The following is a 72,089-nucleotide window of genomic DNA, read 5'->3' as shown; positions in this document are numbered from 1 at the left end:
AGGTTAAGTCCTGGCTTGGGAAGTGTTTCGCTATGAAGAACCTTGGAGAAGTTGCCTATATCCTAGGGATAAGGATACTGAGAGACAGGAGTAAAAGACTAATTGGACTTAGTCAGAGTACCTACTTGGATAAAGTGTTGAAGAGGTTCAACATGGAGAATTCCAAGAAAGGAGATTTACCGATCCAACACAATGCCAGACTGAGTAAAACTCAGAGTCTGAGTACAGAAGCTGAGATAGCTGAGATGAGTCGATTACCATATGCTTTTGCTGTTGGCTCGATCATGTATGCTATGACTTGTACTCGTCCTGATGTGGCCTTTGATTTGAGCATGGTCAGCAGATATCAGGGAAATACTGGAAAGGCTCACTGGACTGCGGTAAAGAATATTCTCAAGTACCTACGGAGGACTAAGGACTGGGATCTTACCCTTGGTGGGAGTGATAACTTGAGAGTGGTTGGGTATAGTGATGCTAGTTTTCAGACTGACAGGGATAACTTCCACTCTCAGTCAGGCTAGGTCTTTACCCTAAATGGAGAAGCAATTGCTTGGAAAAGTTCCAAGCAAGAGACAGTAGCTGATTCTACTTGTGAATCAGAGTACATAGCAGCAAGTGAAGCGGCAAAGGAGGCGATATGGCTGAAGAACTTGATTGGAGACCTTGGAGTTGTACCAGCTATACTGGAGCCTATGGAGATTTTCTGTGACAGCAATAGTGCGGTTGCCTTAGCCAAGGAACCACGAGATCATGGCAGATCCAGACACATTGACAGAAAATATCACTTCATAAGACACAAGATAGAAGAAGGACTCCTCGTGGCAAAGAGGGTATCGTTAGAAGATAATCCTGCAGATCCCCTCACGAAGGGACTGACTAGGGTTAGGCATTTGCAGCATGCAAGAAGCATAGGGCTGAGGGATGATATTAGTTTTAATAATTAGATAGTTTTGAAACTTGTAAAATGTAATTGACATTTGATGATTAAATAAAAGTTGTTATTTATTTATGAGTAAAGTGTTACTATCCTATGTTGATCATTTACTATTGTTTCGTTTGTGCATGTTTTGACTTCCAGGATAATTATTTTATTCAAACTCTCCACAGTCGGTCATACGTTGGAAGTAAGTATTGAATCAAGACTGTCATGAATCTGGCTTGTAAGATTTGTCAAAGGTGCATTAGACATAGCAATTGTTGCTACAACATTCATGAGTGCTCATAAGTTCTGAGTATTGGATTAAACCCACGCTCACTTGTATCATTTCATGGAATTTATCTCGAGTGATCGTGAGACGGTAATATCATATATATCTTCAAACCTAGAGATATGAGTTGTTGACTATCAGTTGGTTATCCATTGAGTGCACGAAAACGCATCAGTAACTTGATGTCATAAAACGTGCTTTTGTGCATAATTCAGCTAGTAGTTAGTACAAGCATATGAGTCGAAGTTTATCTGTTCCTTCTAGCAATAGAGCAATATCTGGGCCCCTCGATGATTTGGTTTTGACTTATGTGTCGGGCCCGGTCAAAACTTAATTGATGTGTTCAATTTAGTTCTATGTTAAACAAATCAGAGATCGAGAAACAACTGTTGGACAATAAGTATGACATTGTTCCATGTGTTTGTCCGGCTGATATCTTGAGAACAGAGGATTATATGATCACTTATCTAAAATGGCGCTTCATAGTTTAACAGAGTTTTAAAAGAACTACGATTGCTGGTTGTCCTGAAGTTATAGTTGCAGCTATAGTTATCAGACTTATCCAAGTGGGAGACTGTTGGATAAGATGTCTAAGTCCGTAACTATATTTGGTATGACTTGACCCGACCCGGCATGGTCCATTTGGGTTGCACTTCACCTAACAATTTGTATGGATATATTTTTGAGAATAAGATGTTTATGATCCATTAATATATTATTTGTTATAATATATTAATATTATTTAATTAGTGTTGATCAAGATTTGATTTATGGAATTAATTTAATGATCAAATGGAACTAATTAAAATATGGACTCTTGCATATATATGGAATGGGATAAGATTTATTTAGGATGGGCTAAGAGTATATGGAAGTCCATGGAGCTTTTAACCCATGGATCCTAGGTAAATGAAGAGTCATGGGTATTAGGGTGTAACCCTAATCCTCCATACTATATAAAGAGGGCCTTGGTTCTAGAATTGGGCAATAGAGGGTGTGAGAAACAAGGGTGGGCCGATTTTAGCAAGCACCATATTCTCTCAAGTATTTCCAAGTTGTTTTGGGTGATTTGTGACACCACTTGAGGCATCCACACTATTGGTGCTAGGCTCTAAAACTCCAAGCTATCAACCACAAAAGAAAGGTATGTTATTCTACTAAAATTTTTGTATTACAAGTACCCCATAACATGCTAGTTAGGTTGTAAACCTTGGAAATCAAATTTGCATGTATTTTAGAGAAAACATAGATCCAAGGTTTCTAGGGTTGCATGTACACCATAGGAGTGTTAGAATGCTCAAAACCCTTCAGGCCTTGACTTTCGTGCAAGTCAAGCACCTCTCCACATACCAAGCAACATCCCGCTTCATACAGGGCCACCAATAATCAGGACGAAGATCTCTATACATCTTCGTCGCCCCGAGATGAATGGAGAATCTCGATTTGTGCACCTCCTCCATCAGAACCTGATGCACACCTCCCCAATAAGGAACCCACACTCTCCGATGGAGAGTCAATAAACCTCGACTATCATAATCGAAGGAAGCCACCTGACCCACTTTGCGCTCACTCTTTCGGTGCTCTTCCTTCGTAGCCTCGACCGGAGCCTCCCGAATCTGCTCCAAGAGTGGAGTAATCACTGACATCCTCATATAGATATCCCTGATCGGAGTTGCGACCGCCTTGCGGATAAGAGGATCGGCCACTACATTGGCCTTCCCCGTATGGTAAAGGATCTTACAATCATAATCATTCACCACATCCAACCACCGATGTTGCCTCATATTCACATTCGGCTAATCCATCAAGTACCTCAGGCTCTTGTGATCCATGTAAATAGTACGGCGGACCCCACAGAGGTGATGTCGCCAAATCTTGAGGGCGAAAACCTGGGATGTCACAATTGATACACGAAACATAAGCATAAACGGAGACTTACAATGTCTCAATATACTAACGGTCTACATCTCCTTGAATCTCTCAGCAGATACATACATCATTATCCAAGTATCTTTATTCCATTACTTGTGATTCAAATAAACTGAGTGAGTCAGGTTGAGAAACCTGGTAAGTACATAGGGGTTTCTGTAACACCCTAAATTTCAATGCAATTTTTCACTTTTAAAAATATAATTTCATTCATACATATTCTCAAATCTGAATGTATCTCATATCAAATCCATAAAAACACATCCCAAGATCAAAATGTGTAAAACTCCAATAGTGTGTACTGATCATGTCGGCGCCTTCCTGCGATCCTCACTGGTACCTGAAACACATAACACAAAACACTGTAAGCATAAATGCTTAGTGAGTTCCCCAAAATACCACATATAACACATATTAGCCACTCGAGGCTATAACTCTGTGGACCCTCCGGTCCTAACTCTGGGACCCTCCGGTCCTAACTCTGTGGAGCCTCTGGTCCTAACTCTGTGAACCTTCCGGTTCTAACTCTGTAACGCTGGAACATACACGACATGAATCACATAGAAATAATGCAGTGTATCACAATCACATAAATAGCATACAAGATACTCTGTCACATAACTCTAATTACCACTCTAGGTAAAGTACAGTGAGAAGACTCACCTCGGGTAACTCGGTAAACCTCGAACTCTGAAATACTGCACTAGCCTTCGCCTAATCACATAAATAATTACTCTAATTAATACAACTTCTAAAGGCTAGGCCAACCCCTCTCTATAAGTTCTCTAAGAAGGGTAAAAGACCATTCTACCCCTCTAATGGCTCATAAGTCCAAACAGTGACTAAACCCTAAAAGTCAACAAAAGTCAACGGTCAACATTGACCGGACTCGCCGAGTGCACTAGAGTGACTCGGCGAGTACATGCCTGTCCTCTTCGCCCCTGGTCCTCACTTGACTCACTGTGTCAACCCTATACTCCACGGGTCGTCACTGGTCGCGAGTCGCGGGGCAACCCGACTCGACTCGTCGAGTCCCTTATGGGCTCGGCGAGTTCCTCCCATGACAACACTCATCTGACCTCTTGAGGTCAGATCTGCTTCTCTAATCTATAGATCTGACTTCCCCATGACCAATAAACACGTAAAGGTCGAATCTTGCTACACATGCAATGCTCCCAAGGCTTATTTTGGTGAATCCCTTCTAACATGGCAACCTATGTCCCATTCCTCCATAGAACCACAAAAAGCAGCATGGTTCAGGCTCTCTGGACCTCAAAAAGTCCAGATCTAGAGTTTAGCACTCAATGGGACACTATACACAACTAAACAAGCCATAAAAGGGTATAGAAAACCCTAAATTCAACTCCCTTAAGAAAAACAGAAGGATAGGATCAAATAGCTACCTCAAACTTGAAGATCCAAGCCGAAAACCCACTGAAATGCAATCCTCTTGACCTCCCCTTGGTGGAAACACTTTCTCCTTTGCAAAATCACACGAAAAATGATCAAAAAGGCTCAAACTCTCTCACAACTCGCTCACAATCGCTAGGGTATCTCTCTCTGGACTGGTAGCCGCAAATGGAGGCCATAAAGGCCTTTAGATAGGGCTCAGGCCCTGAGATTTAGGGTTTCACTTTACAGCGCGGACTCGCCGAGTCCACGCATCGACTCGTCGAGTTCCTCATTAATCCAGACAAGAATTCGCGATCCTACTCGGCGAGTCTGAGCGCCTACTCGCCGAGTCCCTCCCTAAAACTCAAGGTAAATACTTAAAATAAGATACCTGAGAATCCGGATGTTACAATTCTCCCCCAGTAGAATCAGACTTCCACTGGGGAACCTCAAGTGGCTGCAACTTGCCGTGCGGACGCTGGTGCTCAACCTTAACCCTGCGACAGGTCAAGCACCTCTCAACAAACCATGCTACATCCCTCTTCATACAGGGCCACCGGTAATCTTACTTCAGATCCAAATACATCTTAGTGGCCCCGGGGTGGACCGAGAACCTCGATCGGTGCGCCTCCTCCATCAAAGTGGTGCGCGTCCCGCCTGCATACGACACCCAAATCCGACCCTGGAAGGTCATAAGCCCACGGCTATCGGTAACGAACTCAGGTACCTGTCCAATCACCCGCTCTCTCTTGCGGTTCTCCAGTCTCACGGCCTATGCCTGGGCCTCCCGAATGGTGTCCAACACCGGAGTCATCACTGTCAATCTCAAACAAACATCTCGTATCGGGGCACTCTCTGCCCTGCGACTCAGGGCATCAGCTACAACATTAGCTTTTCCCGGGTGGTACAGGATCTCACAATCGTAATCCTTTACCACGTCCAACCATCTCCTCTGGCGCATATTTAGATTGGGCTGATCCATCAAATACTTCAAGCTCTTGTGGTCCGTGTATATGGTACACCGAACCCCATATAAGTAGTGACGCCAAATCTTGAGGGCGAACACCACTGCCCCCAACTCCAGATCGTGGGTGGGATACCTCGTCTCATGAGGCTTCAGCTGCCTCGATGCATACGCTATCACATGCCCCCTCTGCATAAGCACTGCACCCAACCCTGATATCGATGCGTCACAATACACCACAAAATCCTCCATCCCTTCCGGGAGGGCTAACACCGGGGCTTCGCATAACCTCTGGCGAAGTGTCTCAAACGTGGTCTGCTGCTCTGGTCCCCACGAAAAAGCCACGCCCTTCCGGGTCAACCTGGTGAGAGGCACGGCGATTTTGGAGAAATCCCTGATAAATCTCCGATAATAGCCAGCCAACCCCAGAAAACTCCTGATCTCGGTGGGGGATCTCGGCACCTCCCAATTCATCACCGCCTCAATCTTGGTCGGATCGATCAAAATCCCATTCTGGTTGACGAGGTGTCCTAAGAACTAGACCTCTCGTAACCAGAAATCGCACTTGGAGAATTTGGCGTAAAGCCTCTTCGATCTCAGAACTTCGAGGATTTCCCTCAAATGCTCCTCATGCTGCTCTCTGGACCTCGAATATACCAGTATGTCGTCGATAAATACAATCACCGATCGATCCAACATCGGTCTGCACACCCTGTTCATGAGATCCATGAACGCTGCCGGTGCGTTGGTGAGCCCAAAAGGCATCACCACGAACTCGTAATGTCCATAACGAGTCCTGAACGCCGTCTTCTAGATATCCTCCTCTCACACCCTCATCTGGTGATATCCAGACCTTAAGTCTATCTTGGAGAACCAAGATGTTCCCTGCAACTGATCGAACAGATCATCAATCCTCGGCAGTGGGTAACGGTTCTTGACCGTTAACTTGTTCAACTCCCGGTAATCAATGCACATCCGGTGTGAACCATCCTTTTTCTTGACAAAAAGGATCGGCGCTCCCCACGGCGAGCTACTCGGTCGAATAAACCCCTTCCCCAGCAGCTCCTGAAGCTGCGAGGATAACTCCTGCATCTCTGGCGGCGCAAGGCGATAAGGCGCTGCCCCCGGAACCAAATCGATGCGGAACTCTACCTGCCTCTCGGGAGGCATGCCCGGCAACTCCTCGGGGAAGACATCCGGGAACTCACGCACTATTGGGACCTCATCGAACGACCTCGGTCTCTCTGTATCTACTCTCGTATCCACCACATAAGCCACAAACCCACTACAACCCTGCTGTAGGCTCTGCCTCGCTCTAGCGGCCGAACAAAATGCTGACCCAGAACGGGTACCCTCGCCATAAACCGTAAGAACTCCCCCACTAGGGTCTCGTATGGTCACCAACTGTCGCTCGCAGTAGATAACCGCTCCAAACCTGCTCAACCAGTCCATGCCCACGATGACACAGACATCTCCCATCGCAATCGGGACCAAATCAATCGGAAACTCAACGCCGAAGATCTCGAGTACACATCCTCGGATCACATCAGTGGCATACACCGCTCTCTCGTCAGCTATGGAAACTCGCAAAGGTCGACTCAACGCCTCTCGACAGATACTAATGTGCTGACTAAAGGCTAACGATACAAAAGACCGACTCGCACCCGAGTCAAATAACACCAAAGCAGGTACATAACTCACAAGAAACGTACCTACACATATCATAATATAAGCATAACACCATAATCTCAAAATAAATAGATGAAAGAACACATACCCGCCACAACATCTGGCGCTGCGCGGACCTCCTCCGCTGTCAACTGGAAGGCTCTCCCGCGAGCCCTTGGCGCCTCGGCCTTCGCTGGCCGACTCTCTATAGCTCGAACGGCAGCAGGGGCAGATCCATGTGATGCTCCCTGGGCTGACCCCCGCAGCTGCGGACACTCGGCCTTCCGGTGTCCGGTCTGGTTGCAGTGGAAACAGACTGCAAACCCCTTGGGGCAATCCTTGGCCATATGCCCCTCCTTGCCACACTTGTAGCAAGACCCTACTCTGCAAACCCCCTCATGACTCTTGCCGCACTTGTCACAAGTGCGGCTCTTTTGGTTCCCTGATCTCGAATCGGCGGGCTTGGCCCGCTTGGCTGCCGGCTGGGACTGTGTCGGTCGCCGATCCCTCCCTTGAGACTCCGCCTCCTCCCTGGCCTGAGTCTCGAGCTAAATCGCCCTCTTCCGGGCATTTGCCTGAAGCTCGGCAAACGTCCGGTACGACGAGTTCGCCACGAACTCGCGGATGTCTCTCCTCAAAATGCTCATATACCGACTCATGCGTGCCTGCTCAGAAGACACGTGTTCAGGGCAGAACATCACCCTCTCATGGAACATCCTGGTGATCACTGTAACAGACTCGGTACCCTGCTTGAGGGTCAAGAACTCCTAGGCCAAACGTTCCCTTTCCACCGGGGGAACGTACTTATCACGAAACATAGCGGTGAACCTCTCCCAGGTCACCGCGGCAAACTCTGCGGAAGAGTAGTGCACTGTCACAAACTTCCACCAGTCCTTCGCTCCCAAGCGAAGCTGGTTCAGCGCGAACCGAACTCTCAGATGCTCTGAACAAGAACATGTATGGAAGCATCCCTCAATATCATAAATCCATCTCATTGCAGCGATCGGATCCTGTGTCCCATCAAACTCTGGTGGCTTCGTGTTGTTGAACTCTCGGTATAGCAACGAGTCACCCCCCTGTGGTCTCGCAGCAGCGACGGCTGCGGTGGCTGCAGCAACAGCAGCCTCAGTAAGAGCAGCGTAAGGCTCGTCAAAAGTCTCGATCAGGGTGGTCTTGATAGACCCAAACATCTCTGGTATCTCGGCTCGGATGGCAGCAACCACCTCCTCTTGAATCAACCTACAGATCTCCTCATCACTGGTACCACTGGTACCACTGCCTCCTGGGTGGTGGCGCGTCCCAACCATCATGTCTCTGAAATACAACACAAAAGAAATCAGAGACTCGCTCGAGTATACTCGCACTCGATGCCCAACTCTACTTGCTCTTTAGTACCCTAAGGATTCTTACTTGGACTGCTCACCGATCCGGTGTTTCCAGTAGTACGGGCCCTTATACTACCTTCCACCACGCATCAGTATTCACCCCAAGTCCTCCTCCTAGGATCCTAGATCACAAGTACTCTATATCTTTCTAAACTCAGGCTACTCTATAGTAGACCACTCATAAGCTCCTCGCAGCTACCTACTTACTCTCGAAGTATCTCATAGTAGCAATAACTCCTAGGCTAAGGCATCACAAATCAGGCCCACTCTAGTCCTAACCATGAATACCTAGCCTACTCTAACATGCATAACATATCACATAATATCTCATAACACATAATGTAAGGGTATTTTGGGAAATCACCGTTCGGGCGCTGGCTGATCGTACACATTGCTCTGCTCTGCTCTTTTCAAAATCCTTTTACTCTTTTAGAAAAATTTTGTTTTAATTCGAAAAATTCCTCAAATCCTGAGTTTGAGTTCAAATGCGCCCGAAGGTGCATCCGAATCCCTCAAACCAAGGCTCTGATACCAACTTGTAACACCCTAAATTTCAATGCAATTTTTCACTTTTAAAAATATAATTTCATTCATACATATTCTCAAATCTCAATGTATCTCATATCAAATCCATAAAAACACATCCCAAGATCAAAATGTGTAAAACTCCAATAGTGTGTACTGATCATGCCGGCCCTTCCCGCGATCCTCACTGGTACCTGAAACACATAACACAAAACACTGTAAGCATAAATGCTTAGTGAGTTCCCCAAAATACCACATATAACACATATTAGCCACTCGAGGCTATAACTCTGTGGACCCTCCGGTCCTAACTCTGGGACCCTCCGGTCCTAACTCTGTGGACCCTCTGGTCCTAACTCTGTGAACCTTCCGGTTCTAACTCTGTAACTCTGGAACATACACGACATGAATCACATAGAAATAATGCAGTGTATCACAATCACATAAATAGCATACAAGATACTCTGTCACATAACTCTAATTACCACTCTAGGTAAAGTACAGTGAGAAGACTCACCTCGGGTAACTCGGTAAACCTCGAACTCTGAAATACTGCACTAGCCTTCGCCTAATCACATAAATAATTACTCTAATTAATACAACTTCTAAAGGCTAGGCCAACCCCTCTCTATAAGTTCTCTAAGAAGGGTAAAAGACCATTCTACCCCTCTAATGGCTCATAAGTCCAAACACTGACTAAACCCTAAAAGTCAACAAAAGTCAACGGTCAACATTGACTGGACTCGCCGAGTGCACTAGAGTGACTCGGCGAGTACATGCCTGTCCTCTTCGCCCCTGGTCCTCACTAGACTCGCTGTGTCAACCCTATACTCCACGGGTCGTCACTGGTCGCGAGTCGCGGGGCAACCCGACTCGACTCGTCGAGTCCCTTATGGGCTCGGCGAGTTCCTCCCATGACAACACTCATCTGACCTCTTGAGGTCAGATCTGCTTCCCTAATCTATAGATCTGACTTCCCCATGACCAATAAACACGTAAAGGTCGAATCTTGCTACACATGCAATGCTCCCAAGGCTTATTTTGGTGAAATCCCTTCTAACATGGCAACCTATGTCCCATTCCTCCATAGAACCACAAAAAGCAGCATGGTTCAGGCTCTCTGGACCTCAAAAGGTCCAGATCTAGAGTTTAGCACTCAATGGGACACTATACACAACTAAACAAGCCATAAAAAGGTATAGAAAACCCTAAATTCAACGCCCTTAAGCAAAACAGAAGGATAGGATCAAATAGCTACCTCAAACTTGAAGATCCAAGCCGAAAACCCACTGAAATGCAATCCTCTTGACCTTCCCTTGGTGGAAACACTTTCTCCTTTGCAAAATCACACCAAAAATGATCAAAAAGGCTCAAACTCTCTCACAACTCGCTCACAATCGCTAGGGTATCTCTCTTTGGACTGGTAGCCGCAAATGGAGGCCATAAAGGCCTTTAAATAGGGCTCAGGCCCTGAGATTTAGGGTTTCACTTTACAGCGCGGACTCGCCGAGTCCACGCATCGACTCGTCGAGTCCCTCATTAATCCAGACAAGAATTCGCGATCCTACTCGGCGAGTCTGAGCGCCTACTCGCCGAGTCCCTCCCTAAAACTCAAGGTAAATACTTAAAATAAGATACCTGGGAATCCGGATGTTACGGTTTCAACCCACAATAATATAGTTAATATGTTTAGTTATCAAACAAATAACCCAATTACCCATCCCTGTTTTCTTCTATATTTATTCTAAGATCCTTTCCTTAGATTCATCACGTACATCGCATGAATACACGATTCTTACATCTCATGAACTTGTAAATTCATCACCTACATACTGCAAACCTGCTGGTGTTCCATTGGATTGTTTAGATTAGTCTGTGGTTGTCATCTATACTCTAGTAGATGACTACATCACAGTTATCGCAACTAAGGGTCAGGGCATCTCGTAATCATTTTTCATCTCTCATCTCCAATCTCTCATCACACATCACTACCCGATATATATATATATATATATATATATATATATATATATATATATATATATATTTGTATATGAAAATACTTGTATAATAAATCGAGTAAAATCATATCATATAAGTTCATCCAACATATATTGCAGATAATTGGTGCACATATCATTTGATAATCTAAAGGTTCATAATAACGACTATGACTATAATTAAAAGTTACACTTGAATAAAATAAGTGTAGCTTAACTTACAAAGCTTTTTGATGAAAAACAGGAATTAAGCAGGCAGAACATCGATCTGGGAGCTTCTATTCACCTGCTATCTAACACCGAAGGGCTTCACTAAAGTGGTCGGGAAATTGAGAGAAAAAGGCTAAAAGGCTATAAAGTATTCCATAGACAATTGGAGTGAAGGATGTGAAGAAAAGTGTTCAAAATCGGGGTATATATAGGCTGGAACAGCAAGCGCGCTGAGCACCATGTCCCCTGTGCGCCGCGTATCTGGTCAGCCAGGGTGACGTGTCGATCGATGGGTGGTGCCACGTGTCGCTTTGTCTATGGAAATTCATAGGCGCGCCACACCCTCTATCTGGGCGCGCGGCTATGCACTGATTTTTCTTTTTTCTTTAATAATTCATAACATTTTCTGTCACACCCCCAAAACGGAACAGCGGAAACGTTCAGGGGCGGAGGACATCATGTACAGTATCACAACCATTGCATAATAGTAATCAAAGCAAACAAAACCATTACATTGATAAAGTATAGTGTTTACATCTGTTCAATGCATGGTTTGTATGACATCAAAATGTATAACAAAAGTATAAAAGACGCGACTCTTTAAAGCTCCGTCTTCTGAAAACCTGTGGGTGTACCTGCTTCCCTGAGAATACAAGTGGTTTTGAAAGTGTATCAACATTTGAGTGGGTGAGTTCATAAGTATGTATTTGAGATGGAAAGCTTGTCTTTGTTCTTTGAAAATGTTATAGTGTACTTCCAGAAAATCCAATATTTTCTTAGTGAATGAAATGTAGTCTTAGTACCTAAGACCAAAATGTATGTTTGTTACGATACTATGAAATAGTGAACTGTACTTTGTAATAGTAAACTATAGTTTGTAATAGTAAACTGTAGTGTTATTAATAAATAAGACTATATCATGAATGTTTCTTGATATTGTATGTTGTTCTAGTGTACTATGTATTAGAAAAGTAGTGCACTGTTGTAGTGTCTATAATAGTGTTTGTATGAAAACCTTATTGTATGAGTGCCTGGAATCCACCAATTGTAGTGTAAAATAGTGTATTGTAGTTTCATTATTTAAAATAAAACTCTTTGTATGAATGCCTGGAATCCACCAGCTGTAGTGTAAAATAGTGTACTGTAGTTTCATTACTTAAAATAAAACCTTTGAAGTAGTGTTAATCCCGTAAACAAATGTTTTCGTTGATACTATTGTGAGTTTCATATAACCAGGCTTGATATGACCTAGTGACCTCTACGACGTTCTTCAGGCATCAGAATGCTATGACATTTGTCACCTCAGGCCTGCCGGCCTAGCTGTTGCAAGCAGCTCAGGTGCGGGACTGTCAGTCCCGTATAGATCTATACACAAATTCACGCTCTCTCTCCAGGAGACTCTGGTTATAATTTATAGGACTTGAACCAGTACCCTGATGGGTACCCCAAAGTAGTGCCTCACAACCCTGTATGTATTAACTAGTTTACGTGTAGTGTAGTAGTGTTCTCTTGTACTTGAAATTGTATGTATAACCTTGTAGTAGTATACTTTGTAATGTAAAATAATTATACTTAAATAATTATTTAGTAGTGTATCCTTGAATTAGTGGAATAAAGTAGTGTTCCATAAACTATACCTAGTATAGTTTATATACTTGTTTCTGTATAGTGTTCTTGAGCTTGTAAAATAGTGTAGTGTCTCCCAAACTATACCTATTATAGTTTAAATGTATGTTCTTGTATTGTTTATTGAACTTAGCAAAATAGTGTAGCGATTCATAAACTATAGTTTAAATGTATATCCTGTAATGAACTGAAACATTTGCAATTTAATAGTGTGCATAAAGTGGTAGTAAAAGATTTATAAAAAAATACCCTTTTGCTCGACATGCTACAAAAGGGATAAAAATATATTTTGATAAATGCAGCGATAAATCGGGTTGGAACAATTGCAAATGGTTTGAAATGATTTGAAATCGTTTGAATGTTAACACAAGAGTCCTTGTGTTTAACTTGTATCCCCCCCCCTCTAAAAACATTGAAAATAGTGAAAACGTAGGGGGTATGAACTCACCTCTAGTGTGTGTTTGAGTCTGAATAGCGGAACTGTAGAGATGATCCTCGGGATAGCGTACATGGAAAGAACGGTATCCTAATATTATTTAAACACGTAATCATATTTAAATTAGCGAAATAATTAATTAAAGTGTTAAACAACACTTAATTTATGTAAGGAATTTCTTACAAAAATTACCGAGAATTGTTTGAAGTGTTGATATGTGTTTTCGGTCTAGCCTTCACCGAAATCCCTTGATTTCAGTCTTAAAACCTCAACCGAGAATCAGGTTCTCGGTCTTAAGGTGTTCTCGGTCCAAGGTGTTTTCGGTCAGCTTGAAGATTTGAAGATTGTTCTTGGTGTTCTTGGTGAAAATTATGAAGATTTGAAGGATTTTTCTTGAAGATATGAAGGTTCTTCTATGATACTTGAGAGCAAAATGGGAGTGTTTTCGATTGAAAAAGTGAGAAAATGATTTATTTTTTGGGGAAAATATATATATCGAGTGGGTTTTCGGCCGGAAAGGGGATTTCGGTCTAGTGGTTCTCGGTGACATTTGCGGTCCGAAGGTTCTCGGCCAAAAAGGGGTTTTCGGTCCGAGGGTTCTCGGTTCCAAAGGAAAAACATGTTGATTTTTAAGTGTATTTTATTCTAAATACTTATATAAAAACATCATTTATATAATTTAAATCATATTTAACCCTTATGTTCTTAACCAAATCAACAAAACACAAATTTTATTTAAAGGGTTGGCCTTTGATTGACTTGAAAATAACGGGTTGTTACATTTTCGTACGAACTCCATTTTCGATGAGTTTTATATCCACACGTTGCTATCGACGAAATATACAACTTTCATTTAGACTTCGTCAGCTAATTTTGACTTTATTTTTAAAGTTATATTTTTAATAGGCTTAGACTGTTAAAGTCCGTTAAAAATTCATAACTCTCTCGTCCGACGTCCGTTCTCGACTGTGTTTATATCTATGGATAGGTATTGATGAGATCAACTCTCGTTTAGATTGTGTTTCCTAACAATCAACCGATTAGAATTTCAATTTCTATGCTCACACTGCTGCACTGAAACTCCGAAAAATCACAACTTTCTCTCACGAAGTCAGATTTGGACCTTCTCTATATGCATGTTATCGGTTTAACGACTACCACAACTTTCATTTAGATCACTTAGGCTAAAAAGTAATTTACCAAAAATTCACTTTCTTTGATACGTAGAGTTGTGTCGGTTTAATCGCGAAATTTCGAAGAAGCTTAACTTCTTCATATGAAGTCTGATTTCAATGTTCTTTATATGTACGAAATCGTTGTCATATATATATTATAAATTTGTTTAAGATTATTTATCCTAAATAATCTTCTATCAAAAAGTCATTTTAGCGCTTATTATATTTTCATTGACTAAACCGAATCTACGGGTGTTACAGGTGATTTGTTATGCCAAAACATGGTGATGAACCATGGTGGCTTTATAGGTCGAACCATGACATTGGTCGATGGTGACGCTAAACGATGTCGGGCCATAATGATGAACCGTTGATGGCTTTGCTTTGTCGGGCCATGGTGTAAGAACCATGGCAGATTTATTATAGCAAGATCATGGTGTAAGAACTATGGTGGATTTATTATACCATATCATGGTGTAAGAACCATGGTTTCGTGTTTATTTTTTTGTTTTTGCATGTTTGTGTCTCATTCATTTGTACATGTCATTGCAAACAATGTCAATGTAAACAATAGGAGCAAGTATCAGGTGTTGACATGTATATATTATAAACAAACACATCCATAAACAAAAATTTCATTTATGCCTTTAACATTTTTTCAGTTTTGTATCATATGAGAGTAATATGCATTTGGTGATGGTCAAATGAGGTTCGTACATGAAATTTTGAAAGATGTATTTGTACATGGTATATGCCTCGTATCTATCCTTGTGTATTTGTATAGTAGTGAATGAAATAATACTATCTATACCAATTACTTTATAGGATCGTGCCTTAACAATAAATTATTGTCTTTTGTGTGCTTAAACATGAACGAGGGGAGAATTTTAAAACGAACAATTAAACGACTATATTTTTAGGAAGTAATAGACCTTTTCACGTTTTTGAGTGATCGATGGGAACGCCTTGTAAATGATGGTCTTCACTTTAATATTTATATATTTTGAAGTTGCAAATATGATGTTGGCGTCAAGAGTGACTTGGAGGTTTGCATGTTCTTCGATAGGATTTCCGATTCTAAGAGGTTTGCATGTTCTTGACCCGGTTATGGAGCATTTTTACGAACAGTTGGTGTGCGAGTTAAGAAGTTTACAATAAAATCTTTTCTTTTTCTTCCGGTTGGAATCCGAATTGATCGGAGGGTGTTTGACATTGCTTTTAGATTGACTTTTTAACTTTTAACTTTTTCAAAAAGTTAAAAAAACCCAAAAGATGTTTGGATAATTGAAAAGTTCTTTTTGAAATGACTTTTTGCAAAGAGTAAAAGAAGGGTTTCAAAAAGTCACAAAAACCTGACTTTTTGTGACTTTAACTATAAAAGTTAATCAAATGTCATTTTGTCTGATCCAAACACTTTTTAAATAGCATCTTTTGCAAAAAGTCCTTTTATTAAAAGTCCTTCTACAAAAAGAACTTTTGATGCTCAAAAGCAATCCCAAACACCCCTGGGGAGAACAAGTTCAATATTGTCCATGGTATATACTTCTGATAAAAAAATAGAGAAACTAGGATCCAAAGAGTTGAACTCCTCACTTAAATCGGTGTAGCGTGTAGATCAGAAGGAGTCGTTGGCATGCTTTTGAGAATTGGTAATGCGTATCACTCGACAACTTCAATATTATTACTTAGACTATCGTAACCTGCATTGTTGTCTTCTCAAAATTTTATGAGTGGCTTCTTGTAGGTTGTCAAGCATCCTTAATATCATTTTCAATTACCGACAGACAAATCCAACTCCCATTTTTTATGTGCGTATATTGAGCACTGGAGTATTTCCTTTCTTGAACATTCTTTTGTTTTCTTACAAAACAATGTAAAACGCTTCTTCCTTTTTTTGATAAAAAAATGTCAATATGAATGGGGTGCTATATGGGATGACATCAGGGGATCGAATAAAAGAAAAGGATAAAATGTGGTTATGGACACGTGTGAAGTATGGCTTCAATTCTTCATTTATTTATGATATAAAACTTACACAAGATCAAGAATGTGTACTACCATTAATGCTTGGAGTATATTTTTTACAAGGTGGCTCTTATAATTATAGGATATTTTGGTGATAGAATATGGTAACTTGCGCCTTTTGTGAATACGAGAAAGAAAAGAAAAAGTGAGTACGGGAACCTTTTGTGAATACGAGAAAGAAAAGAAAAAGTGAGTAATAGTAATAGGGGTTGCAGAAATTTTTTTTTTTTGTCAAACATAATATAAAACATTAAAAAAAAGATTCCGGTCAAACATAATATAAAACATCTAATACAAATTTTTTTTCTGGTTAAACATAATATAACAACGATCTGTTAGAATTTAAAATTGTCCTCTTCGTGCAAACATCTTTTAAAACCGTTCCAGTACTTTTTCATTCTCAACTTTCGCAAGTGCTTCGGTCTCGACATTACAAAGCAATGCGTCGTTCAAAAATTCATCGCCAATTTTGTTACGCAGGTCGGTCTTCAAGAGCTTCATCTTTGAAAAACATTTTTCTACACTTGCGGTCGCTACGGGTAATATCAAAGCCAACTTTAAAAACTTATAAACCAAAGGATAAGACCGATGCTTCCCCGTACTAACCATCAAACGAGAAAGGTCGGAAATTCCTTTCAAACTAGTGAAACGCTCATCTTTGATGAAAGAGTGATAAAATATCTCAAGTTGTCCTTCAAGGTCTATCATATCTGAATCATCAAAGTCATACTTGTATAACTTACCCGTTCAATAACTTTGATTTGTCAAATTGTGCAAATGAATCACAATGGCTCAAAACACCCATGTATTCTAGTAATTGGGTGCTTGTTTCACTAAATCGATCCCGATATTCTGTAAGTTGCATATCTACCACCGTGTTGAAGATTTCAACCTCAAAACGAAATCACGAATAACGATCGAACGAATTTTGGAGTTTGGACGCAGGAAGTCGAGTAGTCGATCTGTCGAAGTGTAATTGTGTTTTTTTTCTTTGTACCGATAATACACAATTACACACACAATTAATTAGGATTGGACTATCTTTTTTACAAGCAATTAGCCCAATTGCTAATTTATCCAATTAAGTTTTATTTTGGGCTTTGGGCAATTGGACTATTAGACAATAATTGATTAAAATATTGGGCTCGTTATTATTATTTTTTCGTTTGGTAATTCCCGATAGAGTGACAATATTTTTTTTATGTAGTTGCACAAAAAAAATTTAGTAGTTGCACGATTTTTTTTACGTAGCGGCACAATAGGTAAAAAAATTTTAAAAAAAAAACTAAATTTTTTCTACTACGTACGCGGAAGCTAGGTGTTGCCGGTGCCACACCGGGCACCTAGCTAGGACCGCCCCTGGGTGTCGCTGGGGTGATGTTCATCTTTAAGGTACAATAAAATCAAAGATCCAATAAGGACTTCCAGGTACAGTCTTCATGTGTATCTCTTCTTGCAAAACATAAACACGGAAGCATAAACTTTGGATCTTTAATCCCCAGTTGATCTCAAGAGCTCTTTCTAAAATCCCTCAGCAAACCCTAAACGAATTTACATATGTATTTTGTATGTCTTGATCTGCTCCTTATCACATGTATATATAGATAGAGATATACCTCATAACATGTATATATATATATATATATATATATATATATATATATATATATATATATATGGAGATATATTGTAATATGTGAGAGATGGAAAGCATCTTGAGGATCTTGAGTCAAACTGGGAACTCAACCCACAAGATAAGTAAATATTTTATAAATCGGTCCATCAACAATTTACCATAATAACTAGATTTAATGATAACATTACATATATATGATGTGGTCCCATAATTATCTAACAATCTCCCACTAGACCACGAATATATAAATGTACGTATAAATGTATAAGCACTTTAATGAATGTTATCATAATATCGGTACCCTTAAACAATCACATCCACTAATCATAATAGTATAGGATCAAAGCGGTCGTCGTTACAATTACGTAACTAAACCTATCAATTGTCACATATACGTATAACTAACGACATAGATTAAACATGATGTGTGATTTTGAAATCTAAATAGATTTCCAACGAGTTCCTATTTAACTTGAAGTGAGATCAAACTTCAAATAAGTGCAACTAATAATGGAGTTAACCGAATTCATAATTTTGTACAAAAAACATAAATGTTCTTAAACAAAATATAAAGCACCATAAAACTCCCACTAAAACCAAATATCACACCAACGTGTGTAGTATGCTCATGAAAGACCTAGGAAGGTAATCCCTTTATAGTGGATATGCTTTCATGGAGTTTTTTCATATGTGCTAAATATATATATATATATATATATATATATATATATATATATAGAGAGAGAGAGAGAGAGAGAGCTAGGTTCAAATGTGGATTGATATCTATTGTGCGGATGTGTGGACAATGCTATTCTGTGAGAATGACAAAGAAAATATATTATTTGATAATGTGAATATGTTCAATGTTACATAACTATTGTCATTATCACGTATTCTCACCAATTAAATCGTCTATAAGGTTATTATAGACATTTTTTTTATTATTCACATTCTATCAGAATGTTGTCAGGATGTTATTGAGTCGTATTCTGTAATAACGATAATGAGTGAAAAACGATGTGTGGTAACAAAAATGAATAAGAATTAGTGAGAATGAATGGAAATGACAATAATTGTGTGAGGTTGAACGTATTCACATTACTAAACAACTTATTCTTTTAGTAATTCTCATAGAATAACATTGTCCACACGTCCGCACAATAGTTGTTCATCCACATTATAACCTAGCCCTATATATATATATATATATATATATATATATATATATATATATATATATATATATATATATATATATATTTCCATTTTGCACTATTGTGTTAACAAAGGAAACTTGATGTCAATATGTTTTGACTTAATAGAACTTATGTTGTTGGAATATAACATTGTTGACTTATTATCAAAACTTTAGTGGTCTTTCAATACCAATAATGTGTAGCCTCGTGACAAATTTTCCGCAACCATATTCCATCCTACAAATTATGTTGCCGTTATGGAAGAAGCTACTGAAGTCTATTCCATGAAATGGCTCATCATGCTAAAATGTAAAAGTATCCCGATATGGACCGGTAACCATTTTGACATCTAATAAAATCATATTCTTTATAAAAATGATCTCCAAAACATCTGATTTCCTATGGTTGAGCATATAGCCTTTTGTTATATATAGATATCTCAAAATCCATTTGGTTGCTCTCTTATGATCCAAACTTGGGTTGCGTAGATATCTGACCAAAAGCAGAGAGATAAATTTACTATCACTCAATCTGTGATACACAAAATCATCTACTGTAATTACCTCAAAACCAAAAGAGATAATAAATTGATGAAACGTTGGTACCACGCATAGGATATCCAAAGTTGAGGTTGTTGAGTTTGTGTATTCTAAATAGGAGATTGAATAACATTGCCGATCACTGATTCATAATATGCATTAGGGTTGTGCATGGGTCGGTTTGGGTCGGTTTTGGACCCAAACCCAACCCAACCCATAAGTGGTCGGTTTCTGGTTTTCAGAACCCAATAGGATCGGTTTCTGGTCGGTTCGGTTTCTCGGGTTTTGAGGTTGGTTTGGGCGGTTTTTCGATTTCTTGGGTTCAACCCTTACATTCACGGGTTTTGGGTTTAAACCCATGGGTTTTGGGTTTTAACCTATTTTCCATAAATGAAGCAACAAGTTAAATACTTCAAAAAACACCAAATTTATGTTACATACTTCAAAAAACATGAGTCTTACAACAAATAGTCTATTACAAGTTACAACCAAAGCCCGAAATAGCTATTACAACAAAAAAAAAATCAAGTATGGGTCGGTTTCTTGGGTTGGATGGGTCGGTTTCTTGGGGAGGTTTGTCGGTTTTAAGTATGGGTCGGTTTCTTGGGTTGTATGGGTCGGTTTCTGGGTAAAAACCGAAACCGAACCCGATTTTTCGGTTTTTAAAAAATTCAAACCCTAACAGTCGGTTTTGCTTCGATTTCGGTTTTTTTGGTTTCGATTTCGTCGGTTTTAATCGGTTTCTCGGTTTCTTGGTTTGGGTTTGCTCACCCCTAATATGCATACTATCAAAATCAATAATAGGAATCAAGATTGATTCCTCTTTAAGGAAAATGTTTTAACCTTGTTTCACCCCCAAACTCAACATCCTTAAAGAATGTTGCGCTATCCAAAATTCAAGGTCAATATCCATGCAATTGAGAACTAACATAATGCCCTCATTCCATTCCTTAAAGTTAATCTCAATGAGTACATGAATCATAAATGTGATCAGTGTTAGCAGAGATAATACCATAATTCAAATTTGTTGTTTTGAGAACATAAGCAAATCTATTTTTATGCTCATTAATCCATAAACCGTAATCAATAAATTCAATTTATGACATCGTTACAAGGTATCAACACAACATTAATATCAATTCTTTGGGCAGTAATACTAATTTGCAAGAGATATCATTGTTTTATAGATAAAAATTAACAATAAATAATGTCAATTAACAAGCCCCTCTTTGGATTGACTTATTAATCACATGGAACTAAAAAAAATCGTCACATGTTTACACCACATATATGTTTATTCGGCCAAATATCAGTCTACCTTTGGGTCGGCTAATACACGCATTAATAAACACATAAACTACAAATTTTGATTTTAAAAATTGACAATATATCATGTCAATTAATAAGCTCCTCTTTGGATTGACTTATTAATGACATGTAACCTAAAAATTATCGCATATTTATCATCAAACATTTGTTTATCCGGCCAAATATTATCCTACCTTTGGGTCGATTAATATTCGCATTAACAAACACATAAACTATAAAATTTAATAATAAACATTGACAATAAATCATGTCAATTTATAGGCCCCTCTTTGGATTGACTTATTAATGATATGTAACCTAAAAAATTGTCATATGTTTATTATCATATATGTGTTTATTCGATAAAATATCAACCTGTCTTTGGGTCGATTGATATCTGCAAAACATGCAAACCATAATATTTAGATTCTTAAAAAATAATTTTCACAAAAGGGATCACTTTGGTGATATATTGTGCTAACAAATTTATCAAGAAAATAAATAATATCATAAATGAAATTATTGACAACCCATAAATAATAATAATAATAATTTAACCGTATAAACAGAATACAAATCTATTCACTTTCGAAATAGCATCAATTAACGGCTATGAAACTGAGTACTTTTAAAAAATGAGAATGCTTCTTTTAATTTACACAATAAAGGCTTCATAACAAATAAACCATAAAGTACATAAAAAACTCTTTTGAAGCAATACGAAAAGTAAATAAACAAAGTACCATTTTCAAATTGAATATTATAATGAGAAGGTGCATGTTGATTTCATTATCATCTTCAGATCTCAAGAACTAAGGTTGTATTTTCCAGTTGATCTCAAGAGCTCTCTCTAAAACCATTTAGCAAACCCTAAATGAATATACATGTGTATTTTGTGTGTCTTGATCTGCTCATCATCACATGTATATATAGATGGAGATATACCCTAATGTGAGAGATGGAAGGGATCTTAAGGATCTTAGTCAAACCGACAACTCAACCCACAAGGTAAGTAAATATTGTATAAATCGGTCCATCAACAACTTATATTCTTACCATACTAACTGGATTTAATTATACCATTACACACACACACACACACACACACATATATATATATATATATATATATATATATATATATATATATGATGTGGTCCCGTATATATATATATATATATATATATATATATATATATATATATATATACGAAGATCTAAAAAGCTTGGGTAGCTGAACCGTTTATGCCTGACCCATAGACGCTCGAACCATGTATGCCCGAACTATGTGTGACCGAAGTAGAGACGAACCGTAGATGCCCGAATCATTCATACCTGAACCACGGATACCGAACCATGGTTCAGTCTTCATGGGTACCGAGCTTCTTTTTAGCATGCATTTCTTTCTTTTGTTGATATTGATGTTAGGAAAAGCATGTGGTCATTTTCAAATTTGGAATATCCAATAATTGGTTTAATCGATGAAGAATTTATCAATGAGAAGAATGAAAACTGTATCATTGGTGTTGGATCGATAAATCTGATTTGTATATACCGAACCCATATTACTGAACCATAGATAACCACAGTGTCATACATCAATGACTGAAGCATAGTGGTCCGTATATACCGAACCACAGGTAACCGGAGCATATGTACCGAACCACTGCTGACTGAAGTGTAGATGCCCGAGTCACAAACAACCGTAGCATAGCAGTTATGGATTGATCTTGATTTCATTCAAGTATTTCATCGAGCATATGAGGCGCACGACTCATCCTTCTCTCCTTTAGTTTGGACATATGTTAAATTCGTCCTTTTTCAGCCGAATAGATAACAGGTGTGCGCAGAGAGAAAATAGATATATCGCTGATATATTTTAACCAAATGCTAAGATGGAATTGTCCTGCAACATTAATTGGTAACAACCCCTGCTCTTTCACTCGTCTTCCACTTCGTGTTCGAAATGAATAATCATTTTTTTGCTCAATAGCTTGATGCGAATGGATTGACTTTTAGGAGCGAAGGTTGCAACAGCTCCTAGAACATGTGGATTCAAAGTGGAATAACCCGGAAATTGAGAACTGCAGTGTGAGAACTTGGATCGCTTATCCCTGATTGAGTCTCATCTTCAATGTTGGAAATACTCAAAGAGCTTATAAGACCTTGAATTTGGTTTCTTTCAAGGGTTTTTGGCACTGTAGCACAACACAGTTTTGCGAATTTACACATTTAGTCACTCACGTTTTATTTTTATGTGTAATAGATCCTTAAACTTACAAAATACATGTCAATTACATCATTTTTAACCAGGCAACCTGATGAACTGGTTACTTGTTGACATGTTAATTAAAATATAACTCAAAAACAATTTCCTATTATTCCACATCAGAAATACTCACACATGTATTGTCATTCTTCCTTCCACGACACTCTCCTCCTCTTGTATTGGCAATCTTCCCTCCACGTCACTCTCCTCCTCTTCTCTGGCGAACTTCTTCTTGGATTCACCAATTACGATTCCCAAAGGGAGCTCAAAGCCCTCATCAGATTAATTCAAACCAAAGGAAAAGATCAATCAAGACCAAAATTTGGCTCTCCAAGAACGCCCCATATTGGAAGCTTGGTTTGTATAGGCATGTATTCGATGAATATATGCTCTAGATTTTCACAAGTGTTGATAAGCAACGCGACGAGCCCTTCACCTCGTCCACCCAACGTAGTTTCTGACCCGGTCCAGCTGAACCACCACCACCTCTTGGTCCATGGGGTCTCATCCTATTTGGTGGTCCAGTATGTCCATTTGGTTTCACGTGATCACCAGGTGGCTGGATGAAAGAACCCTTTTCACACACTCGATATTGTTACTTCAAAACATCCTACATGCATATTCATAAACATATTTTATAGATATATGGTCTTACTACAAAAGACTGGATACAAACCGACTATTAAGACTATTACAAAGTGTTATATTTATTACATAACTACCCAGGATATTATAGTTTTATACATACATGAACACTAATACAAAAGTAATAGTATAAACTATTCTAAATCTTCCAACATTATATGACTATACTGGATGCTTATTTCCTGCAATTTTTAAACACTGAGAGGGGTAAGCGGTGACGTTTAGTGAGTTCAATAATAGATACAATATAACGTAATGACATATATATACATCAATATGGTAGAAGCAAAGGGGAACAGGGAACAACAAAGGCATATGTGAATCATGTGACAAGCTTTCCATATATATCAATGATTTGATTCAAAGATATACAATCAATGAGACATAAGAATTTCAATACTTGAAATACATCAATAAAGCTCGGCCCAAATGGCATAGAAGACATACAATTTCTGATTAACATTTTGGTAGATTTCAGGCTTTTAGCCCTATCTAACCTTCTGCCAATGCCATATGGGTAGAAGTCATTCTCTTGCGAGATATGCTCTACACGGCCAGAGGCTACATACCAATACCACTGTGAATCTAAGTCCTTTCACTGATCACATGGCCAAAGGTACAACTTTGCTATCAAAATAGCACGGAATAATAACACGTGAAAATAACATGGAAAAACACATAGCATATCTAACACATAACATATAACTGTTCCTATATATTAAACTCACCGTGAAATAGTCGGATGTTGCGATGAAATTACCCCTAAAGAGCGTTTTTGCCGGTAGAATCTGACTAAACACTATCAGCAGCTAGCGATCATCGGCTCTGGAAAATAGCTCAAAATCAGAAATACGAGAGAGAGGGTTGCGTTTTTGCGTAAACGAAAGTAAGAGGGCTGACCCTCTATTTATAGGTCAAAATTTGAGGTTCACGTCGTGAGTTTGATCTCGGCCATCCCCTAGGCTTGCCGTGTGTCTTCTAGGCTTGAGAGGTGTCGTTCAAGTAGTTCACGTCGTGGACCATGCTTGTTCACGTCGTGAACGCAGTCAGGTCTAGAAGTTTGTGCTCCGAACTTCAAAAATCCATATCTTTCGCATACGAGCTCCGTTTTTTACGTTCTTTATATTCACGCGTAGGTGAAATTATGCTCTACAACTTTCGTTTAGACTCCGTCGGCTAATTTTGACTTTATTTTTAAAGTTATATTTTTAACGGTCCGAGATAGGAAAAGTCCGTTAAAAATTCATAACTTCTTCATCCGACGTCTGTTTTTGTCTGTCTTTTTACCGTTGTACTACTATTGACGAGACCTTCGATTCTCGTTTAGGTTGTATCGGCTAAAACTCACTCGATCTTTATTTCGAGTTTTTAGTTGTATACTGTTATACTGAAACTTAGAAAATCATAACTTCCTCATACGAAGTCAGATTTGGACGTTCTTTTTATGAAAATTATCGGTTTAATTGATAATACGAATTTCATTTAGATCACTAAGGCTAAAAAGTAGTTTATCAAAAACTCACTTTTTAAGTCATAAGGCGTCGTGCTGGTTCTGTCGCGAAACTTCGGTAAGTCATAACTTCTTCGTTATAACTCGGATTTCGATGAGGTTTTCGCCAAAATATTTCTAACGAAATTATCTACAACTTTTAATAACATTATTTTCATTTATTTCCAACTTTATATTTTCGTTAATTTCAATAGTTGGCTTTTGATTGGAATTTCATAAGACTTCAAATATTTTCCGAGTGATTCTAAACATAGTTTTACTTCAATTTTCGAAAAAAAACTATATGTTAGAACTCAACGTTTAAGATCATATAATATTTCATAATATTATTCACTTTTTAAACTAACAAAACACGATAACTGAACGTGTATGTTACACTGGATCCGTCTTTAAGATCCGAAAATGTCACAGACATTTCTTTAGGCATAACGTTTTCGAAAATAATTTGATTATAATCGCGAATTTTGTGAAATTCGATTTTTTTGTGCCTAAATCCATCAAATGCTTGATAATTTGATGATAATCGTGAAGCCCTAGATGATGCATTTCATGGACTTCGTCTGTAACAAAGATGAATACAACATCTTCGGTTCTGACGTTTCCTGGTTATAGAGAAGGACTAGAGAAATATGGCAGAATTGTGAGATCCCCGACACCGGCGCTTCAACTTTTAACGTCGAATCTGAAGATGACGATGGAGAACACGTCGCCGTTTGTTGATAGGAGGGGAAGTAGCAGGAATGGAGACGACATGAAGCGACTGGAAACGACGGTGAGGGATGGACGCCACCTCGTCCAAGTGGTGATTAGAGCCAAGCCCCATCTGTTGAGGTACGTACGCTTCCATCTTTTTGTCTGTAAGGTTTTAGGGAATTTGAAATATAGTCAGGAGGTGTATTGATTGCAATGTCAAGCTGATTTTTCAAGGTTTTGCTGATGTGATTTACACACTGTTTGTCGCCAAAGTTTAGGTCGGAAAAGGGGTTTACCAAAGCATAGTAATTTTGACTTTAAATGATTGCATATTATTTTGACTTTAAATGATGAATAATGATGAATACTTTTAACACATGGCATTAACTTGAATTTATTTTTCCACGTACGATGTCAGGTAACCGGAGTTAACCTGGAAACATAATAGTTTGGAGGTCAAACCCCGTGAAATTCAACTTTAAGGATCTATTACGCATAAAAAAAAGCTGGAGTGATTAAATGTGTAGATTCGTCAGACTTTGTTGTGCTACAGTGTCAAAAAAAACCCTTCTTTCAATGTTCTCCATTGTTTGTGTCATCATCATAGCTTGCCCTTCCTTTTTTTTATCGATACTCGAAAAGAAGAATACACAAGGTCCTTTGTTGGGTATATAGGATGGAGAAAAAAATAAAACATTGTTAAATTGAAGGTGGACCGATGTTTCAAAGAATAGAACTTAAAATATATCGGTTGTGTAGATTGGATTTTAGAACACCTGAGTTTTTTTTTCTTTTTTTTTTTTTTTTTTTTTGGGAAGGAGGTAAATCGAGTAAGCTTTTAAGACCAGCTAAATTAAGACGCATAGAAATTTCAATTTTTTCGACTGATCCACAGGTTGTCATCGAGAAGACCACTTTTGATAGAAATGGGTACTACTTTTAATGCGTCTGGTACAACTTAGCAGCTTTTGACAAGAGACTAACTTAGCTATATGTTTTTTTTATAACCTTAGGCCTTTTCCAATGCATTGAACTCTTAAGAGTTCAATGGATTGTTACATCAGCATTCCACTAACTATACAATTTTATCTATTAAACTCTACATTTTATTAAACTCTTAAGATTTCAATGAATTGCCACATCAGCATTTTATTATATTTTTTTTATAAATAATATTAATAAATAATACTAGAATTTTACATTAATTATAAATTAAAAGATACAATTACAAAATATTAATTAAAGATTACAATTAGGAATTAAAAATTACGAATAATATATTAAATAAAAAGTAAATTATTGAATATAAACTAAAATAAATTATAAATCAGAAAAATTATGATATATATAGTTTGTTTATGAAAGAAAAAAAAATCAAATGTTAAGTTCTATATAAATTGTTATATATTAAAATACAAAAAAAAAAAAAAAAAAAAGGAAAATCCCATTACACCGTTGAATGGGGATTAAACCCTCCATTCATTAAACTCCTCCTACAATACCAAATTTAACCATTGAACGCCACATCACCTTACTTTTGCTCATTAAACTCTTCATTGAGTGCCCATTTGGGATGGCCTTACAACTCACACTTGGTGATAGCTTTCTTGAAAGTTACTTTATGTAAGTATTGTTTTTAAGGGTTGTCAAATAGAAACTTGCCTTTTCAAATTTATGGTTACTAAAACATGTCAATATTACTTCTTATGACACACCATGTACAACTTGGTACTGCATAATTATTTGGAAGAATTTTGATGTCTACGATATACGTATCTTAATACTGACAAATTCCTAAATATCTAACACTCCTTGTGTTAAAAAGATAGATGTGAATTTCCATTTATTCCAGCTTGCATAGGAAGAAATGGGGTTCTTCTCGTTTATATATGGGTTTTTATAAGAAAATTTTGAAGCAAATACATATGTATGTGGGTTTTTAGAAAACATAATATGTATACTGGTTTTTAGAAAACATAACCTTGGAGAAAAGATCTTTGGACCGTGTTGGCCTCTACTGAACCCATATTTGTAGATAAAGCCTTTGAAGAACAGATATGTAGAGATCTTTGAAGAGATGAAACTGAAACTCGTGAAGCATCACTATTTGCTCGGAGTCCCACGGATGTCACCACTTGATGTAACCCGAAAAATCGTCATGAGGTTGATCGAGTCGAGATCTCGGATGTGTGCTTCGGTGCCGCTAGCGAGCCCCGATTTGTTCCCTGTTACATTCATAAACGAGGATCGATAGAGTCGCCTCAGGACCGGCCTCCGACGATCAAGTTAGTATCGATATGAAATGGGGGTCGGGTCCTTCGAGTGGAAGGAACCTGATTGTATGTAGAGAGAGGGAGAGAGAGAAAGAGAGAGAGTTAGAACTTACTTTAGGATGTGGGTTGAGAGGTATATATATATATATATATATATATATATATATATATATATATATATTGTGCATTGGAGAGTATCTTTTTATCTGGGAGAATAAGTTTATAGTTGTGCATTGGAAAGGTAAGTGTATGAGTTGTACCTCAGGTGATGGGTGTACCCTTTTGTCTTGGGAATGAGCAAATAGGAAATAGCCGAACCATAGGAAAATGGTTGAATCATCGGGAAATTGCCGATGAGATATGTATATCAACACTCATCAACCCAATCAATTATGGGTTCATTTTAGTGGTATAAATAGACACTCATGTTATTGTCATTGACATAAGTTTCTTTAAGAAAATGTATGTTATCAACATCATTGTCCAATCTTTTTATACCATCAGACAAGCTTTCATTGTTGGGGCATTAATACATATCCTTAGGACTATCTTTGGTTAAATGTTCTAGAAATCCAACCAACTTTGTAAAACCCATCAAACTAAAAACTAGATCCCTAATAGATGTTTTATGAGAGCTCAAAATATACAAGAGGTTTAAGAACAAAAATAGCTTTGTAGCGAACATCCATGATCACTAAGTAATTTGGAGATGAATTTGAAGCCATAATCATTCAACTCTTCAATTACTCTTGACGATTACAACGATCGATTGTATTAGAAGTTTAGATTGTGTTTGACGTGTCACAGCTAGCTTATTTTTCGAACTTTTTTAAGTTGTAATGTTTGAAAAACCAAAAAATAATATAAGCTAGTTTTAGAAAATTACTTAGACTACCTTTTCATAAGTTTTTTTTTTTAATTTTCCAAATATACGTCTAATTAATCATAGAAAACATATTCCTCTAAATGCCATTTTATATCTTCTATCTAGCTTATCAACTAGTTTTTTTTATCAAACGTCATTTTTATCGTTTAACTTTTAGCTTCCAACTAGCTTTTCAACTAGTGTGTCAAACATAACCTTAGATTGGATGTGGGTAAACCCTAATCGAATGTTACAGGTTGGAGGTTTGGGTGCAAGTCAGTTGTAGTCCCGGAATAAGACAAAAGTCATATTTGTATATGAACTAGACGGTTGAAACCAGTAACACAAATTATTCCCAATCATAAAGTTATTTTTTTAACAAAATAAAAACTCTATGGTCGATTGTATTAAAAAAATGAATAAATATAAACAAAAATAATAATTTGTTAACCTAAGTCCCTTAAAAAATCTCAAATAATCACATATACTTCAAGCCCCCTAAAAAATCTCAAATAATCACATATACTTCGAGGCAACCGAATTTTGACTATGAATAGTCAAACCTCAAGCAGCAATTTTGTCAACGAATATGAGGTTTCAAGAAACAAACCCCCAATAAAATAATATTTGCCATTACCAACCAATAACAACCCCCATCTTCATTCTTCATCTCTCACATACATTTTTAAATATTACAATTATTTTCACAACTAATTTCTTTTAAAAAAATAAAAATAAAAAATTAATCTTACATTGCAATTACAGACGACCCTATCTGTTGTGCTACCACAGGAGACGCCGATACCTCCGTCGCCGGAGTAGACACCTCCGACACATCCATATTTGTCGGCCTCCGAACATTCTCCACCAATTTCACGACCTCCGCCATCTTGGGCCGCTGTTCCGGCAACCTTGCCACACATTGCATCCCAATCTGCAACATCTCCACCAGCTCCTCCTCTATATTCGGATACCTCAAAAGCTCCACATCAAAAACCTCAGCCGTCCATTCCTCCCGGACCACCGAGTTCACCCATCTCACCAAATGCACCACCTCCTCGCCGCCGGTGGCATGAGTAGGTGATTTTCCGGTGAGGAGTTCCAACAAGACGACTCCAAAAGAGTAAACATCTGATGCTTGGTAGACTTTCCGGGTGTCGGATACTTCCGGTGCCCGGTAACCGCCAATCCGCATCACCGGTGGCGCTAGCGGTGTCATTACTGCCGCCAGGCCAAGATCACTTACGCAACCGTATCCCTGTGGGTTTAGGAAGATGTTGGAGGCTCTGATGTTTCCATGGACAAGCTTTGTGTTTGTTTGGGTGTGGATATATGCGATCCCTCTCGCTGCTCCGATGGCTATCCGCAACCGGCTATCCCAATCTAGTGGACTCCGGTGATCCTCGCCTCTTTTTGCTGCAAATTTATAAACGGATTAATGTAAACAAAAAAAAAAATCATAAAACTCCTCGAATAACAACAAACAAGCCAGATTATAAGCGTACCATGTAACATTGACGAAACACTCCCTTGATCGTAATAATCATACACCATCAACTTTTCGTCTTTGGAATAATAATAAGCTCTCAAAGGAACAACATTCTCATGTCGAATATTCCCAACAACCTCCATTTGGACCTCAAAATCTCGCTTCGCCGCTGCAACTTCCTTCAAACGCTTCACAGCCACCGTGTTTGCATCCTCCAACGCCGCTTTATAAGTCGTACCGAATGTTCCCTTACCAAGCACCTCAGCCGAAGCTCTAAACAGATCCTCAAGGTCAAACGCCAGACTACTGCCTTCGAAGAACACAAGGGTTCCATTTCCGTTTACATTTTGGCTGCCGGAACGCAGTTTCGTTACCTTTTCTTCTTTCTCCGGTCTCCCAGAAACCTCCTTTTTATTGGAATACCGGAGTATCATTATCAATGCAAGGAGTACAAACGCTAAAGCACAACCACCGATCGCGATTCCAAGAATTGCAGGTTCGCCGAGTTTTGAAGATTTTTTGGATGACGGTTGGGCGGCCGGAGAAAGAACCGGTGGCGGTGAATTCAAAGGAGAAAGGTCATTTCCGACGAAAGACGAGCTGGGGAATCGTTCGAGAGACTGAGGAACAGGTCCGGTGAGATTATTGTTCGACAAATCGAGAGCTTGCAAACTTGGGATGCTAAGATTAGGGATTTCGCCGGAAAAGGAGTTGTTAGCAAGGTTTAAAGCAGTGAGGTGGCTTAAATTCGAAATGGAAGGTGATATGCTTCCGTTGAAACCATTGTTTGAGAGATCAAGTATCGAGAGATTGTTCCAATTTGAGAAATTTACAGGCAATGGGCCGTAGAGTCCGTTTGATTGAAGATAGAGAGCTGTTAGATTTGTGAGGTTGGAGAAATCGGGCGGGAGAGGACCCGTTAACCCGTTGGATCTCAAACTCAAGATCTGAAGATCCGACAATTGGCTAAGAGTATCCGGAGGAATAGGACCATGAAGACTAAACGCCGGCAAACGAACGGCGATGATTCTTGACTCATCATGATTACATGTTATCCCGGTCCAGTTAACACAAGCTGAAGAACTCATTTCCCAATTGATTTCGCGACTATGCGAAATGCTTTGTATGAAATTAAGTAAAACTTGCTTATCTTCCAAAGGCTCTCCGGTGACCATGGATACAGTTGCTCCGAACAAGAAAATTGCAGACAACGTAATCATGTTCTTGTTCTTGACTGTCATCTTCTGCGTTGACGATATATAGTTACAAACTCCAAAAGCTATAGAACAACGTTTCTGCTCATCTGAATAAGAAGATGGTGAGAATTGAAGGATATAGTAGTATGTAAGTAATGATTTTCATAAATAACAACCATTATCATAATCAGATGAACGTTGAATATAAGGTGTAAATTGTAATTGAATCGAGTACAGCTAACTGTATCAGAGCGAACGTTATAGTCAAACAAGAAACGTAAATGAATTCAGTTTGTGTTGGTGAGTTTCTTTGATTTCTGTTCATCTTCTTCCGTACTTTACTGACTTCTGATGAGATGAGTTAAAAACAGGGTAACAAAATATATAAGTAAAAAATACAAACTACTTTTGTTAGTTTTGCTTATTATAAGATTTTATATTCTAATTCTTTTCTATTTATAATATTATACTTCAAATATTTTACATTGTATTTTAAAAACTATGGATCATGGCTTTGTCCTTCCAATTTCTTTTTATTTGGATATTGCATTTTGAACAATTTACTCAATTATAACAATGAAATTGTGACATTGTTATAACTGATTAAAATTTCCAAAATAGAGTATTATAATAAGAAAAATTGTAAACTCGAAGTAATCAGTCTCAAATCCCCGACTCAAATAAAGTTTGACTCATTCAAGTTAAAGTCGAGTTGGAGCTTGTATTACGCTTGACTGGTTTCTACTCGATTGTTACCGGATTAGATATCTATAAGCAAATACAATATTACAAAATCACGAAGCAAATATTCAACGATGAAGTAGAAACTGAAAAGTGATTGGACTCCGGTTCTCAGATCTCAGTGAAGATCAGCTAAAACCATCGAGTGCATCATGAAGTTCGTTAGAACCCAACAAGCAAACAGGTACATCACTCGATCAACACAGAAGTAGAAAAAACGATGACGAATTTGTAATCGAGAAGGGAGGAATCCTTACCAAATTACATACAAACAAACACAACATTACAAAATAACGATGAAAATATTAAACACAATGAAGCAGACAACGAAAGTTAATTGAACTCACTTTTTCAGATCTCAGTGACGATTAGGTAAACCCATTGAACCCTTTGTCAGAATGTACAAGCAATGAGCTAAACAACTCGACCAACACATAGAAACACATGTACTGAAGGAGATTAATGAATCTAATAGGCGGAGAGAGAGATTTTGGAGGTTGGGAGCAGAAATTAATGGAGGTAGGGTGGAAACAATAAATGGAGGAAAGAGGGAGGGAGCTGGGGTATGGAGAAATCAATGAGATTGGAGAGATGAGCGGAAGATGCACGTGGTGGTAAATGGTACGTAGAGGAAGAACTCCAGCGTAATAATTAATCAATTTAAACACCTAAGAAATGTAATGATTTGGAGGGAGAGAGAGTTTTAGTACAGGTTGTATTGATGGCTAGGCTGTAGCTGGAGGAGAGAAAAAGTGTTCCGCCATTTCCGCGGGTGGAGGACCTCTGTTGAAGAACGGAGGAGGTAAGCACCGACGAACACCACAACCGCGGCGCTCATAACCCTCAGTCTCTCGTGAATTTGATTGATTGTCTTATCCCTTATAAAAACCTGGATTTTTACAAAAAGAACTATTATATGAAAAATGTGATAATCGGTGAAACAGGGCAAAATTTATAAAAATTCATGTGGTTTTCTTCGGCTTAACTACCGAAAAAGTAACCACATTTTTTTTTTTGAAAAACCATTATATTAAATTTAAATTTTATAAAAAATTATAAATTTAGATGTTATTCAAATTAGCCACTCAAAGAAAAATAAATAATTTAATCTTCGAATTAAAAAAAAATAAATAATAATAATAATAATAATAACATTAACCTAAAAACTAAACTTCCATTTGTTTTTTGCAACTCATTAATGAAGAAAAACTTGATACGGTTTATTTGATAAAAAAATGTTTTAGTGGTTAAATGAAAAAAAAATAAAATCCAAACTAGTTGTCATATTTTACATATTTAATTATTACGTGTGACAAAATGACAACGAGGTTTCTTGATATTACTCAAGTTGAAGAAGTAAAAATTTAGACAAAAATTATGAGTTTAGCATATAAGTTTTTTTTATCTGTTAAAAGAGTGTCAATAGTAGTACTTTTGTTTATTTAACTAATGAAAAGTCTACTCATATTAGGGTAAAATATGTTAGTTATTGTTTGAGTCGGAGGAATAAGGGATAATGACTTAAAAGAGTAATATATTTTTTGATTTTTACGTGTTGTGTCATTGAGTTTTTTTCCGTCTACATTTACCACTTCAACTTGTTAAACTGTACACATTCAGTCTTTATGACCGGTTACTCCAGCAGTAGCTGAGAATAAAGACTTAATATGGTAATATATTTCTTATTTTATACACATTTAGTCCTTAATATTTTTGTACATATTTGGTCATTAATATTTTTTTGCTTCAAAATAAGTCCTTTTTGTTTTTGTACTTGTGAATGATTTCTTTAGGTTTTTCTCACAACATCTTACATGGAACAATCATTGATGAGGTGCTTGAGGTTGTTGATGCTTATGTTCATCACGATCTCGACTGTTTGGTTGCATCGCTCTTGTGGTTTGACTTAATTATTGTATTATGAATGTCGTAATTTCTTCATACGATATCATATTTTAACGATCTTTATATTTATGTGTTCGTTTTTTTAGTCTACTACAACTTTCGTTAAGATTACTCCCGTTAAAATGTAATATATTTTTTACTTACGATTTTATAAAAAAACATACATACATGCATTTCATAAAAAAAACGTTTGGATATAAAGATCGTAAATAAATATATATTACTTTTTAACGAGAGTAATCTAAATGAAAATTGTAGTAGACTAAAATACGAACGCATGGATATAAAGATCATTAAAATTCGAGATCGTATGAAGGAGTTATAAGGTTCAGAACACATGACCTAAGCAACTAAGTAGTCGAGATCGCGATGAACATAAGCATTAAAAGACTCAAACACCTCATTAATGAATGTCTCACGTAAGATGTCGTGAGAAAAACCTAAAGAAATCATTCATAAGTATTGAATGAGTATAAAAACAAAAATGACTTATTTTGCAACAAAAAATATTAAGGAGTAAATGTATACAAAAATATTAATGATTAAATGTGTACAAAGTGAAAAATATATTATCTTGTTAAGTCATTTACAGGCTAACCTGGAATAACCGGTCATAAAGACTGATTGTGTACAGTTTAACAAATTGAAAGGGTAAATGTGGAAAAAAAAGAACTCAATGACCAAATGTGTACAAATTGTAAAATATATTATATTTTAAATCATTATCCCGAGGAATAAAGACAATTTTGTCCAACTAATATAAAATAGATCATACAAGTAAAATGAAATAAAAAATCAACGACAAAAAAGTTTGAAATTTTTAAAAGTATTTCGTTCCAAGTATATACCCAAACCTATCCAACATATGAAATTGTTTCTTATAGAGGGTATCATAATCTATAGTAATTTTATAATAATATTAAATATGTCAATAACTTGTGAAATTCCATAAAGAAAGCTAACAATATATATAGCCCGGGCAAGCTATATATATTTTTGATGTATTATCATTTAGATTAGCAAAAATTAATAGTATATTTTTGACGTGTTAAGGGAAAAAAATAAGAAGAATTATTGGGGAGATAAGACTTGAGACTTGAGAGGGCGCCTACCAAATCCCAGTGGCTACGCCTACGACCTACGTATTATATGATATTATTAAATATTTAAATATGCACAAATGACCGACCAGACGTAACATGCCATTGAATTATTAAATAAATAAACAAATAAAAGCCATGCTACGTTTCATGGTTTAATTATATGTAGCAGTCACCTCCATGCCATTAAATCCTTACTATTCTATTCTTTTTTTGTCTTCAACTAGATGGCAACTAAATGCTTGGAATTGGCATAATAAATAAATTAATAATACATATAACATATGATCCTAATACTGATTTTGGTTGACAAATTATGTTTTCATTAAGAGATATCTTAAAAATATGAATGATGCATAAACATACGTCACACAACCACCAGAAGTGAGTTATTCATGACATGACATTAGTAGTTAACATTGTAAATTCAATTTACACAAACAAGGAAAACCAACTATTTTACAAAGCCAAAAAAAAAAAAAAAAAAAAAAAAAAAAAAAAAAAGTAAAATATAATAATAATGATACACGCCTTGAATTGAGTTTAATATTTCTGTGACACAGAGACAGACAGTCCCTCTATGAAGTGCTCAAAAAATTTACTGCAGCCTCTTTATCGTTGTCATGGGTGAACAATGCTTCTGCGACACTATTAGCTTCAAACCCCATTTCTCTCAACACACAGTACCCATTCACAAATTCCCTCACCTGTAAAAAATATAAAGTAGTAAAATAACAACATAAACATGATGGATAATTCTAAAGACAAGTAGTAGCAGTTAGTTTACCTTGGTTGGATTATCTCCATATTTGGCAACTGCAATAGGTACTGCTTCTCTGTTAAGACCTGTTGCCAAGTATTTCCCCACCACCGGGTCTACACTACCACTACTAGTACTAGAGTTCTGCATCCATAACACAACTACTTGTCATTTAACCAAAACCAAAATCAATATAATGCCAATTAGGACCATTTTGCAGTTTACTCTTTAAAAGTAACTATTCCAGATAAATGAGAGCCCAATTGAAACTATCACATAATGGAGGCACTGTTTTTTTCCCTCACTTTCTCTATGAAGTTTTAACCCGTTCCTTCTTTATTAAGTAAAAAACAAACACAAACATACAGCTATGCTACGTTACGTTACCTGTTTCTTTTTTTCTTCGTTAACTCCTGAATTTATAAACTCTACTACTGAGTTGATGATAATGATATATGAACTGATAAAGTGTTGTTCATATAAATGTTGTTTCTTGACTAAATTACTATTTTACCCTAATGTTTAAAAATAATAAATTTATCATTTATTAATCAGTAACTGTTATAAAAAATATAAGTGCACAATATCGCATTCAATAACTAAATAAATCTTACATAACATGATAAATAAAACTTAAATTGACATACAGTTTTAAAATAAATCCAAATATTCATTATACTAGATTAACAATCTCATCACACATTAGACATATATTCTATCCTTTACCTCAATACATAAACCATAATCTTTAAATATCAACTGAACATTTTCTTAATAGAAATGTTAATTGAACAAATTCAAACCAACTAGTGAAATTGATAATTCATGTAAAGAGTGGGCTTTCTCTTCCAAATAATTTATTTAATTCTTTTTTTTTTTTTTTTTTGTTAACGTATCGTAATTTTCAAAATGGGATTGAAACAAACTGGCCTATGTGAATAGCCTGAATTTCAAATATCATTGCCTAGGGACCTTCTAGTCACAATTGTGTAGGATAAAAAAGGAGCCTCATTTTGGCAAAAAAAACATGAGGATGACGGGTGTAAAAATAAAGGGATGGTTGTAAAGGGTAGATAGGTAATAATGATTCAAAGTTCACATCTGAATTCATAAACCCACTCCTTCTTCACTTATAGCATATCAAGTCATCATGTGCATATTAAGTAAAAAAGAAACACATGTTCCTATTAAGTTCATTAAGTCAAAAAAAAGCAACCTAAGAAGAGGGCATACCGCACGAGATATTGGTTTTGCAGTCTTATGGGGAAGGTTCTCCAGACCGAGTTTGCTCCAATTTGGGTTTTCTTTCTCTGCTTCTGCAAGTATCTTCCTTTCCAGTTCAAAGTCAAACTGAAATGTGCTTCGAGGAATCTCTCCAATGTGTGGAGACAATTGAGGCTACAATTTTTACAAGTATTTTCATTAACGACCACAAAATCTTGCAATTTAAAAGGAAACCCAAAATACAATACAAGAGGCTCCGCTAATCAACTACAATGCTTTACATCACATATAAACATATAGTGTACACAACTTAATCTACAATCTACATAACCATTTAATAAATACCTTCTCTATCCAGTATCCTCTTTCCATCAGTAAGAGATCAAAAATCTGATCATTTGATTTTATAAGCTATTATCAAATTCTAAATCAAGGTTTGGGATCATCAGACAAGTTAAAGTAAAGGGAGTATAAATATCTGCTTTGGTATTATGTATATAAACTGATGCAAGAAAAGCATTTCAATAAACAAACAGAACATAACAAGTTTGTACTAATATCGCAAATACCCAAAGAAAGGCCAAAATATGCATGTATCTTCGAATAATCAATATAATTAAGATGTAAAATAAAATTGATAACAGTAGGCTAAAAATATTCAATGCTCATGGACATGTCGATTGATAATAAAAAAAACAATATCGGTAGTCATCAGACAGTGATCATTAAAAAAGAAACAGCAAAGAGTTTGAATGAAGTACAGAAAGAATACCGGTGGTGTAATCCGAAATTCCGGTTTTAAAGTAACCCTAATCCCCATTCCTGCTAAAAAGATATCGAAATAGATTAATCAGTTAGCAAACCTTCAACTAATAGCAATTTCCATATACAGATCATAATCGAAGATGAGACAAGGTTCCTAATAATATTCAAAAACATATTATTCTTCTGATCTAAACGAGCTTAGTAACAACAAAGAAAATCAATGAACATATACCTACAATCATTCTAATATAGTCTACAACTTACAGGAAGAGGAGTTGGTGTTATTGCGAGCAGGTGCATGAACAACAGAGTGACCACCGGACTGACTAATCTTAGGGTAGAGCGACGACGGTCCGTACATCGGATGAGTCGATGGCGGCATCGGCGACCCTGAAGATGACGGCGTTGGCCTGTTGTACACAGAAGATTGAGAATTGTACGGTGGATTCAACCTGTTTCTGAAATCGTAATCCATTGTATGAAGAAATTCGATAGAATTGAGGCTTGAGGATCGGGAAACAAGAGTTTTCTATGGGAGAAAACATGGACATCAGACGGGTAAAAGAAACGCGGTTGCCGTTGACCCGCCAGTATCCGTGGATACTTCGGTTCGGCCCAATTGAGTGAGGATATAAATTCATTCGTTAATATTTGATAAGTATTAGAAAACAATCTTCATAGAATGGACTAGAACCAGTTGGGCGTGATTGGTGATTTTTCATCAATAGTTTATTTTTTTGTTCAGGTATAAGAAGACATGAGATTAATTTGATTTTTTTTTAAAAAAAATTTCTCTCGATATTGTTGTTGCAGGAGCATGTTAGTGGCATGCAAAGTAAAGAAAGTTTTCTCAATCATGGTTTTCCATAATGAAAATACTAATCAAAATAAAGACTTGTATGTTAAGAAATTGTTAGTTAAGAAATTCCATAAAAAAAAGTTGTAAGCATTATACATATGAACTGATATAAAAAAAACACATACCTGAAAAATGACAAGAGCGATAAGGAGTTAGAGCTCTATGGTAGAGTCGTGTTGATAACGTGTTATAAAATATGAAACGAATTTAAAAAACAATGTAGGAAATGAAATTATAAAAAAATTTATTTCATGATTCATCACTTGTGGTAAAAACAACCAAAATTTACAATACATAATATTTACTATTTATATTAGACAAAGAAGATGAAATGTGATGTATGTTATGAATTATTATTTAGTGAATGACTATTGTGTTCCTCATATTCCTCTATTACTCTCCATAACTAATGAGCATTATAACAAACATTATTATGAGTTTTATAAGTGTAGTTATGCACCACTATAATGAGCATTCATAACATACATCACATTTCATCTTTTTTTGTCTAGTATAAATAGTGAGTATTATGTATTGTAAATTTTTGTTGTTTTTACCACAAGTGACGAATCATGAAATAAAGTTATTTACAGATTTCCTACATTGTTCTTTAATTTAGCTTTATATTTTATAACAATAACAATTTTATTTGTTTTTATCAAAATACAGTGAGATTTTTTTTATCCATCATATTTTGCTATAAAATTAGTATATACATGCATAAAATAATAATATATTTATTTTGTCATCCAAGTCGGTAGCAATCTAATTATTTAATCAACTAAAAATACTAATTATTTATGAAATTTAACTTACTAATTATATATGATCTTTAAATATATATGTTGGAGATTAAAATGACTTGTTTTCCGGTGTTATCTAACTGATTTATTTATTACTGATATTTATTTTACGTATTAATATTGAATCAATAATAGGATAAGGATTTAGTTCAATTATTATGGGGAGTAAATTACACGGATGGTCCCTATGGTTTGGGGTAATTTGCGTGTTTGGTCCCTAACTTATTTTTTTAACTCGGAAGGTCCCTACAGTTTGTTTTTGTTACTTGTTTGGTCCCCACTGTTTGTTTTTGTTACGCGCTTGGTTTCTGTTTTACCTAAAAAGATTATTATTTCAATAGGAAAAAATGGTGGGATAGGTAAGGTAAGGTAAGAATTGTGGGGTTGGAGGTGTGTTTATTTAAATAAATTAAAAAATCAATGACAAAATAGTCTTTATATGTAAGATAGGGACCAAGTGTGTAACAAAAACAAACAGTATGGACCTTCCGAGTTAAAAAAATAAGTTAGGGATCAAAAGCGCAAATTACCCTAAACCATAGGAACCATTCATGTAATTTACTCTATTATGGGAATGGGTCAATGGATAAAAATTAGGGAATAGGACTTATTAAGGTAATTAAGTTTTCGGGTTGTTCACATATAGGTAACTATCTTTTTTTTTGTACACATCTAGGTAACAAACTTTTTTGAACTGTTCACATATGACCATTATGACCTGCTGTATCCAGCTACAGCAGGTCATAATGGTTATATGTGAACACTTTCAACAAGTTCGTTACCTAGATGTGTACAAAAAAAATAGTTACCTAAATATGAACAAAACCAAAAGTAAGAGTAAATTATACGAATGGTCCCTATGGTTTGGGGGAATTTGTGCGTTTGGTCCCTAACTTATTTTTTTAACTCGGATGGTCCATACTGTTTATTTTTATTGCGCGCTTAGTCTCTGTCTTACCTAAAAAGACTATTGTGCCGTTATTAATTTTTTTTTTTAATTAAATTTCTTATTTATGTATTTGTTTTTATATGTTTAAAAAAATTAATAGACCCCACATATATGTATCTCCTCACCGTAAACCTGAAACCACATTTGAGAAATTTAATATGGGTCCCACCGGTGACCATCCCATCTCTCATCCTATTCAACTTCTATTTTCTTTCCATCTTTAGTGACATGGAAGTCTTCACCATCCTTTTTTTTTGTTCTTCAACTCTGGCGAACAAACATCATAACTCACTGTCTCTTCACTTTAGTGGGTTGTGGTGTTGGTTCGCTGGAGTTGAAGGACCAAAAAAGAATTAATGATGAAGACGTCGATATCACTAAAGATGGAAAAGAAATAGAAGTTAAGGATGATGAGAGATGAGACGGTGAGGAGATACAAATATGTAGGGTCTATTAGTTTTTTTAAACATATAAAAAAAATACACAAATAAGAAAATTAATTAAAAAAATTAAATTAATAAGGGCACAATAGTCTTTTTAGGTAAGACAAGGATAAGCGCAAAAAAAATAAACAGTATGGACCATCCGAATTAAAAAAATAAGTTAGGGGCCAAACGTACAAATTTCCCCAAACCACAGGGACCATTCGTGGAATTTACTCATACTTTTGGTTTTGTTCATATTTGGGTAACTATTTTTTTTGTACACATCTAGGTAACGAACTTGTTGAAAGTGTTCACATATAACCATTATGACCTACTGTAGCCGGATGTAACCTGCTACAGCAGGTCATAATGGTCATATGTGAACAGTTCCAAAAAGTTTGTTACCTAGATGTGTACAAAAAAAAGATAGTTACCTACATGTGAACAAACTGAAAAGTTAATTACCTTAATTAGTCATATTCCCTAAAAATTAATAATAGTTTACCAATAATAGAGAAGATAATAAAATTGTATTTGGTTTTTGGCCTAAAAAACTACTTTTAGAAGAAATTTACGGATAAAAATTTACCAAGAAAAAGATAATTATATATTTTCCTTAATAAATGAAAATAATTTTGTCATAATTCATTCTCTCCTGCATAGGGGTGTAAGTGAGTCGAGCTACTCGTGAGCTACTCGTTAAAAGCTCGACTCGAGATCGAATTAAACGAGCCTGAGCCGAGCTCGAGCCTAAATACGAGGCTCGTTTATTAAACGAGCTCGAGCCGAGCTTCAATTCATGGGCTCGCGAGCCTAAACGAGCTTAAACGAGCCTATATATATATATATATATATATATATATATATATATATATATATATATATACACACACACACAAAGGCTCGTTTAGGCTCGATTAGGCTCGCGAGCCCACTAAATTGTTAACGAACCGAGCTCGAGCTTCCTCAAAATTAAACGAGCCGAGCTCGAGCTTGGTCAGGCTCGGGCTCGGCTCGGCTCGGCTCGTTTACACCCCTACTCCTGCATTATACAACATGTCATTTTGTTACAGTTTTGAAACATTTATTTTTCACTTGTCATTTATTATATTTTTTGTTTTTGAATATATCATTAATTTAGTTTCCATAAATTAAACATACCATAATAACTATACTAATTTTAAATTATAAATTTCAAATTTCCAAACTTCAATTTCAATTTTAAATAAATTTACAGTTTAAACCTTCGTATTTAACATTTTGTTATATTTAACATGTTTAGTACACTGGTCTGACAACTAAACATATAATTTTAATTATTATTTTTTTTGTATGTTTTTTTTTAATTTTTTTTATAGTTTTTACTTCTTTCAAATTTCAAATTAAAATAAATTTTATGTTTAATCGTTCATATTTAATATTTTCTTTTAATCAATATGTATAGTATACGGGTCTCACAACTAATACAAAACAATAGATAACTAATTCAATTCTAAATAATGATAATAATATAAGGGAAATGTTCATTTAAATAACCGGTTATCCTTACTTTAGTCTTCAACAACTCTTTTAATGTTTAAGATCTTAATTTATGTGAAAATTGCAACATAAAGTCATAAATTGTAAAATGATTACATGTTTTTGGATGCGTTGATTTTGACTCGTGAAATAAGCAAATTACAACATAAGGGTTTTGAGGTTTGGTTGTTCATCAACCTTAAAGCATTCATAATCAAATAAATCTTTTTATATCTTTTCTTTTACTTTGCAATATCATGGTTCTACTATCGTAATACAAAATTGAAATATTAGTAAAAAATAAAGATTTAACAATTAAATATAATTATATGATAACATGAAATATTATTGAATGAAATAGTTGAGTGGACTATGCTAAGAAGGACTATGTATTATCATGTTTTAACATAAGTAAAATGAAATATAATTATATATCATATTATTTAAACTAGGGCGACTTTGATTAGAATTATATATGATATTATTTAAACAAGGGACAGACTTTGATCGGGCTTTTAGGGTCGTGTTAAGCCTATAGCCCTATACTAGACATTGCCCAGGTTTTTCGTATTGAGTGGGTCGGACATGGTTTTAAACCAACAAAAGAAAACTCATTTCATCTTACTTTGTTGTTGTAACATCTAAAGGTGGCAAAAGCGGACATGTCATATTAACACGACATGAAATAAGCAAGTTTGTGTAAGATATCTCAACATATTTAATTAAATGGGTTGATAAAACACGACATAAAAATTAAACGATTGATGTTAGGATTGAGAATTTCAACTCGAAAATGACCCGATTATTTATTTGAAAGTTTTTTAAATTGTTTAGATAAACTAGAAAGACCTAAAACCAACATCACATGCTATTAAACACACAAACACACTTTCGGTTGAGTCATTTTATAATGTGGAAACGACTAACTTTATTTTTAGTTTTCTTCGTTATGTCCCAAAGTACATAGATCCCTCGACTAATCCCTCTTTCTTATGATCCTGCCATCCGCCTCTCCAATTCATACTCTTTCTATTTTGCCCTCTAAACTTATTATGAATTTAGTCATATCGTCTATCAACTACTATTTTTTCCAGTTTTTTATTTTTTTACCATTTCGTCTATCTGACTCATACTTTTCCAACATATTTAGTGTTTTAACCTCAAATAAAACAACACATTTCAAGGTCTAACCCTAACCTGAAACCCGATAAGAATTTGACACGAAAATAAATGGGTTGACATGGCACAGCATGATACAAGATTTAAACAGGTCGGATTATGGTCAAGATTTTTCAACCCGTTTACAGTTTCGACCCGACACAACACAACATGACACGTTGTTAGGTCTATCAACCCAACTTTAATCAACATAAATTAGCAACTAGATGACATCATTTGCAATTATGTCTTTGTCCAACAAAAATATGATCCAATTTTTCGGCTTTTTTTAAAGGATTCCTTTGCCATTGTATGCACTTTTATGTATAAGGATTGTTTAAAGAATTACCTTTTGGCATCTATTATGACTTTTTAATACATTTAGTGCATTTACTTAATGATTTAAATGTACACATCAAATATTTTGAGAAATGTAATTTTTTTGACACAAAACAATAGCATTAGCATAATTAAATTTTTAATATTAATAAATAAGTTTCTTAAAGAGCTCTAGTAACAATAATACTCTTCTAAAGCACTATGGTATCTTAGAGTTTGTATATATCAAACAAAAGAATCAAGTTTTTTGCTCATATTCAAGAAAAACGGTTCACTCGACATGGTTGACCCTGATTTTATAAAGTTATATACGAATCGACGAAAGTCCGTTGCTATAAGTTCAACTTCCCTAAGCGTTAGATATTTTCTTCTATCTTGGTTGTGTACATGTCTGTTAACACTCTTTCACCTTCTTTAAATAAATCAACTTATGCACTTGCACATATCCCCCCTGAAACACAACCAACACATTAAAATCCACACCATCATCATACTCTTTCCATATTCATCACATTGTGAGTAACTGTGTAACACAGAACAGAACATGACAGAACAAAACCGATTGTTATGCATCTACTCTGGGCCTTGGACCTGATATTAATGAGACAAAAGTTGTATTTTTTTTGTCTCACCCAAAAAGATGACATTATGCAAAAGACGTAAACGCCCTCTCACCTGTTGACCAAGATGTGCAGCAAAACTTTTTGTCATCAATATGTTTGACATCAAGACCGATAAACCAGGATCCAGTACTAACATCATCAAACGCGTATGTACGAAGAATATATCTACCAGCTCACAAGGAAAAAAACAAAAGTCAGACTAATTATTTAGCAACGAGATGTCATCAAAAACTACGAGGGGCATTTTAGGAAGGAAGGCAAAACCTGTTTATCGAAACAAATCTAGCCAAAGCCTTGGATATAACGAACATTTTCACCAGATGCATGGCGGAAATACCTGTTATATGAAAAAAAAAAAATAACTCTTATCATTTTTTTAAAAATTGTACAACGAATGTAACATCCCAATTTTCAAGACCAAAAATTTTGTTTTTAATCAAGTAACTTATAAAACAGTTTACTGAAAAATATCATCGATTCATATCATTTCATAAAACATAGTCACGTGTCTCAAACCATATCATAAAACAGTAATAGTGTTAGAGTACAATCCCAAGAATATCATAGTGCGGAAATCCTGTGTTTAAGTGTGATGCGTTGCTACCGTGCCGACTCCTTCCCATTCGAAGAAGAGGTACCTGAAAACAAAATTGAAACTGTAAGCATAAAGCTTAGTAAGCTCCCTCATCATACCACATACAATACAACATACATACTGTCGGGAAATTTTGGGGTGCCCAACCTACCCTGCCAGGCATTTATGGGGTGCCTGACCTACCCATGTCATTCAGTTATGGGGTGCTTGACCTACCCTGTCAGGCAATTATGTGGTGCTCAACCTACCCTCAGGTCCTTACGACCGTGTCACGGGGACTATTTCCCCTACTGCTACTATCACATATCATCATATCATGCTAGCACATAAAACATATCAGGTAGTAGCAACCTAGATAATTATCACAAAGACAAACATCTAACATACAACTCCTACTAGTGGGCTGACATTGTGGCCGTAGACCCACCGCTACTGGAAGTTAACTCACCTCAATGTCGTGTCGAAACTGAACTGTCCTCGATGCTGGGATCAACTCCTCTCAAACTCCTACACATGACATTCTTCCTTAATTACTATTTTATACTCTTAACCCTTCAAGGGTCAACTCAGGTCAAAGTCCAAGTCAAGGTCAACACCTTGGTCAAAGTCAACTTTTGGTCAAAGTCAACATCTGGTTGACTCAACTCGCCGAGTTGGTCCACCAACTCGTCGAGTTCCATAATCCACAAAACACTGGGACTTCGATCCTACTCGTCGAGTCTTTCAAGAACTCGTCGAGTTCTCCTTCATACAGAATCGGGACCTTTTGCCTATGACTCGTCGAGTTCATCCTTGAACTCGTCGAGTCCTTTTTCATGCAAGTTGGAATGTTAGTCCTTGACTCGCCGAGTCTTTCCTTGACTCGTCGAGTTCTTCCTCATATTCATTGGGACATTGCCTTGAACTCGCCGAGTTCATCCTTGAACTCGTCGAGTTCCTCGATCTTCAAGTCCATATTCAAGTCCATCTTGTTGAGTCCTCTTTTATACTCAACCAAATCGATCAGAAACAGAAAAGGGTGGGGAACCATAACCCGACTCGTCGAGTCCTAAGAGCGACTCGCCGAGTCCCCCAAGGTCCAAGCCTACCAAGTTGATCTCAGTTGAGCTCATTGCATCCAAAGTGTAGATCTGACCTCCTAGGGTTGATACAACATGTAAAGTCACGAACTTTACGTCCATGCATGGGTCTTCAAGCTCAAAAGGTCCAAAAATGAAATCTACAAGATGCATGGGGATCTCATGGCCATAAAGTTGGCACCTTTATGCCATGAGAACCCTCCAAAGTTCAAGATATGAAGTCATTACTCTACTATACACTCTACACCCAAATGTGACTTAGAAATGCCCTAAAAATGACAAGAGTCAAGCCTTAAAGAAGATCTAACAATTGGGAAGTCAAGGTTGAAGCTTTTTACCTCAAACAAGCTGGAAATGCAACCAAGACTCTGGATCTACTGCCTTCTTCTTGAACCTCCAAGCCTTTCCTTCCTTCTCCAAGCTTCAAATCTCAAAAATGGCACCAAAATAGCTCAAGAACACTCACAACTGATTAGGGTTTCGAGAATGGGGTCTGAGGGTGATGTAGGCTGGAGTGGAGGCCAGTTTAAGTGTTTAAATAGGGTACAAACCCTAAAATTTAGGGTTTCATCCAGACAGATCTACTCGTCGAGTCGGGGCCTCCGACTCGGCGAGTAGATACTTCCACCCGCGACCCAAAACTCACATCTACTCGATGAGTTGGGCCTCCAACTCGTCGAGTCCCATAGTAAAAATGCAAAAACTTTAAATTAAAATACATACCAGGAACTGGGCATTACAGATCTCCCCCACTTATTCTAGACTTCGTCCTTGAAGTCTGCTGCTACATCCGTGAAAAGCTCGGGGTAGTGCTCCCTCATCTCATCCTCTGGCTCCCAAGTCCATTCTGATCCCTTGCGGTGCTGCCATTGCACCTTCACCAGCTCGACCCTCTTGTTCCTCAAATCCTTCGACTTCCTGTCGAGGATAGCTACTGGTCGCTCAATATAGTTCAGGCTGTCATCCACCTGAATATCCTCTAGAGGCACCACTGCAGAGTCGTCTATCACGCAATTCCGCAGCTGGGAGACGTGAAAGGTACTGTGAATCTGACTAAGCTCGGTCGGCAGATCCAGCCTATACGCCACCTCGCTCACCCGGGCAGCAATCCTGAAAGGGCCGATGTACCTGTTGGATTAATGTCTAAGTCCATAACTATATTTGGTATGTACTTGACCCGACCCGGCATGGTCCATTTGGGTTGCACTTCACCGGCACAATTTATATGGATAGTCTCTTGAGAATAGTATATTTATGATTTATATTAATATATTATAAGTTCTAATATATTAATATGGAATCATATTATTTAATTAGTATTGATCAAGAATTAATTTAGAATTAATTAAGTAATCAAAAAGAACTAATTAAATATGGACTCTTATATATATGGAATGGGCCAAGTTCATTTAGGTTGGGCTAAGCTTTCATGGATGGTCCATGGAGCTTTTAACCCATGGATCCTATGTAAATGAAAGGTCATGGGTATTAGGCTTTACATGGATGTAACCCTAATCCTCCATAATATATAAAGGGGTCCTTGACTCACAAAATTGGCACAAGTGTATGAAAATAAGAGTGGGCCGATTTTAGTGTGCATACATATTCTCTCAAGTTCTTCCAAGGTGTTTTGGTGATTTGTGATTCCATTTGAGGCTTCCAAACTATTGGGGCTAAGCTCTTAAAGCTTGAAGACATCAAGCTACATCAAAAGGTATGTCATCTAACTAGAACTTTGTAGTATAGGTGCTTCATAATATGCTAGTTAGGATGAAACCTTGGAATAGTTAATATTTGCATGTATAATAGAGAAAACATAGATCCAAGGTTTATAGGGTTGCATGTACACCATAGGAGTGTTAGAATGCTCAAAACCCAACAGTGGTATCAAAGCCAGGTTGTTTTATGTTATATTGATGCAAATGTTTTATTTTCAAGTTGGAAAAAAAAGGAAAAAAAACATGACGTTTGTCAAATTTTAAGATAATTACTTGTTTTGTGAAAGACGAATTATTTGTAAAATTTGAATCATTTGTTATATGAGTTGAATTAGGTCAAATTTAGTAAAAGATAAAATGATATGATTATTTTATTAGTTTTAAAAGTTTGATCTAAATGTTTTAAGGAGTTACATATTTTGTCATAAAATTTTGGAGCTCAAAAGTTTTTTTTTAAAGTTGTGATCTTAAGGGTTTTTGAAACTTCCATAAGTTATGGATATGAAAGTTTTTTTTAAAAAAAAAATTTGATTCAAAGTTTTTATGGAGTTACAAAATTTGGTGTTAATGTTTTAAAGAATTCCATAACCTGTTCTTAAGTTATGGAACATGGAAAGTTTCATCATAAAACACCATTAATTCCATAAGTTATGGAATCCAAAGGTTTTCAAGAATTACAAAACTTGCCCTCAAGTTTTGGAATTTGAGAAAAGTTGTTTATGAAAAAAAGAATTGAATTCTAAAACTCTTGGGTTCATAACTTAAACAATTAATTAAATGGTTTTAATTTTGAGTTTAATAATTGAAATTATGATGTTTTGTTGAATAGTTCAAATTAACTCTTATGGACTTTATTAATAGTTAATTAAAGCGTTTAATTAAAAGAGTATTATTAATCCATAAATATATGGTTTGAGTTTAATTAAATTAAAAGTCTAGTTTAATTAATAGATTAAACCATCAAGTATTTTAAATGTCTAAAATACACCCTTATACTATTATAATATTAAAAGTTTAATATATTATATGTATAAGAGCAAGTCGTCTTACCATTAGTAGGCCTCATTCACGAAGCCGGTCTATAAGGGGGGTATAAGGTTACTGCCTATAAAATGGCAGTTTAATGGGTGTCCACTCTCACTCACCGCTTCCTTGACCGGTGGAGGGTCGTTAGTCGAACAGGTAGGACAAGGACTATAATTCTCCCTTCATTATAAGTATAATGATAAATACTAAGTAACTAAACACTTATAAATTCCCAATCTTAGTTACTTAGGAAAATGTGAGTAAGGTGCTAATCCATGAAATTACACTTTGCACTTTGTTTAAGCTGTTAGTGGAGCGTGTGTGGTTAACCGACACACTAACCTGGACTTAACAAGGTAGGCAAAGGGTAACTTAATGTTTATCATAGTATCGTTGGAGCGTGTGTGGTTAACCGGCACATCGATTGAGGGGTAAATATTAAGGGTACCAAGTATATTTGCATGGTTACTTCACACCTTGTTTTGTGATCCTCGGCATCCCAGTCACAAAACCTGAAGGGCACACTCGAGATTGAAACATGTCATTGAAAAGTTCAATGAATCTCAAAAGAATCTAGGAGTTTCAAAACCAATTAAAACCTAATAATACATTTCGTTTATCTTGGTGGAAATTGGTGAATCGTCATTCACCTACCTTCAAATATTTTATAGCTTGGATTACGGCATCCCTCTTCCAAGTTATAAAATAGTTTGTTGGGTCCTAGCCTTAATATATCATATTGGGTGTTATATTAAGGACTTAAATCAACTTTACGTGAATTTCTCCCATTGTTGATGTCTGGTTTAGACAACAATGATCTTCCCAAACCAAGCTTTCCTAATGAATATGACTTCCCGAGTTTGGCTCATGGAAGTCATACTTCTCTTCCTCCACCTCCTCCAATTATTCTCCCTAACCCACAAGTTCAAGGTCACTCAAGCCCTAATGGCAAGCAAGGTCTATGTGTGATCACATCTTAGAGATAGTAAAGCAAATTTGATTAGAAGATCAACTTCCCAAAAACTTTATGGACAGTAACAATGGTGACACTGGAAATCCAGAAAAAGCATTCTCTTCCCAATGGAAAGGGATTGGCCATAGTCAACCCGGTTGACCAAATGGTAAAGAGAAAGGCTAAGTCTGAGATAGTCCCATTACCAAAGGGTCCATATGTTTATTTTGCCAAAGGAAGGGGCGTTGATTGCAAAGCTGTCAAATTTACCTAAGGATGTTAAAGTCAATAAGTTTGACTCTACATCAGGTAGAGCCCATTATCTAACTCTGTTAAGTTCTATTCTGAGATCCTCATTACATGATGTGACTGGGTCACATGTTGATGTTTTAAGAATCAAAGAATAGAGAGAAATCTTAAAGGAAGTATATGCTGATTCTGATCGCGAAGGTGGAGTTCGATCGCATCAGAATTTTGAGCAGTTGCTTAAGAAGTTATGATATATTGCTAAGGAATAGATAACAACAATTTTTGTCACACCCCCAAACCAAGGATGACGGAAATGTCCGGGGGTGGAGGACTTCATGTATAGTATCATAACAACAATTGTAATAGTAATTCAAGCAAACCCAACCAACATATATATAATTGAAAAAGTTACATCATTGTATGAATTACATGTTTACAAATCAATTACACTATGTTGACAAAATATGAAATAGTAGACGCCTTAGCGTCCCATCCTCAAATGCACTTGGTTACCTGTTTAATGATTTCCTGAGAATACAAGTTGTTTGAAAAAGTGTCAACACAAGGGTTGGTGAGTTCATAAGCTTTTGTTTGGTATTATTAAAAGTCTTTCGTTTGTAAAAGTAGTATTTGTGTTAGAAAATCCAATATTTTCCTTAATGTGTAAATGTAGTCTTAAAACCCAAAGACCGAAATGTACAAGTAATTTGTCATATTTATAGTAAAACAATGCAAGTTTAAATCGACATAAACTCGTTAAATTTTAATGAAGTTCCCGTAAATTCCAATGTTTATTAATACTTTATGTGAGTTTATTATAACCATACTATGACCAAGGTTGCCTAAAACGACGTTCTTCAGGCGTCGGAAATGTTATGACATTTGTCACCCCAGACCTATCGGTCTAACTGTTGCATGCAGTTTAGGTGTGGGTTTGTCAAACCCAATATAGATCTATACACAACTATCACGCTCTCCCTCAAGGAGACTCTGGTTACAATACAGGACTTAATGGTAATTTGAAGTAAATGTCTCACAAAGTCATTAACGGAATTACGTGTTATGAAAACTTGGTGCCGTATGGCCGTACCTTGCTTAATGAAAATATCCTTTGTATAAATGTACCCTTTTTAAATGTATGTGTTATGTAATGTATCATAAACTATACCTATTATAGTTTATCAACCAAGGGTAGTACGTAGTAATGTATGCAAACTATATTCAAAATAGTTTATTAAATGTTTGAATGTATCGGTTGTACTTTGATTATAATCACTTGTTATTCTTTATATTTTATATGTCCAAATCCATTTGTAAACTGATGTGTGTCTAAATATTAAGATAAAATGTCATATATTGCAATAACATATAATCACATAAAGATATACACCTTGCTCAACATGTTACAAGGTGAAATGAAATTGACAGCAACTTTTCGTTGAATACAGTTTCTGTTACTGTTCTTAGAAAATTTATAGAAAAATCATCAAAGCTCTAAATCCAAATCCGCAAATTCTGAGAGTTTGGAATATGAGTCTAGTTTGTTCGTAAATTTTATCATGATTTTTAGTGATCTCTAACAGAGGTGAAAATGTTCATAATCACAGACTGGTCCGGGTTTACCTCTGGAATGACAGGCAGTTTTGTAAAAATCACCATAAATTGTAGAAAAATCATATGGAGATGTGCAAGTAGCCATTTTAAAGCTAAGAGTTTGAACTACTTGCACCTGGAACAGTTTTGAAAACTAAAATATTTAAGTTGACCAAAACAGTCCGTGATCGAAGTTCATCTTTTCTGATGTAATCTGACAGAAAAAGTTTAATTGTGTTCTTGATGATTTTACTTGTATTCCCCCCTTAAAACTTAAGAAAAACATGTAAATGTAGGGGTATGAACTCACCTTATGTGATTTCAGTAGATGAAAGTGAGATAGAGGAAGTGTTCAACCCAAGAACACTAAGAAGATGTCTTGATGATTCGAGAATCTAACACCGAATAAGATGGAATTTGTGTAAGATATCAATGATTTGAGTAGAATGGAGTTTAATAATTATATGAATGATGAAGATACTTACTAATTGAAGAAAGAAATCCCTGAAGAAAGCCTTGAAGTTCTTGAAGTTGAGAGAAAAGATGAGAGAATTTTGGAGAGTGTCCTTTGGTTGCTAAGTGTAGAATGAAAGAACTTTATGGAGAATGAGGAGAGAGGATCAATCCTCCAGCTCTTAGAACGTGGGAAGAGCTGGAGATTGGGTGTAAAGGTCCACTAAGGTGACAAGGAGTAGTGGAAAGAGTGGCTAATCATAGAGTGAGGTGGTGGTGGTTTGCTTTTGCCATAAATTAAGGAAAAGCAAATATTCCCTCAATAATTAGTTCAACCACTAATTCTTTTAATATATTTTTATAAAAACCCTGGAGATTTATATATTTTGGGGCCTTAGTTTATAAAATAAAGTTTTGGGTGAAAATCTCACGTTAAAATAATGAAAAACGGAGTTAAAACGAAGTCGTAATCGAAAACCGGGAAAAAAAGCTGAATCTGCGAAGTTGCTCGGTCCTGGGCCGAGGTTCGGACCTGAGGCTTCGGTCCTGAGGCTTCGGTCCGAGGCTTCGGTCCGAGGCTTCGGTCCTGAGCATTTCAGTCCGAGGCTTCGGTCCTGAGCACTTCGGATGCGAGGCTTCGGTCCTGAAGCTTCGGTTTTGGGTCCTTAAGGCTATTTTACCCGTTTTTATCCCGTTTCAAGTGGTTTTTGACCCGGTTAAGGGTCGTGATGACCCGAATGATTACAAAAAGTTAAAGGAACTTTTGAGAGAGATTTGGGAGAGATTTCTAATAGAGAGAGATTGAGTGAAAGAGATTGAGAGAGAGTTCTTTTGAGACCTTTTTGAGTGTTTGGCTTTGAAACGCAAGGTCCGTAAACCCCGTTAAGCCATGATTTAGTGTCCTACACAATCCCGATGATTGTGCAATAGTGTTTTATCGCTTTGGTTCGTTGTTTAGCACTGTTAAGGCTAAGGAAAATCAAACACATGAATTTTCCAAATGATGTTTTCTCATTAAAATAGCGAATTGTACAGTGATTACATAACGTAAACCCTAACATACAAGGGTTATTGGAGTTGACCGGTTTGACTTGTTGACTTTGTTTGACTTTGACTTGACCGAAATTTGACGGTTGTCACAATTTTCCATGTGGATTGTAAGGATAAGTTTTTCCGCAAAGTTTTAAAATAAAAGAAAATTGTTTAATTTTATTTGTTTGAAGTATCCTTACAATGGCATTTGTGGAAAATTGTTGCTTATATGATTCCACTGACATCAATATTGGAAAATGGATTTGATTCTTTTATTTGTGGTAGTGTCTAAATTTACCAAATCAAGAAAGTTCCTCATCACCCAAGTTTCAATTGGACCGAAACTTAGAATCATGCAAGTTGAATAGTATGATGAATGAGAACTTTCAAGCATTGGAAAATCAAGACTAATTACTTGTTCACATGGATGTGTGAGTCAAGTGAAGGGCTAAAGGGATCGAGTACACATTCTTGTGCACTGGTCATGTCCACCACAAAGCTCGTTAAGACTATTTGATTTACTAAAGTTTAGTAAATATGGTTATACTTACAAGTTTAAGTATAATTCTGAAACATTGGAAAAGTCTCAATGTATGGCAGAACGAATGGGAAGAATCAAATTAGGCAGAAAGATAAAAGTTTCTCAAATCTGAAAAGATGGGAGAGTACTTTAGTATCATGTTTTTGATCATCTTAATGATTTAGAAATCATATCACAATTAGTCCTCTAAAGGTCATCTTAGTGCATTCTTATGACTAAGAAGAGGAGTCATGAATTGTTGAAATGGTTAGATCAGGAAGATGACTCATACTTCGTTCCAAAACAATTCTTAGAGTCATACTCCAAGATTGTAACTTGAGTGACATATCTTAAAGAAAGGTTTAAAACATTTGTCAAATGTAAGAGTAAAAGTGTCCTACTCTTGTACATTTGAAATTGGTAAGTTGTGATGTTTTGGATAAAACAAAGACCAACTAAGGCCAATTGTGTGAAGTGTTTGTCTTGATAAAGAATCCGCACTATCTCTTGAATATTTGGCAAGATAGTCTTATATGTCAAGAGGATAGTGGGAGTCTTAAAGATCCTAAAAAGAATTTCAAGAACTAATCAAGAATAAAACCTGAGGTTCTTCACTAGCACACGACTTGAGGTTTATAACCTATCGTGTTGACATATTCTGTGCCCATTCCAGTTAAAGTTGGCTTTGCATAGGAGTTCTGAAAGTTCTCAATTGGTTGCATAAGTTCAGTCCATATGAGTTTGGATTTGTCATTATCCTTGTCTTGTGACTATGGTTTTGACGATTCACATGGATAAGAACACATACACCATAAAATCTAAGGGTCATAAGGTTTCTCTCCGATTCATGAAAATGATGGTGAGGAAACACTTCCACCAAGTAGATTTGAAGCAGATGGCAAAAGGTCTAAACAATTGAGACTATGATTACGACATCCCTTTTCATAGTTCTGAAATTGTTTAGACACACATACATGCTATCTAAGGAAAGGTGTATGATTTTGATAAAGTTTTATCAAAGCATCTCGTATCAGAAATCTGAAATTTGGTAAGAAAGTCAATAAAGTATTGATTTCTAGAAGTCCAGCTGATTTCTGAGTACATGTCAAAGCTAGTGGGAGCATAAGTGTTATGCTAATAATCATCATGTTAGTGGGAGCATGATAATTATTGTTAGTGTTGCAAGTTAGCAATGTTAATTATAGAAAACAAAAGTTTCAATTCGTGAGGCTGTAGGGATTGAAAAAGTTGTTTTGCTATAATTAAGGGAGAGGATATACTTCATTTCAGTTCTAAAGGCTTAGATTGAGACCTTAATCATCTTTGGTCAAGAATATATATATGAATTTCATGTTGGATTGGTTCAACTTAAGGAAATTCTATATATTGCGTTCTCAAAATTCGATTATGATTACGACATCCCTCTTCATAGTCAAATTTTGAAAACATGGCAAATAAAAATATTGTAGCAAAAGACTGGTCTAGAATCATGTCTTTATGTGAGACATCATGAATCGTGTACCATTTGCTTTGGGTACAAGATCGATTGCATGTGCTATAATATTTGTCATTTCTAAATTTTTCCAAATGCCCAGAGGCATTAAGAAGGGAAAAGGTCTAGAATTGGATATGACTAAAATGATTAAGCAATTGTCGAGGACAATCTGAGGTTTACCAAAGATTGGTTGCTCAGAGACAGTTGGAAGTATAGTGCTAATTTTGGAAGGACCATATTGACATATTCTGAAAAGAGGCATCTCTTATTCAGAAGTGATAGTCAAAATGAGAATATGGAGTTGTCTCCATAGGTGGAAGTTATCTGTGTAAGATTAGAAAACTTAATGCAAGAAGCATGTCTAAAGCAATGTACTTTGAATATGAGACTTAGTTTCCATGGAGTTGATCTCCATTGGAATACCTTATAATGACTGTTGACAAGTCTTTGTGACTTTGTACATATTCATTATAGGAGGGTCAGTGCATATAAGTTTAAAATCTAAACAGATTTCGATAAATGATAGGAATTTGAAATTCTCACATTTTTCGATAAGGATTTGGGAGTGTGAAATTAGAATCATTGAAATTATGTTCAATTGGTTTATTTCACAAAGTAAGGATCATAAACAAACATAGAGTGCATACTTGGTGTATGGCAAAGCTATTGTTTTAGAAAAACATAGTGTACATGCTTGGAGCATGGGACAACTAGTGTTTTTAATTCAAGTATAAAGTTGATAAAACCGAAACAATGAATAATGAGTAATCAGTATGGTGATAAATAAAAGTGTTTATTTATATTCATAGGGTTTGATACCATATTTGATTCATTTATTCTTGTGTTTCACTTTGCATGTTTTGACTTCCAGAATAACTAAGTCGCTCTTCCTGAATGATTAATTTATTCAAACCATCCACAGTCGGTCATATGTTGGAAGTAGATATGAATCAAGACTGTCATGGGTTGGTTTGTAGAGGTCCAAGTTGGTGGACAAAGTGGTGCTACAACACTCATGAGTGCTCATAAGTTCTGAGTATTGGATTCAACCCGCGCTCATTTGAATCACTTCATGGATTTTATCACGAGTGATCATGAGACGATAATATCTTATATTCTTCAAACCTAGAGATATGAGTTGTTGCTATGAGTTGGTTATACATTGATTGCACGAAAACGCATTTGGTAACTCGATGTTATAAAACGTGCCTTTGTGTATGATTCAACAAGTAGTAGAACAAGCCATATGAGTCGAAGTTTATCCATTCCTTTTACCTTCGGGATAAAAGCGATATCTGTGGGCCCCTCGATGATTTAGCGATGACACAGTGCTTGGCCAAGCCAGGACTGATTTGATTTGTTCAATCAGTCAGTCATCATAAATCGAAAATCGGGAAACAACAAATGGACAGAGAGAATGATTATAATCCATGTCTCAGTCCATATGATATCTAGAATGGAGGAATATATGATCCCTTATCTAATGTACAAGTCATTGACAATGTCAGAGTTCGACAGCGGCTTTAAGAGCTACGATTGCCAGTTAGGTTTTGAAGTCATACTCAATAATAGTTTTAGACTTATCCAAGTGGGAGACTGTTGGATTAATGTCTAAGTCCATAACTATATTTGGTATGTACTTGACCCGACCCGGCATGGTCCATTTGGGTTGCACTTCACCGGCACAATTTATATGGATAGTCTTTTGAGAATAGTATATTTATGATTTATATTAATATATTATAAGTTCTAATATATTAATATGGAATCATATTATTTAATTAGTATTGATCAAGAATTAATTTAGAATTAATTAAGTGATCAAAAAGAACTAATTAAATATGGACTCTTATATATATGGAATGGGCCAAGTTCATTTAGGTTGGGCTAAGCTTTCATGGATGGTCCATGGAGCTTTTAACCCATGGATCCTATGTAAATGAAAGGTCATGGGTATTAGGGTTTACATGGATGTAACTCTAATCCTCCATAATATATAAAGGGGTCCTTGGCTCACAAAATTGGCACAAGTGTGTGAAAATAAGAATGGGTCGATTTTAGTGTGCATACATATTCTCTCAAGTTCTTCCAAGGTGTTTTGGTGATTTGTGATTCCATTTGAGGCTTCCACACTATTGGGGCTAAGCTCTTAAAGCTTGAAGACATCAAGCTACATCAAAAGGTATGTCATCTAACTAGAACTTTGTAGTATAGGTGCTTCATAATATGCTAGTTAGGATGAAACCTTGGAATAGTTAATATTTGCATGTATAATAGAGAAAACATAGATCCAAGGTTTATAGGGTTGCATGTACACCATTGGAGTGTTAGAATGCTCAAAACCCAACAGTACCCGGGGCCTAACTTGCCCCGTTTCCTGAACCAGATGACACCTTTCCAAGGTGACACCTTCAGGAGAACCATGTCACCCACCTGGAACTCCAAATCTGAACGCCTCTTGTCGGCGTCGCTCTTCTGCCGACTCTGAGCAGTCTGCAGCCTGTTTCGGACCTGTTGGATCCTCTCAGTAGTCTTGAGTACCACCTCGGTACTCCCCATGACTCTCTGACCGACCTCGCCCCAACATATTGGGGTCCTACACTTCCTCCCATTGAGCATCTCAAACGGAGGCCGGTCTATGCTGGTGTGGTAACTGTTGTTATACGAAAATTCCGCTAACGGAAGATAGGTATCCCAACTGCCACCGAAATCCAAAACACATGCACGAAGCATGTCCTCGAGAGTCTGTATCGTCCTCTCATTCTGCCCATCCGTATGGGGGTGGAAAGCGATGCTGAAATGGAGACGAGTACCCATCTCGTCGTGAAACCGCTTTCAAAATCTGGAAGTAAAACGGACATCTCGATCTGACACCACCGAGACAGGCACCCCATGTCGTGCCACTACCTCATGCACGCAAATCTCACCCAGCTTCTCGGCCGATATACTCTCCTGGATCGGGATGAAATGGGCACTCTTGGTCAACCGATCCACGATGACCCATATCGAATCAACTCCACGTGCGGTCCTGGGAAGCTTCGTAATGAAATCCATGGTGATATCTTCCCATTTCCACATGGGAATATCTAGTGGCTGCATCTTGCCATGTGGCCTCTGGTGCTCGACCTTGACCTTCCTGCAGGTCAAGCACCACTTTACATACCATGCTACGTCCCGCTTCATGCAGGGCCACCAGTAATCAGGGCGAAGATCCCGATACATCTTCGTCACCACGGGATGGATAGAGAACTGGGATTTGTGCGCCTCCTCCATCAGAACCTGGCGCACACCTCCATGATATTGAACCCACACCCTACGGTGTAGTGTCAACAACCCTCGGCTATCATAGTCGAAGGAGGAAACCTGACCCACAATACGCTCACTCTTCCGATGTTCCACCTTCACAGCCTCCTGCTGAGCCTCTCAGATCTGCTCCAGAAGCGGAGTCACTACTGCCATCCGCAAGCAGATATCTCTGATCGGGTCTGCCTTGCGGCTAAGAGCATCGGCCTCCACATTTGCCTTCCCTGGGTGGTAAAGGATCTCACTGTCGTAATCCTTCATCACATCTAGCCACCGACGTGCCTCATGTTCGGATTCTGCTGATCCATGAGGTATCTCAGACTCTTGTGATCCGTGTAAATGGTATATCAGACCCCATTGAGGTAATGTCGCCAAATCTTGAGGGCGAAGACGATCGCCCCCAACTCCAAATCGTGTGTCGGGTAGTTCGCCTCGTGAGGCTTCAGCTGCCTCGAGGCGTAGGCGATGACGTACCCTGTCTGCATCAATACTGCGCCCAAACACGAAATGGACGCATCACAATACACTACAAAATCCTCCACACCCTCTGGCAGGGCTAGAATCGGTGCCTCGCACAACCTCTGTCTCAGTGTCTCGAACGCTGCCTGCTGATCAGGCCCCTAGCGAAAGACAACGACCTTCTTCGTCAATCGGGTCAAGGGTACGACTATCTTGGAGAAGTCCTAAATGAATCTCCGGTAATAGCCCGCCAATCCAAGGAAACTCCGAATCTCAGATGGAGACTTCGAAACCTCCCATCTCATCACGGCCTCTACCTTGGCCGGGTCAACCAAAATTCCGTTCTGGTTGACAAGGTGCCCAAGAAACTGCACCTCGTGCAACCAGAACTCATACTTGGATAACTTGGCGTACAAGCTCTCCCTCCTCAAGGTATTCAACACCTCTCGCAAGTGCTCGTTGTGTTGCTCCTGCGTCTTGGAATAAACCAAGATGTCATCAATGAAACCTATCACAGACCGATCCAACATCGGTCTGCATATGCGGTTCATAAGATCCATGAACGCGGCAGGGGCGTTGGTGAGCCCGAAGGGCATCACCACGAACTCGTAGTGGCCATAGCGAGTCTGGAAAGCAGTCTTCTGTACATCCTCATCTCTGACCCTCATCTGATGGTAGCGTGAACGCAAATTATCTTGGAAAACCAAGATGCTCCCTGCAGCTGGTCGAATAGATCATCAATCCTCGGGAGTGGGTAACGGTTCTTCCCTGTTACCTTATTCAGCTCCCGGTAATCTATACACATCCGATGCGACCCGTTCTTCTTCTTCACGAACAGAATCGGGGCTTCCCAGGGTGAACTGTTCAGCCTGATAAACCCCTTGTCTAGCAACTCCTACAGTTGTGTAGACAACTCCTGCATCTCGGGAGGAGCCAACCGATATGGTTCCTTGGCTATCAGAGCCGCACTATGGACTAGGTCGATCCTAAACTCGACCTTTCTCTCCGGAGGTATCCCAGGCAACTCCTCTGGAAACACATCCGGGTACTCTCGCACCACTGGCACATAACTCACAGTCGCCTTACCCTCCTCCCGGGTATCCAATACGTAGGCGACATATCCGGCACAACCTTGCTGAAGGTAGCGGCTAGCCCTCGCTGCTGAGCATAAAGTTGGTCCACGTAGTGGCCTCTTACCCTGAATCACCAGCTCTCCCCCACTTGGGGTCCTGACACGTACCAACTGTCGCGCGCAGTCAATCACAACCCTATTAGGTCTCAACCAGTCCATACTGATGATAACCTTGTTCCCACACAAAGGTATGGGAACCAAATCTACCAGGTAGCGCTCCTCAAACAACCATAAAACATAATCTCTGAAAACCTCTGATGCCCATACTGATCGGTCATCAGCAATCTCGACCTCTAGAGGGCAATCCAACATGCCCGACGACTCAGGGAACCTCTTGCTAAGTGCAAGAGAGACAAATGATCGGGTAGCACCCGAATCGAACAACACTTGAACTGGAATATCGTTCACATGGAACGATCCTAAACAAAACACATAACATGGCACATAAATATCATAAAGAACATCTAATAAGAGCTAGGGAGAAGAAATCATACCAGTCACCACATCGGGTGCGGCGCGTGCCTCCTCGGTAGTCAACTGGAAGGCTCGGCTCCTCACCACTGGAGCCTCTGACTTGACCTGCCGGCCATTAGTAATCCGCAGGGTCGCTAGAGCTGGCGCCACCACTGGCGCTGCTGCTGCTGTCAATCTCGGGCAATCGGCCTTTTGTGGCCCTTCTGATTGCAATGGAAGCAAATCAGGTCTGATGTCTGGAATGTGGGGGTAGGGGCAGTACAATCCCTGCTGAAGTGCCCCGTCTTGCCGCACTTATAGTAGCCCGATGATCCTAATCTACAAGCTCCCTCATGCGGCCTGCCGCATTTCCTGCAGCGGCTCTGGCCCGGCTGGCCCTTCGACCTAGTGTCGGATCCCTTGGGTTTCTTCCCCGAAACCCCAGTAACCTTCTCCGTCTCTTCCTTCCTCTTCCTGAGGTGCTCTAAATCAATCTCCCTCTCCCTCTCCCTGGAAATCATGGAATCTAGGGTCGGGCATGCCGCGTAGCTGACATGCTCCCGAATATCAGCTCTCAACATGTCATGATAGCGGGTCTTCTGCATCTCCTCATCTCCTGCATACTAAGGCACCAATAAGGCCCTCTCCCGAAACTTGGCGGTAATCTCCGCCACCGTCTCAATAGTCTGTCTCATGTCAAGAAACTCCATGGCCAGCTGTTGAAGCTCCACAGCCGGCGCAAACTCAGTGCTAAACCTGGTCACAAAGTCAGACCAGGTCATAGCCTCAATGGCTGAGGCCCCCAAAGAATCACCAACTGAATCCCACCAATCTCTTTCCCTGTGACTCAAACATCCTGCAACGTAATGGACCTTCGACCCCTTATGGAAGAAGCTCGTCAACTGGGCAGACTCCATGTCTGCGATCCATCTCCTGGCAACAATGGGGTCCTTCACCCCGTGGAAGTCTGGCGCACCACATCCCCTGGAGTCCTTAAAGGACAGAGTGCACGCCCCTTACTGGCTAGACGCCCAGTCACTCTTAAACGCCCTGAGGCGATCCTTCATCATCTCGATAATACCTTCCTTGATCGACCCGAAAATCACCGGGATCGAATCAAGGATGCCTCTCATGATCTCAGACGCGATGAACAAGCGCAACATGTCAGAGTACAATCCCAAGAATATCATAATGCAGAAATCCTATGTTTAAGTGTGATGCACTGCTACCGTGCCGGCTCCTTCCCATTAAGAAGAGGTACCTGAAAACAAAATTGAAATTGTAACCACAAAGCTTAGTAAGCTCCCCCATCATACCAAATACCATACAACATACATATTGTCGGGCAATTGTGGGGTGCCTGACATACCCTGCCAGGCATTTCTGGGGTGCCTGACCTACCCATGTCAAGCAGTTCTGGGGTGCTTGACCTACCCTGTCAGGCAATTCTGGGGTGCCCGACCTACCCTCAGGTCCTTACGACCGTGTCACGGGGACTATTCCCCCTACTGCTACTATCGCATATCATCATATCATGCTAGCACATAAAACATATCAGGTAGTAGCAACCTAGATAATTATCACAAAGACAATCATCTAACATACAACTCCTACTAGTGGGCCGACATTGTCGTCGTAGACCCACTGCTACTGGAAGGTAACTCACCTCAATGTCGTGCCAAAACTGAACTGTCCTCGATGCTGGGATCAACTCCTCTCAAAATCCTACACATGACATTCTTCCTTAATTGCTATCTCATACTCTTAACCCTTCAAGGGTCAACTCAGGTCAAAGTCCAAGTCAAGGTCAACACCTTGGTCAAAGTCAACTTTTGGTCAAAGTCAACATCTGGTTGACTCAACTCGCCGAGTTGGTCCACCAAATCGTCGAGTTCCATAATCCACAAAACACTGGGACTTCGATCCTACTCGTCGAGTCTTTCAAGAACTCGTCGAGTTCTCCTTCATACATAATCGGGACCTTTTTCCTATGACTCGTCGAGTTCATCCTTGAACTCGTCGAGTCCTTCTCCATGCAAGTTGGAATGTTAGTCCTTGACTCGCCGAGTCTTTCCTTGACTCGTCGAGTTCTTCCTCATATTCATTGGGACATTGCCTTGAACTCACCGAGTTCATCCTTGAACTCGTCGAGTTCCTCGATCTTCAAGTCCATATTCAAGTCCATCTTGTTGAGTCCTCTTCTATACTCAACCAGATCGATAAGAAACAGAAAAGGGTGGGGAACCATAACCCGACTCGCCGAGTCCTAAGAGCGACTCGCCGAGTCCCCCAAGGTCCAAGCCTACCAAGTTGATCTCAGTTGAGCTCATTGCGTCCAAAGTGTAGATCTGACCTCCAAGGGTCGATATAGCATGTAAAGTCACGAACTTTACGTCCATGCATGGGTCTTCAATCTCAAAAGGTCCAAAAATGAAGTCTACAAGATGCATGGGGATCTCGTGGCCATAAAGTTAGCACCTTTATGCCATGAGAACCCTCCAAAGTTCAAGATCTGAATTCATTACTCTACTATACACTCTACACCCAAATGTGACTTAGAAATGCCCTAAAAATGACAAGATTCAAGCCCTAAAGAAAATCTAACAATTGGGAAGTCAAGGTTGAATCTTTTTGCCTCAAACAAGCTGGAAATGCAACCAAGACTCTGGATCTACTGCCTTCTTCTTGAACCTCCAAGCCTTTCCTTCCTTCTCCAAGCTTCAAATCACAAAAATGGCACCAAAATAGCTCAAGAACACTCAGAACTGATTAGGGTTTCGAGAATGGGGTCTGAGGGTGATGGAGGCTGGAGTGGAGGCCAGTTTAAGTGTTTAAATAGGGTGAAAACCCTAAAATTTAGGGTTTCATCCAGACAGATCTACTCGTCGAGTCGAGGCCTCCGACTCGGTGAGTAGATACTTCCACCCGCGACCCAAAACTCACATCTACTCGGCGAGTTGGGCCTCAAACTCGTCGAGTCCCAGAGTAAAAATGCAAAAACTTTAAATTAAAATACATACCGGGAACTGGGCATTACAACGAAATTCAGATATTAGCTACTTACATTTTCCCATCACCAAATTTCCACCAATAGGGTTCGTACCATTTCTTACCCCTGCCAAAATCCACATAAAAAGATGGATCATGTATAATATATATATATATATATATATATATATATATATATATATATATATATATATATATATATATATATATATATGGAAATCACGGTCAAGCTATTTATCACAATTTGGTCTTTTATGAAAGTTCCTCAGGAGCCTCCACATGGCTTTCCTGTTTAATGTTTTGATCGATAGAAACATCTCAATAATCACTTTCCAAGTTCCAACTATTATGATCAATAACAAAATGCCATGAGCCCTTATGGCTTATACTTAATTGGATAAAGAAATCGTTGTGGCTCTTATCTTCAATGTTTATGTCTCTATCCAGACTGTCTTCATGGTTAGAACTGCAAGTTAAATTATGTAGGAATCACATTTTCATCATGGAAATAAACAAATATGCATTTCAGTTAAAAGAAGATGAAAAAGGGCATTGTACCTTCTTCCAATAACAAATCGAGCAACAACACCCTTTTCATCCTCCATCTTTTTCAAAGCTTCACCAGTTGTCATCCATGCCTTGTGTATCACTTCCCTGTTGTTCTTGCGACCAAATCCTGTAAGGACTCCAATCATCACCAATAGCCTCTTCGGAAGAGGAGGAGGAGGATTTTTTGTCTTTGATACAAAGCCTTCTTGGCGAGCTGCAACTAGTTCCATCTCAAGAGCTGTTAGTTTCTTCTGTTGTTCCCTAACAAGAATACAAACGTCAGTTATGAACTAAAACATTGATTAGAGTCAAAGACTTAAGGTTAACAACCACATTACCTGCATCCTATAATTTTCAATGTATCATCCACAGATGTAGCAGATTTCCCTTGAAATTAAGTAGTAAGAATGAATTCTATCAATCCGACACTGAGAAGATGTGATGCATAGTGTCTTAAAAGTAATACTAGATCTAGAAGCATTAACAAAATTTATTATTACCTGGCCTGCAATTCTGTCAAGCTCTTTACCCATATAAACCATGTCCTCTGCATCTTGCCATAAACTTCATAGAAGGACGAAAAGGAAACAAATACAAATATGATTTAAGAGATGATTTAACAAAGTAACTACGTACAATCTTTTTTTACAAATAAACAAGAATGATATTGATCTAGCATCTCATTATACTGCATAGGCTGCAATGGATTCAGTAAAAAATACGACGATTTAGCAACAAATTAGTAGACGTGACGCTTATGAATAGAAAAGGAATTTCTTGCATCAAACTTCATAGGAAGAAAATGATATACAATAATTACGCAGTGGAGTATTATAACTTCATCCAATTAAATCGTGTGAGCAAAATTAATATGGAGAAGAAAAAAACTCACTGGCCGGCGACATAGAAAGAGGCCATGGCAGCGATGGTGCACAACATTAAGGCTGAAATAGGGGATCGAAAAACCAACCCTGTCGCAGCATTCCGGTGGTAATTCTATCCCTTACTTTGCATTTTTCCTAGATAGGCTTCTACTTCTCTATTACAAACGATTACACAGTGATAAAGTTGAAATGAATTTGTTTACTGATGTGAGCAATACATTTGATAAAGTTTCGTTACGCGATCCGAAGGCAAGAGTCAAGACTCTGAATCTAAATCTGGTGTAGAGTAACCACAACAAGGACGAATCGACGATTGTTAGCGTAACTCTAAAGCTGAGCTTCTAAATCTATCTAAATTATTGGGCCTTGGAAATTGGAGGGTTCGTAAAGACTAGGGCTTTTCTTTTTGGGAAATCAAGTATAGCCGCTTTAAATTTATTTTTGAAAAATCATCGTTTGGTCTATTCTGGATCTAAATTTTGAAATGGTTAACCAGATAAAATGGTCTGACTCGGTAATGTGGTCCCCTATATATAACATGTTGGACCTTTGTTTCGAACTCATTGTTGTTTCAGACCTCATTTCAGAGTTTATACCCCTTGTTCTTAACTACATCAATTTCAAAAAAATATCTTTTTCTATCAGTGAAGAGATACAATTTTTGTAGGTATGCGTCGATTCTTTGTATGATTATATGTTTTTATTTGTGAGTATATGTTAAAAATAACATATTTTTGGATTTTTTTTGTATGAATTGATGCGATTACAACTATAAGTCGTTTTCCTTTGAATTTTAGTTGTTTTTAGGTTTTTGTATGATTATATGTGGGTGTATGTATGTACTAGAAAAACTACATTTAAAAAAATCCTACTTTTGAATATTTTTGGAACATGCTGAACTGATCCGAAACGCCTAGAACTGTTTTTGAATATGTAGAACATCTCCAGAATGTCGAGAACTGTTTCGGAATATAGTCCAGATTGTTGTCTTTTTTTCCAGAATGGTGTCCGAAACACAAAGATTATAGTTCGAAATGGTGTCTTTTTATTCCAAAACATGCAACACTGGCCTAATTTAAATTCTTTTAATTATAGCATGACAAAACATATGAAGTCGTGACTACAACCTGCAAACCTAAACTCGGCAGGGAAACCATGTTCGTTTACACACCCCTTGTAACATCCCAAAATTTAAGACCAAAAATTTCATTTTGAATATAAGAAAACACTTAATAACTTTGTTCCAAACATTGAAAACGTTTCATTTAAAATAAATATCAGAGTCTAATCCCAAAGATCACGTAATGCGGAATAATATGGCTGAATGCGATGCGATCGTCCTGAGCTCCTTATCTGAAAACTGAAGGTACCTGAAACCAAAACTGTAAACCGTAAGCACGAAGCTTAGTGAGTTCCCCCATCATACATACTATACAAATAACATACTGCCAGACAATTATGGGGTGCCTGACCTACCCATGTCAAGCAATTCTGGGGTGCTCGACCTGTCCTGCCAGGCAATTCTGGGGTGCCCGACCTACCCATGTCAAGCAATTCTGGGGTGCTCGAACTACCCTCCGGTTTATCTCAACCGGCTACGGGGACTATTTCACCCCTACCACTACCACATAATAACATAACATAAACATACTGCTAGGCATGCATGGGTACTGACTACCCCTTCGGTATCTTTCAACTGGTATCCGAGGACTATTTCACCCCTACTACTACTAACACATATAACAGAGCATCCTAGCACATACAACATATCAGATAGTGGCAAACCAGACAATAATCACAAAGACAATCATCGCATACATAATCACTTGCTGGTGGGCCGACATTGGTGCCTTCGACCTGATGGGTTTTGAGCATCCTAACACTCCTATGGTGTACATGCAACCCTAGAAACCTTGGATCTATGTTTTACTATGATTACATGCACATTTGTTTTTCCAAGGTTCATAACCTATCTAGCATGGCATGGGGTACTTTAAACATAAAATCTAGAAGAATTACATACCTTTTCAATAGTGAGTTGATTCCTTGGAGTTTAAGAGTCAAGCACCAATAATGTGGATGCCTCAAATGGAAATCACAAATCACCACAAACTTGGAAAAACTATGAGAGTGTATGTTTGCTTCTTGAAATCAGCCACCTTTCTTTCACACACAACTAGCACCATTTCAAGCATCATAAGCTCCTTTATATAGTGTGGAGGATTAGGGTTACATCCACGTAAACCCTAATACCCATGACTCTTCCTTTCCAAGGATCAATGGGTTAAAAGCTCCATGGACTATCCATGGACTCCCATGCATGCCAAGCCCATTCCAAATGAGTATTAGCCCCACACTTATATAAATACAAGAGCCCATATTTAATTAGTCACCTTTTTTATCACCAAATTAATTCTAAATTAATTTATGATCAATACTAATTAAATAATATGATTTCATATTAATATATTATAACTTATAATATATTAACAAATCATAAACATACAATTCTCAAAGGTTTAACCATACTAATAGTTCGGGTGAAGTGCAACCCAAATGGACCATGCCGGGTCGGGTCAAGTATATACCAAATAAAGTTATGGACTTAGACACCTTATCCAACAGTTTCCCACTTGGATAAGTCTAATAACTATATTTGCCTATATTACTTCAGGAACCAACCGGCAATCGTAGCTCTTAAAACTCTGTTGAACTATGAAGCGCCATTTTAGATAAGTGATCATATAATCCTCTGTTCTCAAGATATCAGCCGGACAAATACATGGAACAACGTCGTACTTATTGTCCAGCAGTTTGTTTCCCGATTTTCCGATTTGTTTGACATAGAACTAAATTGAACACATCAATTAGGTTCTGAACGGGCCCGATACATAGGTCAAAACAAAATCATCGAGGGGCCCATATATCACTTCTAATCCTCCAAGGACTAGAAGGAACAGATAAACTTCGACTCATATACTTGTTTCTACTACTTGTTGAATTATACACAAAGGCACGTTTTATAACATCAAGTTACTGATGCGTTTTCATGCAATCAATGCACAACCAACTCATAGGCAACAACCCATATCTCTAGGTTTGAAGACTTATATGATATTACCATCTCACGATCACTCGAGATAAATTCCATGAAGTGATGCGAGTGAGCGTGGGTTTATTCCAATACTCAGAACTTATGAGCACTCATGAATGTTGTAGCAACCATTGCTATGGCTAAACACCTTTAGACATCTACAATCCCAATTCATGACTGTTGAGAGAAAAACTTGGAGACACACTTGAACAAAAATTAGAACAAGTATAATGCAGAATAGTTAATCTCAAAGGATCTAAAAGCTCAACAATAATATAGTTAGATAGTTAAAGAGTTAGTTGCGGAAATGTAAAGGAGTGGAAATGACAGCAATTGTTATATCAAGAAGACACTTAAGCTGATTCATAACAAGGAATGCATTCACTCCAAGTTAATAAGGAAGATCAAACTTAGTGATTAAGTCTTAAAGACTTGCTCCGAAGAGAGATTATGATCAGCAGAATTATGATAAGATTTAAGTAAGAAGAGATGAGTTGAAGAAAGATAGAGAGATAACTTCAGAATGTGTATTCAGATAGAATTCATAAGTTATCGGTTCTTCCTATCTTTTTTTTTGAATACAAAGAGAGTAAGTCTCTATTTATAGACTTAGAAACTACACTAGATTACAACTCTATAAGCAGCCGTGCAAGGCATACTGGATAATAGAGTGTATTACATAAAAGACAAATAACGTAATCTAGCTAAGTTGACTGCGGTAGCTGACTCCGGTTGCTGATGCGGTTGTTGATGAACAAGATCGACTCCGGGTGCTGAACCGTTGCGGTAGAAAGATGGTTGCGGTAGCTGAGTTCAAGAGGGTCACTTTTATGATTCAACAATTTCCCCCTAAGTGACCTCTTTAACTCCGGTTCAGCTATCAAGTTTGAGGAACTTGATCAAAATCCACCAGAACTTCCTGACGTTTTCCAACCATGTGACTCTTCTTGTGATCTCGAACTTGACTTCTGCGGTAGTATGCTTAGATCTTTCAATTGCAGTCCGACAGATGTCAAGTTGTTTCTTGGTCAGGCGGTGCATGGCAGTCATAGGAATGAAATATTTGACGTTGTCAGTCTTCCTTTTGAATATGACTCTAAGTTCAGGGTAGTTTGTTGCGCCTAGAGATCTTTCTTGGAAGCCTTCGGTAGGCATTGGCACAGGTTCAAAAGGTGGGAGATCAAACTTCTTGAGGATGGTGGGGTAGATATCCGCATCTATCTTGGCAAAGTCACAGACCGTATCCCTAAGAAACGAGTTGGCTTTTTCAAGCGCTATCTGCATTTTAGGGTGCTTTTCTGACTTGTTTTGGAACACCCTGGCAATAAGGAAGATTTCTTCCGGATTCATACAAGGAAAGTCTGCCTGGGTGCGGATGTAGTCATGCTCCCTTCTGGTGAGGGTATACTGGATGTAGTCAGCCTTCATAAATTTCCTGACTTTGTAGTTCTTGACTGCGGATGGTCTGTCGTTAGACCATATGTTTTCAATGGAGGAGGCATGTTTAGCATGAAAAAGACTAAGTCTCTCAAACTCCATTGGCAGTCTCTTGTGATCTGGAAGGCTTTGGTCAAACTGCTAAAATACAGTGAAGTACTTGGCATTTGGAGAAATTGGTATATCCCAGTATCCATCAGCAGGGGGTTTAGCATAAGTGAGGTGCGGTCTGTAATCTTCGTCTAGGAGCCTGCGGTGCGGATTGATCCAAGAATTGATCAAGGACTCATCCATCATGGTGTCAAACCCTCATTCTCTCCTAATTAACTCTGCCAGCTTGGCTACTTTCCAATCATGCTTCCTTTGAGCGGTGGCAGGGGAGTCTGTGGTGCTTGGAGAAGACATGTTTTTAGCCAAGTTCTTGAAGTGCGGAGGAATCTCTGGCTTTTTGGGAGTATCTTTTGGAGGTGAAGTGTGAGGAGATGGAGTATGTTGAGATGGTTGCGGTGGTGTGGGAATTTTTTCAGTGATGATGGGGGGACTCTGATGAATAGAAGTATCAGAGTGATGGACTTCTTGTTCTTCATCACTTCCCCCTCTTGAGGGATGCAACCCCGGTGCTTCCTCAAGCCATTGCTTAAGTCCATCCACCTTGTTGAAGACTTCTTGGAACTGAGCTTTGAGAGCTTCTGCCAAATGTTGGTTGTTTGGAGTGGAGGAGCTGAAGAGCAACTTGTGGATTTCTTTGGTGAGCTGGAGGATCTCAGGGCCATGGAAGTTGGAGGAAAGGGATTTCTGCAGTCTGTTGATGGTTGCTTGAAGAACAGAGATAGTGGACTCATAAGCAGTATGAGTCTCATCTATCAATTTCTGAGACTGAGAAGCTTGATCCGCGATGGCCGCTTGAAGATCCGTTTTGATTGCGGTCACCTCAGTAATGAGTTCCGCTGCAGCCATGAAGTCCTTGTGGTCAGCCTTGCGGTTATTGTCAAGGGACCGGATCCCCATCTCTACTTTGAGAGAGATTCGTTCAGCAGCCATACGTTCCCTTGTTTCCAGACACTCTATTCTTTCAATCAGTGACTGCGGTCCTGGAGTGTCTCCAGGTTGCGGTTGAGTAGGCTGGACCGCAGCCAAGATCTGATCGATTTTGGCTTGAAGACTCATGAACTCCTTCCGGGTGACAACATTCTTCTTCTTTTTCTTCTTCTCTTTAGGCTTGGAAGTCGAATGTTGAGAACCGCTGGACTCCTCTTCTTCAAACATCATGAGGTCATCATCAGAAGGGGTTGGCTTGTTTACTTCTTGGATGTCTTCATCATCAAGACCGAACGTGGGAGCTGAACTGAGTTCGATTGCAGGTTCTTCGTCTTGTGATGGATTGACTGTAGGAGTGGGAGATGGAATGGGAGTTGGAGTAGGAGGAACTTTGGAGGTACCTGCGGCTGCACCTGAAGCTTGAGCTTTTGAAATTGTTTCAACCATCTGATCCATCCAGTTCTGAATTTTTTGAATGGTGGCTACGGTACTGGCATTGCTGATGGCATTTGCCCAATATCTAGCCACGGACTGGATCTCCTGTTCTTTCTGTTGTTGCTGCTTGATTTGTTGTTCCTTACGGGCTTGGAAAGCCCTTTGGAACGCAGCATACTTCTTCTTGTCTGACTCAGTTACTGGATTGTACTGTAACCAAGAGTCATTGGATGCATCATGGTCAAATCCATCA

At 37.8% G+C, this 72,089-nt stretch overlaps 2 protein-coding genes and 1 pseudogene across 4 annotated transcripts; all 3 read right to left on the bottom strand.

Annotated features, from left to right (window-relative positions):
• Positions 1-30,093: 30,093 nt before the first annotated feature.
• LOC145161681 (putative inactive receptor kinase At4g23740) lies at positions 30,094-33,789 on the bottom strand. Of its 3 annotated transcripts, none has more exons than XM_079081261.1 (3): positions 33,251-33,789; positions 30,983-32,261; positions 30,094-30,893 (listed from the first exon to the last, which is right to left on the bottom strand). In XM_079081261.1, the coding sequence occupies exons 2-3, from the start codon at positions 32,205-32,207 to the stop codon at positions 30,226-30,228; spliced, it is 1,893 nt and encodes a 630-aa protein (XP_078937387.1). In that variant the 5' UTR covers positions 32,208-32,261; positions 33,251-33,789; the 3' UTR covers positions 30,094-30,225. The 3 variants fall into 3 exon arrangements, with proteins under 3 accessions (XP_078937387.1, XP_078937386.1, XP_078937388.1); XM_079081260.1 differs by having other exon boundaries at positions 30,983-32,269; positions 33,251-33,788; XM_079081262.1 differs by having other exon boundaries at positions 30,983-32,269; positions 33,614-33,788.
• A 2,493-nt stretch (positions 33,790-36,282) lies between these two features.
• LOC145161680 (Ubiquitin-associated/translation elongation factor EF1B protein) lies at positions 36,283-39,239 on the bottom strand. Its single transcript, XM_079081258.1, has 5 exons — positions 38,922-39,239; positions 38,665-38,717; positions 37,902-38,066; positions 36,696-36,812; positions 36,283-36,615 (listed from the first exon to the last, which is right to left on the bottom strand). Exons 1-5 carry the CDS (start codon positions 39,130-39,132, stop codon positions 36,487-36,489), a joined length of 675 nt encoding a protein of 224 aa, XP_078937384.1. The 5' UTR covers positions 39,133-39,239; the 3' UTR covers positions 36,283-36,486.
• A 5,863-nt stretch (positions 39,240-45,102) lies between these two features.
• Positions 45,103-66,132, bottom strand: LOC145158790 (hydroxyproline O-galactosyltransferase HPGT1-like; annotated as a pseudogene).
• Between the last annotated feature and the right edge of the window lie 5,957 nt (positions 66,133-72,089).

The sequence above is a fragment of the Lactuca virosa genome, chromosome 2, assembly GCF_052849685.1.
Source record: "Lactuca virosa cultivar CGN04683 chromosome 2, Lactuca_virosa_CGN04683_v6, whole genome shotgun sequence".
Lineage (NCBI taxonomy): Eukaryota > Viridiplantae > Streptophyta > Magnoliopsida > Asterales > Asteraceae > Lactuca > Lactuca virosa.
Note: the sequence above shows the minus strand (reverse complement) of the source record. Positions and strands in the feature narration are given on the sequence as shown.

Bases quoted from the DNA above. Each gene is read 5' to 3' on its own strand.
- LOC145161680 (XM_079081258.1), bottom strand. From the start codon at position 39,132: ATGGATTACGATTTCAGAAACAGGTTGAATCCACCGTACAATTCTCAA. The intron at 38,718-38,921 runs GTAAGTTGTAGA...ATATCTTTTTAG, and splicing joins TAACACCAACTCCTCTTCCT to CAGGAATGGGGATTAGGGTT. The intron at 36,813-37,901 runs GTATGCCCTCTT...TTATGGATGCAG, and splicing joins CAAAACCAATATCTCGTGCG to AACTCTAGTACTAGTAGTGG.
- LOC145161681 (XM_079081261.1), bottom strand. From the start codon at position 32,207: ATGACAGTCAAGAACAAGAACATGATTACGTTGTCTGCAATTTTCTTG. The intron at 30,894-30,982 runs GTACGCTTATAA...ATAAATTTGCAG, and splicing joins TGTTTCGTCAATGTTACATG to CAAAAAGAGGCGAGGATCAC.